This window comes from Chiloscyllium plagiosum, unplaced genomic scaffold, assembly GCF_037043375.1.
Source record: "Chiloscyllium plagiosum isolate Xiang-an unplaced genomic scaffold, Cpla_swu_hap1 HiC_scaffold_31, whole genome shotgun sequence".
Classification (NCBI taxonomy): domain Eukaryota; kingdom Metazoa; phylum Chordata; class Chondrichthyes; order Orectolobiformes; family Hemiscylliidae; genus Chiloscyllium; species Chiloscyllium plagiosum.
This window is the reverse complement of record NW_028270169.1, coordinates 4,834,645-4,906,733: the sequence shown is the minus strand read 5'-3', so window position 1 is coordinate 4,906,733 and position 72,089 is coordinate 4,834,645. Positions and strand designations below refer to the sequence as shown.

Here is a 72,089-nt window from a genome sequence, read left to right as displayed (position 1 = left end):
AGTGTTACACAGTGACAGACCCGTCCCCACCAGTACTGTACCCCAGTGTTACACAGTGACAGACCCGTCCCCACCAGTACTGTACCCCAGTGTTACACAGGGACAAACCCGTCCCCACCGGTACTGTCCCCCAGTGTTATACAGTGACAGACCCGTCCCCACCAGTTCTGTACCCCAGTGTTACACAGGGACAGACCTGTCCCCACCAGTACTGTACCCCAGTGTAACACAGTGACAGACCCTTCCCCACCACTACTGTATCCCAGTGTTATACAGTGACAGACCTGTCCCCACCAGTACTGTACCCCAGTGTTATACAGTGACAGACCTGTCCCCACCAGTACTGTACCCCAGTGTTACACAGTGATAGACCCTTCCCCACCACTACTGTATCCCAGTGTTATACAGTGACAGACCTGTCCCCACCAGTACTGTACCCCAGTGTTATACAGTGACGGACCTGTCCCCACCAGTACTGTCCCCCAGTGTTATACAGCGACAGACCTGTCCCCACCGGTACTGTACCCCAGTGTTATACAGGGACAGACCTGTCCCCACCGGTACTGTACCCCAGTGTTATATAGGGACAGACCTGTCCCCACCGGTACTGTCCCCCAGTGTTATACAGTGACAGAGTGGTCTCCACCAAAATTATTTGTTGATACTTGCACAAGTTTGTAGTGAATGTGAAATCAGTCGTGGATGTTGAATGAATCATTCTCGCACTCCCTGAACTTCTCCCGATACCCAGGCAGGAATTTGATGGGCTATCGTTTCATATTTTTTTTAGGCATTCTTGAGTTGTGCTGACATTGTTGAACTTTTCAAGATATTGTACACTTGGACCTTGATGTTGTCCACTATCCAAAAACGCCTCCTTGGAGTGTGATCAGATGCAATTTGACATTGAATTGGATCACATTCGGAGACATTGGGACTGGTAACCTAAAGCTTAGTGAAAGAGCTCGGTATTGAAGTTTGGCTGAGACCATAAGGCCATTCAGCCCATCGTGTCCACTCTGCCATTCAGTCATGGCTGATGGGCATTTCAACTCCCCTTACCCGCACTCTCCCCGTAGCCCTTAATTCCTTGTGAGATCAAGAATTTATCAATCTCAGCCTTGAAGACATTTAACATCCCGGCCTCCACTACGCTCCATGGCAATGAATTCCCCAGGCCCACCGCTCTCTGGCTAAAGAAATGTCGCCTCGTTTCCATTCAAAATTGACCTCCTCTAATTCTAAGGCTGTGCCCACGGGTCTTAGTCTCCCCACCTAACGGAAACAATTTCCCAGCATCCACCCTTTCTAACCCATGCATTATCTTGTAAGTTTCTGTTAATCTCCCCTCAACCTTCTAAACTCTAATGAATACAATCCCAGGATCCTCAGCTGTTCATCATATGTTAGGCCTACATTCCAGGGATCATCCGTGTGAATCACCGCTGGACATGCTCCGGTGCCAGTAAGTCCTTCCTGAGGTGTGGGGCCTAAGCCTGGACACAGTGTTCAAAATGGGGCCTAACTAGAGCTTTATGAAGACTCAGTAGCACATCGCTGCTTTTACAGTCCAACCCTCTTGAGCTAAATGACATCATTACATTCACTTTCTTAATCACGGACTCAACCTGCAAGACAACCTTTAGAGAATCCTGGACTAGCACTTCCAGATCCTTTTGTACTTTGGCTTTATGAATTTTCTCACCGTTTAGAAAGTAGTCCATGCCTGTATTCTTATTTTCCAAAGTGCAAGACCTCACATTTACTCACATTGAATTTCATCAGCCCTTTCCTGATCCACTCTCCTAAACTGTCTAAATCTGCCTGCAGCCTCCCCACCTCCTCAGTAGTACCTGCCTGTCCACCTAACTTGGTATCATCAGCGAACTTCGCCAGAATTCCCCCAGTCTCCTCATCCAGATCATTAATATATAGAGTGAACAGCTGCAGCCCCAACACTGAACCCTGCGGGACACCGCTTGTCATCGGCTGCCATTCCCAAAAATAACCTTTTATCCCAACTCTCTGCCTTCTGTCAGACAGCCAATCCTCTATCCATACCAGTAGCTCACCTTGAACACCATGGGCCCTCACCTTGCTCAGCAGCCTCCCATGAGGCACCTTATCAAAGGCCTTTTGGAAGTCCAGATAGACCACATCCACTGGGTTTCCCTGGTCTAATCTACTTGTTATCTCTTCAAAGAATTCTAACAGGTTTGTCAGGCATGACCTCCCCTTACTAAATCCATGCTGGCTTGTTCTAATCTGACCCTGCACTTCCAAGAATTTAGAAACCTCATCTTTAACGATTGATTCTAGAATTTTACCTACAACCGAGGTTAGGCTGATTGGCCTATAATTTTCCATCTCTTGTCTTGATCCTTTCTTGAACAAGGGGGTTACAACAACGATCTTCCAATCATCCGGGACTTTCCCTGACTCCAGTGACTTTTGAAAGATTACTACCAATGCCTTGTTATCGTGACATCTAGCTTTTAGGAGGGAATTCCAAAGTTTGGGGTGCAGGCATCTGAAGGCATAAACCACGAGTGATTTGATTAAAGGAAGAGCTGCACAACAGGCTAGGATCAGGAGGTCAGATCTCAGCGTTTGCTGTTGTGGGGTTTTTTTGCCTGTGGGAGAAGTGGAACTGTACTCCACAGCCAGTGTACTAACTGGGTTGTTGAATGTCCGGTTTGCATTTTGGGAAGTGGATCCCAGTGATGTACTGGTTAGTGAGCAGAGGTCAGTCATGAGCCATTGTCCAGAAAGGACTCTCCACATCTTTCTTCGTTAGAGACAGCGAGTGATCCAGAGAGAGGCAATTCAAATGCAGTCATGTCTGAAAATGTTAGAATGAGTAAAGGTGCAATGAATTGGCTGCCCTTTTTGCAGCAGGATATCTGGTTTGCAGTTATTGGTGATTCCAGTCTTAGTTCAACACGGCTGACTCTTAACTGTCCCCTGACATTGTCTCCACTGCAAGATAACTAGCAGATAGGGAGTGAATGGTCTGTCCAATGATGCTCATGTCCTGGAGATTAATGATTTATTTCAAACTTGCTGCAAAATGTTTGTGTAAAGCTAATCTGTAGAGTCAACTTGACCTCAAGGTTTGAGTAGATGGTTACAGTTCCATGTGGAAATAAATTTCTCTCCCGTGTACTTTTGTTTCTATCCTTCCCTTCTCTTTCCCCACCCCAGATCTTTCTGTTAAGACCTTAAATCATGTCTCAGCTTAAGTGGGCACTGAAGATCCCTTGAGCATCGCTTTGCAAGTGAGCAGGGAAGTTCTTCCTTGCTGATATTTCGGATCAGTCAGGCAATTATTGTGTATGTTTTCATTAAATATATGCATAAAGGGAAAGGTACGACTTGGACATGCTGGGTGAGTGGGTAAAGGAGTGGCAGATGAAATACAATGTGGCAAAATGTGAGGTTATACGTTTTGGTATGAAGAATGGAGGTGTAGGCTATTCCCTTAATGGGGAAAGGCTCAGAAATCGGAACCGCTAGGATTTGGGAGTCCCAGTTCAGGGTTCTGTTCAGATTACATGCAGGTTCAGTTGGCAGCTAGGAAGGCAAATGGAATTTTTAGCATTCATTTCAAGAGGGCTAGGATAGAAGGGCAGGGATGTACTGCTGAGGCTGTACAAGGCTCTGGTCAGACCACAGTTGGAATATTGTGAGCAGTTTGGGTCCCAAATGTGAGAAAAGTAGTGCTGGCATTGGAGGGGTTCAGAGGAGATTTACAGGAATGATCTCACCCACGATCATAATGAATGGTGGTGCTGGCTCGAAGGGCAGAATGGCCTACTCCTGCACCTATTGTCTTTTGAAGGGCTTGTCATATCAGGAATGGTTGAGAACGCTGTTTGTACCCAATGGTGTTTAGAAGGATAAGGAAGGAGCCTCGATGAAACTGAGGGGCCTGGGTAGAGTGCAGGTGGAGTTGATATTTACCCCAGCAAGAGAGACGAGGAGCCAAGGGCACAGCCTCAGGGTGAAGGAAAGACCTTTCAGATTGGAGATGAGAGAGCTTTTCAGCCGGAGGGTGGTTAATCTGTGGAACTCATTGCCACAGAGGGGCCAGGTCATTGAGCGTCTAAGACAGTTGTTCTTGATCAGTAAGGGGGAAGTAAAGGTTATGGGGAGAAGGTGAGAGAATGGTATTGAAAAACTAATCAGCCATGATTGAATGGCAGAGCAGACTTAATGGGCTGAATGGCCTAATCTGTTCCTGTTTCTTATGGTCTGTTGGTCTTGTATGTGTCCCCCATGATCCTTTAATAATGGACTGTTGCTTAGCCTGTACTCTGTTGTTAAACTCTGCTAGATCATTTCATGGGTCTATTTATTGGAGCATTTACAGAGGATGTTGAATCTCTGCCAAAAGTTGGAAGTTGACTCATACACAGAATCTGTGGTGTGAAACTCTTGACGTGTTCTGTCCCTGCTTTCTTTTCCTTTATTGGAAGCTAAGTTGTAGTTTTTAAAAGGAGAGTTGAGTGTGTGCTGGCTGAGGTTGTGCATCTTGAGGTACTTGCTGTTACTGTTGGTCACAGCCAGAATCTGATCAACGTCAGATTGTACTGCAGCAGCCGTTCCAGCAAAGATTCAGTCTTGAAATGGAGAAGGGCAGCATCTCTCTGCAGTCGAACATCTCCCCACATCCACCCCACTGACAGACTGACAGCACCTTCCATTATTCCCTGCCCTCTTTGCTGAGTGTATAATTGATTGTCTAATTCCTTTTCATCTCTTGATTTTGTTAGTCCTCTGTCTGCCCTGAAGCAAGGACAAAGCCAAAATGTATGGAGCTGGAAAAGCCCAGCAACCCCTCTTCTCCCCCACACCCCACCCCACAATATCTCTCTCCGCTCCCTTGCAATGATGGAGTGTCCATAACCTTCTCACCCTTTTGAGTGAGGTCATTTCTCATTTCAGTCCTAAATGATCAGCCACTCCTCCTGAAACAGTGCCCTGTTCCAGAACCCCCTCCTGTCCATTCTAACCTCAGTCTTAAGGAGGGTTTTGGGTTGGGGGTTGGGGGGTGGGGGGTGGTCTTTCCAAAGTTGGATCTTCAGGACACTATGAAGATACCTCGGAAGTATGACTCTTAAAAAGACCTTGTTACTGTCCTTGGCAAGCACCGAGAAGGTCAGGGGAGCAGCGGCGTCTTGGGCTAATTGTCCACAGGTTCCTGAAGGCAGTAGTCCAGGGTTAATAGAGTGGTTAAGAAGGTATGTTGGACCCTTACCTTTATTAGTCATGGCAAACATAAGAACAGGGAGGTGATGCTGGAGCTGTACAGGACTTTGATTAAGCCCCAGCTGGAGTACTGTGTGCAGTGCTGGTCCCCTGACTATAGGAAGGATGTGATTACCCTGGAGGGGATTCCGCTGGAGATTTACCAGGAGGTTGCCTGGGTTTCTACAGCAGTTTCTCTATGAAGGGAAACTAGATAAGCTCGGGCTGTATTCCCATCCACTGGGGAGTGTCTGGGGGATTGTATAGAGAGGGCTTTACTCTGTATCTAACCCCATGCTGGGAGTGTTTGTGGTGGTGTAGAGGAATATAACATTTTGCTTGGGGCGGTGCTGAAAGATTGTTTCTCCCCCCCCCCCCTAGCTGACAGTATGGAGCTAGGGGTCAGTTTCATGATAAAGCAGGCTCCAGCATGAGGGGCGAGAATTGTCCTCACTGAGGATTGAGGGTCTTTGGTGTTCTTGACCCAGAATGTGGCTCTTGCTCAGTTGTTGCAGATAGGGGTGGTTGGGAATTTGTTTTGTTACCATGAGAATCGAGGGGTATGGAGGCAATGAAATTGAAGATCCACTGTGATACTTTTGAATGATGGGCTGAGTGGTTTCCTGCTCTTTCTTTTCACTGGCTATTTGTTAAACTGCCTGAACTTGTTACATTACTGCAGCATCATGTTTGAGGTTTCTCTCTAATTAGAAATGCAGGTCTTTCAACAACTGAGCAACATGGTGTTAGCGTGTGAACAATGGTGAATTCCTGTCTGTAAGTAGTTTACTATAGGGAGGCTCTGGGTCGAGCAGTGGCCAGAGCAGATCTGATGACTTGAGTAGTCTGTACAATTTTGATTGTTTGCCACTTGCTAATGTATGGTGGGGGTTGGAATGGAGACTTGTGTCCTCTATCTCAGTGTCTGTCAATCTGTCTGTCTGCCTCCTCCTCACTACCTCGCCTTTTGCAACCCATTGTCTGATCCTCTCCCATTAGCCTCTGTTATTCACACTTGTAACACTGCAGCCTTCCTGAACTCTGCAGACTGCCAGAGACTCACCAGCAGATGGGCGCACTCCCTGTTTGGCCACTCAGTAATCAAAGGAACAGAAACAAACCGAAGGATGACTTGCATTTCTGCAGTGGAGAGAGTGAGGACTGCAGATGCTGGCCATCAGAGTCAAAAAGTGTAGCACTGGAAAAGTCACTGGCTGTGCTTTTCCAGCGCCTGCGTTTCTGCAGCGCCTTTCAAAGCCTTGGGTCATTTCAAAGCACTTCACAGTAATGGAATCATATCGGACTCAACATTATCCCTGTTTCTCTCTCCACAGATGCTGCCAAACCTGCTGAGTCTCTCCCTTTACAGTCTTTCTTTAAGTATTTTTCAGCTATAGCCACTATTATAATGTAGGAAATGTCACAGTCTCTTTACACACAGTGAGCTCTCAGACACAAGAATGTGCAAATGATCAGATGTCAGTTAAGGGGCATCCTGGCCACACGTGACTGAGCCCATTGCATGAGGTTGGTTCCTAACTACCTTCTGCAATGATCTCCCTGAATTAGTTCATGGGCAGCTAGGGGTGATGCAGTAAATGCTGGTCTTGCCAGTGATACCCAAATACCATGAAAACATGTTTGAAAATACCCATGTGGAGAGATGGTTCCCTGAGTGGCATAGTCCAGAGCAAAGGACCTTAAGCCTAACACACACACAAAATCCTGTGGATGCTGGAAATCTGAAATAAAGAGAGTATGGTGGAAGGACTCTGATCAGGGTAGCACCTCTGGCAAGAGGAAGAGTTCATCTATATCAGTCATGTACAAATCCCTTGGGATTCAGGGGAAACTGGTGGGCAGAGTGAATGGTATACGTGTACTTAGGAAGTTGGATAAACACGAGGAAGGAAAAAGGATATGCCAATAGGGTGATATAAAGAGACAGCTCTGACATGCTGGCATTGCATAGGTGGGCTGAATTGCCTGATAGTGAGAGAACACGTTCACCAGGTGGACTAATGTGGAGAGTTTTCCTCCGCTCCATCTTCCCCCTCCCTCCCTCAGTCTCCACCTTTGCTCTGTTAGCAGAAGAGAGGTTTTTTTTTTCGGGGGTGGGGTGTGGTGGAGGAGCAAAAATAGTTCAATGGGGCAAGTCCTGGCAGTGGTTTCAAGGCAGGTTTCACAATGTCAGGCTGAAGGATGTGGTGAGTGGGAGTGTACACATGTGCCTGTTTGATTGTCGTCCTCTTGGTTTAAAAAAAAACCCCGAGATGCAGCCGAGTGTGTGAACATTTGGAAAGTAAATCTCCTGTGTGGGGGCGGGTACCTGTTTGAGTTCAAACATTCATTTATTTATTTTTCCTCTCTTTCAGTCGGATAATCCTGCCAATCTCTGTAGATGAGGTGAGTGATCCCTCCCTATGCAGGTTGTTTTCCACTGCACTTTGTCGTCTTCAAATGGACATCTTGATCAAGGGTCAGTCCTGTGTGTGTCTGCTGTGTGTCACACATGCTGCACTTAGTTACCTCCAGCACTTGGTAATTCATGTTGGCTCCTGGTCCAGCTTAAAACCTCAGCTTTAAAATTCACATGTTCCTGTTCCTTGACGTTGTTTCACTGGGCTAGTAATCGAGAGCTCAGCCTAATGTCCTGGGGGGCATGGGTTAGGATCCAGCAGGGCAGATGGTGACATTTGAATTCAGTAAAAATCTGTTCAAAAAGCTGACTTAATCAAGTCCAATGACTTGTCCTACCTGCCTATCTTCTTTTCCACCTATCCACTCCACCCTCCTCCCTGACCTATCACCTTCATCCCCTCCCCCACTCACCCATTGTACTCTATGTTACTTTCTCCCCACCCCCACCCTCCTCTCACTTATCTCTCCATGCTTCAGGCTCTCTGCCTTTATTCCTGATGAAGGGCTTTTGCCCGAAACGTCGATTTCGAAGCTCCTCAGATGCTGCCTGAATTGCTGTGCTCTTCCAGCACCACTGATCCAGAATCTGGTTTCCAGCATCTGCAGTCGTTGTTTTTACCTACCTTAATGAATCCGCTGTTAATTGTCATAAAAACCCAGCTAGTTCACTAATGTCCTTCAGTGAAAGAAGGGCTTATGCCCGAAACGTCGATTCTCCTGTTCCTTGGATGCTGCCTGACCTGCTGTGCTTTTCCAGCAGCATATTTTCAGCTTCAGTGAAAGAAACCTACTGTCCTTGCCTGATCTGGCCAACGCTGTGACTCCAGACCCACAGCAATGTGCCTGACTCTTCATGGCCCTCAGGCGAGTATGGGTAGAAATGTAAAAAATAGGAGTGGGCCATATGGCCCTTCCAGCCTGCTCTGTCATTCAATCTGATCAGGGCTGACCATCCAACTCATTCTCCTGTCTCTGCCTTCTCCCCATACCCTTTAATCCCTTTAGCCGTAAGTACTATATCTAACTACATTTTGAAAACATTCAATGTTTTGGCCTCAACTGCTTTCTGTGACGGAGAATTCCCCAGGCTCCCCGTTCTCCGGGTGAAGAAATTTCACCACTCAGTCCTAAATGACCCACCCCCTATCGTTAGACTGTGACCGTTGGTTTTGGACTCCCAAGTCATCAGGAATGTCTTTTCTGTGTTTACCCTATTTTGTCCTGTTATAATTTTATCAGTTTCGAAGAGAATACAAAGGGGGATGAATAAGAATTAAAATTATTCTTAAAATAGTATTACTTAAATGGTGAAAGGTTGCAGCATGCTATTGTGCAGAGGCACTTAGGAGGGTTCATACGTGAATTGCTAAAAGTTGATTTGCATTGCAACAGGTAATCAGGAAGGCAAACGGGATATTGGCTTTTATTGCGAGAGGGATTAAATTGAAGAGCAGGGAGGTTCTGCTGTGATTGTACAAAGTGTTGGTGAGGCTGCACCTGGAGAATTGTGTGCAGTTCTGGTCTCCTTACTTGAGGAAGGATATACTGGCACTGGAGAGGGTGCAGAGTGCGGTCACCAGATTGATTCCGGAGATGAGGAGTGGTTGAGCCGCCTGGGACTGTACTCAGTAGTATTTAAAAGAATGAGAGGGGATCTCACAGAAACATATGAAAGGGATTGATAAGATAGAGGCAGCCAAGTTGTTTCCGCTGGTGGGTGAGACTAGGACTAGGGAACATGGCCTCAAGGTTAGGGGGAGTAGATTTAGGACAGAGATGAGGAGGAACTGCTTTTCCCAGAGAGTAGTGTATCTATGGAAATCTCTGTCCAAGGAAGCAGTAGAGGCAGCTTCATTAAATATATTCAAGAGACAGTTGGATGGGTTTTTGCATGGTAGGGGAATTAAAGATTATGGGGATAATGCAGGTAGGAGGAGCTGAGACAATGATAGATCAGCCATGATCTTAATGGCGGAGCAGGCTGGATGGGCTGAATGGCCTACTCCTGCTCCTATGAAATTAAATCTATGAAATAAATGCTGGAGCAGCCAGCAACATCCATATCCTATGAATAAATATGTTTTTAAAAGCCCTACAACTCTAAGATCTCTGCACTCCCCCACTTAAACTGTCCCTCACTAAACCTCCTTGTGCCTCTTTCTCTTTTTAAGATCATTCATAAAACCTACATCCTTTACCCAGCATTTGATCACCTGTCTGAACATCTCCTTGAGTGATTCCATGTCAGTTTCTACCTTATTTACACTCCTGCTGTGTTTTTAGGATGTTGAAATTGTGATATAAATGCATGCTGTATTTGGGATTGTGTTGTGCTGGAGCTCCCTCATTCTGTGCAGCTGATTTGGGAAATGTAGCCTCGTTGTTTGCTGGTAACAGTAAAATGAAATATTGGTGAAACTCTGGTCTGCCTCTGTTAGGTGTTGGCACAGGCAACGAGGGCTATGAATCTGGGGCACTGAAGAGATGTCTGAAAGCAGCTTTACGATGTGGTGTAGCAGATTTCCAGACTCCACTTAGTTCTGTTAGCGGAACTGTTTCAGCAAGATACCTAATCTTATCTTTGTTTTGTAACTGCGCTTAACAATGGGCCATTGTCTCCTTTGTTTACTGAATTTCTGACAGCCTGGATTGCAGTCTTGTTCCATCTTTTGTCCTGGTCAGAGACTTTAATAATGTTTAGCCTTACATTAGACTGCACTTTAAAATTACTTAATTAGTTGCAAGAAGCTTTTGAAAATCTTGAGATCATCAAAAGCTGTATAGAAATGCAAACTTTTTTTACTTTGTTTAAACCTGTGCTTTGAATGCTGTGAAGAGGGGCATCCCTGATGAAGGGCTTATGCCTGAAATGTCGATTCTCCTGCTCCTCGGATGCTGCCCGACCTGCTGTGCTTTTCCAGCACCACACTCTCAACTCTAATTTGTGCAACCTCATCCTGCTTCAACCTGTCCTGAGAGGTAAATATTCTAAATATTGCTTGATTTATTTTTGAATGCCATTTTGATGCTGGCATTTGTTTCAAGTTTAATTCATTTCTCATATCCATTTAAGTTTTTGCTTCTATTTCTGCAGTAATATTTATAGATAATCTTGGACTAAGTTTACTATCTTGAGGCATTTTAAGCAACTTTTTTCCCTAACTTTGCTGGATCTTCCATTTGCTGCCTTAGCTTGTGTATGATAACAGTGTGCCAGGATTTTCCTTTAGGGAATACAATTCATGACATGCCCAGTGACACCCTGGCACAGTGCTTTCCCATGCTGCACTCAGACCTGGTCTCCTCGACCAAGAGCGCTGTGAAATTCTGCCATCCGTCTGATCTTCCTTCAGTACGCTGAAATGACTGTTTGCTAGCTTCTGGGCAATGGGATGCTGTAGCACTCCAACAGGAACTCATCTTGAGGGCTGGCAACTTAGAAATATTAACGTAGAAAGACATTTTTAAATTGTTAAGTAATCCTGAAATAAAAGCTCCATACGCTGGACAGCAAAGCTAAAGTTACCAAAGAATAATTTCATCTGTGAGTGCAGGTATGAGATCAGTAAGTAGATTATTCCACAAACCAAATACCCAAAAGAGAATTAAAGAAAGTAATCTGATACGGAGTTTATCTGATTAGATTACTGCCTCCTAATTCTTTCCCAGGGCTCCTTCATCCTATTGTGTATTGCAATTTGAATCTGTAACACACTTTTTTTTTAAAGTTCAGCTGATTGTGGTGACCACTAATACAAAGCTGGATTCATTGCTAAAACTTACAACTTGACCCTTTGTGTTGTAATTGCAAACTGCTATGCACAGTGTTTTTGTGTGTTGTGGAGTAATGCAGATATGTAATATTTCCCTGCGTACTCTTTTTTTTTCCCATCGCCCTCCCAGTTTGCACTTCTTTCCTGGCAGTCTTGGTCCATGCTGTGGCAAACATTTAGATGATGCTGACAAGCTTTTCAAAAGGAGATGCGCATGGGCCAGATATCAGTCCAGTTGTTATTCCTAGCTAGGAGAGTGAGACAGTTAACACTAGATGTTCGTCAGGCCATCCCTTTGAAACGCTGCTGCTGGATATCTAATTAACAATGCATTATACATAGTACCATGAGAAACAACAAATACTCTCAGCAGGTGCTCGAGGACTAATACTCCCCTCTGGTTTAGGAGCTCATGGGGTTAGGCTCAATTCCATATTAGAGACTGCAATCTAGGATAATGCTGTCAGTGGAGTGTGGGGGGAGTCCTGCGCTGTCGGAGGGTCAGTGCTGAGGGAGTGCCGTGCTGTCAGAGGGTCAGTGCAGAGGGAGCGCCGCGCTGTCAGAGGGTCAGTGCTGATGGAGCATGGTGCTGTCGGAGGATCAGTGCTGAGGGAGCACTGCGCTGTCAGAGGGTCAGTGCTGAGGGAGCGCCGCGCTGTCAGAGGTCAGTGCTGAGGGAGCGCCGCGCTGTCAGAGGGTCAGTGCAGAGGGAGCGCTGCGCTGTCAGAGGGACGCCGCGCTGTCAGAGGGTCAGTGCTGAGGGACTGCCGCGCTGTCAGAGGGTCAGTGCTGAGGGAGCGCTGTGCTGTCAGAGGGACTGCCGCGCTGTCAGAGGGACTGCCGCGCTGTCAGAGGGTCAGTGCTGAGGGAGTGCCGCGCTGTCAGAGGGTCAGTGCTGAGGGACTGCCGCGCTGTCAGAGGGAGTACCGCGCTGTCAGAGGGAGTACCACAATGTCAGAGGGTCAGTGCTGAGGGACCGCCGCGCTGTCAGAGGGAGTACCACACTGTCAGAGGGTCAGTGCAGAGGGAGCGCTGTTCTGTCAGAGGGTCAGTGCAGAGGGAGCGCCGCGCTGTCTGAGGGTCAGTGCTGAGGGAGCGCCGCACTGTCAGAGATGCTACCAGCTGAGATATTAAACCAGTGGCTAGTTACCCTCAGTTGAATGTAAAAGATCATAGTTCCTTTGACTAGATCAGGGGAGGTCTCCTGCTGTTGTGAGCCAGTATTTATTCCTTAATCATAATCATCGAAACTGAGATTGTGGAATCACATTGCAATTTGTGCATCTTGCTGTGTCAGAATCGGCAGCCATGTTTCCTCCATTCGTGCAGGGACTGCATTCAAGAATATTTCTTTCACATATAGTAAGATTCTAAGTCTTTCTTTCTCTCTGAATTAATTTGAATTTGAATTGCAGTTACTTAAATAAAATTTTCTCATTAGACTTTTAATTCTTGATTTTTTATCAAGTTTAAATTCCACCAGCTGCTGTGGTGAGATCTGAATCCAATTCTCCAGGATGATTACCGGCTCTCTCTGATTTACTAAGAAGTTACATGACACCAGCTTGTGGTCTAACTGGTCTGTTTGAAATCACAAGCTTGCCAAGCGCTGCTCCTTTACGTCACCTGATGAAGGAAAGCTTGTGATTTCAAATAAACCTGTTGGACTATAACTTGGTGTCATGCAACCTCTGACCTTGTCCACCCCAGCCCAACACCTGCACCTCCACATCTGATTTCCTAGTGACATTGCCAACAGGCTATTTAACGTTATCACTAATATATCTCCTCTCTCGTTTCTCCACTGGACCAGAATGGTGATTGTGATTACAGTGTGACTGGGGACAGGCCATATGCACATGGGTCGGAGGCTCAATCTCTATTTGAGTGACCTGATGGTAGGCAAGGTGACAAGAAGGATCTGGTATGTGCTGGTACTGAGATGTCTGCTCCTAATCTCTGTCCAGTGACCTCAATTGTACGGACCGTTAGGGTTAGAGAAGGTTGAATTGTACTTGCTTTCCCTGGCCTGTTGACACTGCTTATCAGGGTGACCTGTGAAGAATGGACACACGAGAGACACCAGAGGGGAATGGGTATTATTGATTGAGCTGCTGTACTTGGATCAGCACTTTCAGAAGAGGGGCCAGAGATTAGCTGACAGCAATGAGAGTTTTCATGATCCCGGAGCGTTCTGTCTGACTGTGGCCTCGGTTTGCTGAAATGACTTTGTGTGGTGCTCCTACAAGTGTGTTAGGAAAGGATACATAGACAAACGCAGAACAGGGATGAAGATATTCTGAAGAGTTGTTGGACTCAAACATTAATTTTATTTCTCTCTCCACAAATACTGCCAGACCTGCTGAGGTTCCCCAGCATTTCCTATGAGAATAAAGGAGATAACTATAGCCCAATGTTAAGCAATAAAAGCAGGAGGTTATTGTGAAAGCCTGGCCTGAGTTTCCAATTGATCTTCTAACCTGACTAAGTAATAGTGGAATTCTGAAGGAGCACCAACTGAAATGCACAGTGAATAAACCTCTTGTCCTACTTGTCATTACTGAGTTGCCGGAGGTGTAAAGTGACATTGCATCATTAAATTGTGCTAATCTGTATCTGCCTTTTCTCCTCTGACCCTGATATCTTGATGTCTAAAGTGGAGGTCACCAAATCTGCTGGTCACCCAACTGCACTGTGTCGCGGACACGCTCTCACACTCCCACCCTCTGTCTGCACAGAGAAGTTAAGTATACACCTTACCTGTGTGGATTGACCCCCCCACCTCCCTGAGTCGAGACTGGAGTGGCAGCAGGGTTTAAGCATGGATCAGTCATTGGTCTGTAATACCAGCTGTTGGCACCTCATACCTCACCCAGTAATACATGGACCATGGGTTGGAGGCCAGTCACCCTGCTTCTTTGCCAGCTTACAAACATCACCAGGTAGTCATGGATGAAGGAACTCATTCAGTCCATTTAGACTTCATCCTTGAATAAAAGACACTTCCATGTGACAGGATGTGTGGAGGTCTTTCAGGCTAGGAGCACAGTAAAAAATGAAAGGTCACCCATTTCAGGCAGAGATATAGCGAACTTATTTCTCTCAGGATCATGAGTGGACCTGCTCTCCCCAAATCTTGATCCGTTTTTGAATAAATGATGGAATGAGTTTATTGGAGTAGTTTGGATTGTGGTGTTGAGATCATCATCTGATCAGCCATGGTCTTTGTTAAACAATGGATTATATTTAAGGGGTCAAAAGGCCTCAGCTCTCAATTCTTTTGTTCTATGCCCTCACTGTCTCTCTATTACAACATTCAATAGTTTCTCAAATGCTTTTCCCAGCACTGTCAAAGTGTACATCACCAATCATATCAATATGAGGAAGGGCTACTCGTCAATACAGTACAACACAGGATCAGACCCTTTGATCCGCCATGTCTATGCTGACCATTCTAAGCCAAACCCATCTGCCTTCATGTGGGCCATATCCGTCTATTCCCTGCCTGGCCATGTCTGTCTAAATGCCTCATAAAACATTACTACCATATCAGCTTCTATCACCTCCCCTGGTAGCAAGTTGTAGACACCTACCACCCTCTGTGTAACAAACATTCCTCCCACATCTCCATAATACCTCTCTCTTCCCAACCCCCCCTTACCTTAAACATATGCCCCTAGTATTTAACATTTCTACCCCTTGTAAAAATACTCCAAAATACGTCACCCTATCTATGCCTGTCATAACTTTATACATTTCTACCAGGTCATCCCTCAGCCTCTGACGCTGTAGTGAAAACAGTTCGTTTGTCCAACCTCTCCGTGTAGCCAACAAAGCTCAAACCAGGCAACATCCCACTAAGATGGAAATGTGTTGCTGGAAAAGCGCAGCAGGTCAGGCAGCATCTAGGGAACAGGAGAATCGACGTTTCGGGCATTAGCCCTTCTTCAGAAGCCCTCCTGAAGAAGGGCTAATGCCCGAAATGTCGATTCTTCTGTTCCCTGGATGCTGCCTGACCTGCTGCGCTTTTCCAGCAACACATTTCCATCTCTGATCTCCAGCATCTGCAGACCTCACTTTCTCCTCAAACATCCCACTAATCCTACTTTGTACCATTTCCAAAACATTCTCAACCAGCCGCGAGAGTCACTACCAGGACTGCACACAATACTCCAAATGTGGCCTAACTAAAGTTGTATACAACTGCAACATAACTTGCCAACGTTTATCCTCCATGCCCTGACCAATTAAAGCGAGCCTATCATATGCTTTCCTTACTCCCTTACCCACTTGGGTTCCCACTTTCAGGGAGCAATGGATTTGTGCTTCAGGATCCCCCGGAATATCAATGCAGGGTCCTGCCATTTACTGGATACTTTCCTCTTGCATTTGACCTCCCAAAATACCTCCCCCTCACACTTGTCCAGTTTAGAATCCCTTTCTCAATTTTCCATCCAGCTTTCCAACTGCATTTATATCCTGCTGTATCCTTTGACAATCTTACTCACTATCCACAACTACACCGATTTTTGTGCCATCTGCAGACTTACTAATCAGACCACTTATGTTTTAATCCAAATCATTTATTTATTTGACAAACAACAGAGGTCCCAACATTGATTTTTGTGGAACACCACTGGACCCAGCCCTCCAGACAGGCACACCCCCCTCCACAACTACCCTCTGGCTTCTATGGGCAAACCAACTTGTATTCAACTTCCCAGCTCACAGTGGATCCCATGTGACTTAATCTTTTGGACCAACCTATTATGAGGGACCTTGTCAAATGCTTTAATAATGTCAATGTAGACTGCATCCACTACCCTCACCAATTATCTTCATCACTTCCTCAAAAAACTCTAATCACATTTGTGAGACAAGATGTCCCCTGCACAAAGCCGTGCTGACTGTCCCTAAGGATCTTCTCCAATAATTTCCCTACCACTGACGTATGCCTGTCCATCCTTTCATTTCCTGGATTATTCCTGTAGCTGACCATTCTTCACTCTTCTGGACCTTGCCTGTGGCTAAAGAGGATACAAAGGTCTCTGTCAAGGTCCCAGTGAATCCTTCCTTCACTACCTTCAGTATCCTGGGGTGGATCCATTAGGCTCTGGGGACTTATCCACCTCAATATTTTTCAAGACATCCAGCACCACCACTACCACCTCAAGATTGACATGCCCCAGAAGATCGCTATACCCCTCCCTAATCTTCCCATCATCCATGTCCTTCTCAGTGAATAACGATGCAAAATACCCATTAAGGACCTCCCCGCTTTCTCTAGTTCCATGCGTAGAATTCATCCTTTATCTTTGAGTGGACCTATCCTTTCCCTAGCTACCCTAATACTCCTAATTTCATAGATTCCCTATAGTGTGGAAATAGGCCATTCGGCCCAACTAGTCCACACCAACTCCCTGAAGAGTAACTAACGTAGACCCATTTCTCTGCCCTATTATCCTATATTTACTCCTAACTAATGCACCTAACCTACACATCCCTGAACACTGGGCAATTTAGCACAGCCAGTTCACCTAACCTGCACATCTTTGGACTGGAGGGAACTGGAGCATCCGGAGGAAACTCACACAGACACGGGGAGAATGTGCAAACTCCACACAGACAGTCACCCGAGGCTGGAATTGAACCGGGGTCCCTGGCCTTGTGAGGCAGCTGTGCTAACCACTGAGCCATCGTGCCGCCCTCCTGCCTTGAGATTCTCCTTCATTCTACCTGCTGAGGATATTCCATGGCCCCTTTTAGCCCTCTTAATTCTATTTGTAATTTCTTTCCTGCTTCCTTTATATCCCTCAAGGACCTTGACCGATATCAGTTTCCAAAATCTTATGTATGCTACCATTTTTTTTCTTTTTGACTAAACTTTCAATATCTCATCCTCCAAGCTTCCTGATTCTTGCTATTCTCACAGGAACATGTTGGTCCTGAACTCTGATCAACAGACCTTTTAAAAACTCCCATGTGTCAGATATGGGTTTACCTTCAAACAGCTGCCCCCAGCCTAATTTCTCCAGTGCCTGCCCTTATACTGTTGGAATTGGCCTTCCCTCCATTTAACACTCACCCAAGGATCAGTCTTCTCTTTATCCATGATTAATTTAAAATTTATGGAACTATGATCACTATCTCAAATGCTTCCCCACTGAAACTTCAATCACGTGGCCAGGCTCATTCCCCAATTCAAGGTCTAGTACAAAATTCAGGGGGCAGAAGTGAGTGTAGTGGCCATCACTGAGGAGAAGGTACTGATGAAACTGAGGGGTCTGAAGGTGGGGAAATCTCCCAGACTGGTTGGACTCCAGCCCAGGGTTCTGAAAGAGATAACTGAGGAGCTTGTGGAGGCATTGATAGTGAATCAGTGGGTTAGAGTGGTGCTGGAAAAGCACAGCAGTTCAGGCAGCATCCGAGGAGCAGGAAAATTGATGTTTCGGGCAAAAGCCCTTCATTAGTGGACAGCACGGAGGCACAGTGGTTAGCACTGCTGCCTCACAGCGCCAGAGACCTGGGTTCAATTCCTGCCTCAGGCGACTGACTGTGTGGAGTTTGCACATTCTCCCCGTGTCTGCGTGGGTTTCCTCTGGGTGCTCTGGTTTCCTCCCACAGTCCAAAGATGTGCAGGTCAGGTGAATTGGCCATACTAAATTGTCCGTAGTGTTAGATAAGGGGTAAACGTAGGGGTATGGGTGGGTTGCGCTTCGGCGGGTCGGTGTGGACTTGTTGGGCTGAAGGGCCTGTTTCCACACTGTAATGTAATGTAATCTAATCTAATCAGGAATGGAGGCAGAGTGCCTGAAGGGTGGAGAGATAAATGAGAGGAGGGTGGGGGTGGGGAGAAAGTAGCATAGAGTACAATAGGTGAGTGGGGTTGGGGGTGACAGGTCAGAGAGGAGGGTAGGAAAAGGTAGCAAAGAGTACAATGGGTGGATGGGGGTGGAGTCAGGGAAAATTGCTAATGTAATAGCCCTGGTTAAGAAGGGAGTGATGCAGAAATTATAGGCCAATTAGCCTGATCTGGGCTATTGGTACTCCTACTATCTATCTGTGTAGTCAGATGATATTCTCCCCAGACTTGAACATCTAATCTTGCTGAGGTTTAACAAGTGATTTATGAAGGTTTTATATAACTGCTTTGGGTTTGTATCTTGTACTGTATGCTTTTTAATAACTTACCCAGCTTATCCTTTTAGCTCCCACTTAAAAAGATTAATGTGTGTGAACTCAAGTATTTCTGTCTCCATCACCACTGGAGTCTGCCATTTAGTTTACATTACCTGTCTTTATTCTTCTTTCTTAAATACATCACCTTTGTACTCTCACCTGTGCCCCATTAACAACGTCACTGAATGCTTAACCACCTTAAAAATAGGAACACTTCTGTTTGGTTTCCTTTGCAGTCCTGCATACCAATCCTTCACGCTCCCTGAACTGATCTCTGCCAACGCAACCCAGCCAGCGTGACATTCACTCCCAAGTTGTGCGTCTCTGTGCTTCCACATTATAACTTTATTCCAAAGTTTATGGTGGGCAGAGGGGTGTAAGGCTGGGAGTCAAGTCCTCCCCTTCACTGTTTGAAGATGAACCATTTACTCTCCAAGTCTGTTGTTCAGTCAGAGACTGATATGTATCTCAAATCCTTTTACAGTACTCCCTCCAAAGGGAAAAACTGCTGATCTTGAAGGTGTGAATACTCCAGCAGCTCCAAGCATTTCTGGGAGATTAGATTACATTACAGTGTGGAAACAGGCCCTTCGGCCCAACATGTCCACACCGACCCGCCAAAGCGCAACCCACCCATACCCCTACATTTACCCCTTACCTATCACTACGGGCAATTTAGCATGGCCAATTCACCTGACCTGCACGTCTTTTGGACTGTGGGAGGAAACCAGAGCACCCGGAGGAAACCCACGCAGACACTGGGAGAATGTGCAAACTCCACACAGTCAGTCGCCTGAGGCGGGAGAGTTCCAGATTTCCATTGGTTCCTGGTGAGAATATGCACTTCCTGATTTCACTCCTGAATGGCCTAACACTGGAGTCAGAGTGGGACTTGAGGCAAACCTTTCTCTTTATCTACCTTATCAAATCTTTTTGAACAATTTAAATGTTTTGATGAGATTGCCCCTTCACATTCTGAACTCGGGCTAATGCCAAGCAAACTGTCCTCCGGTTTAACCCTTTGAACTGCAGTGACATTCTGCTCCGTCTGTCTAGTGGGCACTCCAAAATCAGTTTATCTTCTCGGAGAGGGTTGTGCCCAAATCCTGACTCCGTTATTTGAGAAAAGTCAAACATTGTGGCTGCTGGAAATCAGAAAATAGTTTGCAGTTCTGACCGTGTCTGTAGAGAGAAACCAAGTTAATGATTTGGCTGTGTGACCTTTGGTCAACATTTTCACCAGTACAGCTGCTTTAATTTTATCCATTTTCTCTAATTAATGCCATTTCCCAGGGAACACCAAGCTTTGTGCCTTTCTGTAAGAGCTGGAGTGTTCGTTCCAGTCCCAGTCATATCTCTTCCATCTTTTTTTTGGGTACATTGACTGTTTCAGTGAAATTTCCTGCTCTTGCCTGTAAATGGAAACGGTGACTGATTTGCTTCTAGTCTCTACCTTTTCTGTCACCATCACATGATGCATCTTCAATTCTCCTTTCCCTGCCTTGACCTCTCCATCACCATTTCTGGGCTATTGACCAGACTCCTATAGCTACTTGATGACACTTCCTCCGCAACATGGTCAGAAGTCACACGACACCAGGTTATAGTCCAACAGGTTTGTATGAAATCACAGGTTTTCGGAGTGCTGCCCCTTCACTTCACCTGATGCAGGAGAAATGCTCCGAAAGCTTGTGATTTCATATAAACCTGTTGGACTATAACCTGGTGCTATGTGACTTCTGACATTGTCCACCCTAGTCCGACACGGGCACCTCCACATCTTGGCTCCCAGCTTGCTATTAGGACTCCAACTCCCACCCCCACAGTTACTATAGACTGTGTCTAACTAGAGCTCAGCACAACATCTCAGACATCTCACAATATCCCACTGACTTTCTATTCAGAACTTCCCAACCCCATTAGACTACTAAAACAAAGAACTGCAGAGATCTGAAATAAAAACTGAAATTACTGGAGAGACTCTGTAGGAGAAAATAGAATTAAGGTTTCAAGTCTGGTGACCCTTCTTCAGAACAGGATAAATATGTTCATCCAGGAGGAAATCTTAAGGAATAGTTGGTTGCAACAAAAATTATTTGTCTGAAAATAGAATTTAACTATATGTTTAACCCAAGTTCTAGAGACAGGGTTATTTTCCCTGTTAGGAACCTATGTGACTCAAGTAATGCTCCAGTTTCTGAGTTTAATTTTATTAAGTCTATCCTTCTGAGCATTCTTGCGTAGTATTTAGGATCAGGGCTTTGATTATCTCGGTCGTGGGCCCATCAACCAATCACTGTATCATGTCAAGTTACAGTGCAGTAAAACTGTCAGAGTGCGGCACCAGTCTCTGTGACCCAGTTTGAGAGCAGCCAGAGACAGATTAGTACCGCTGATTATTCACCTTGTTCAGCTACAACCTTGGTTGTTCTCAGCACATGCAATTCCCCTTCAAAACCTGCCAACCGTTCAGTCACCTTGCAGTGGGGGAGACATTAATGCTCTTTCCCATCTGTCAGTAACATTCCTGATTTTTCATGCTGTGTTTGAGCCAATCAAGTGAAGACCATGAGAGCTAGGGTTAGGAGGAGGCCATTCAGCCCCTTGAGTCTGCTCTGCCGTTTAACACTATCATGGCTGATCTCATCTGCACCTCCACTCCACTTTCCTGACTGCTCTCCATAACCCTTCAAGTTATGACGAGTTAAAGATCTGTCTATCTCCTCAAATTTACTCAATATCTCCGTGTCCACAGCATTCTAGGGCATGAACTCTACAGATTCACAATCCTTTGAGAGAAGTAATTTTCTCCTCATCTCTGTTTTTAATCTGCTATCTCTTATCTAAAACTATGACCTCGTATTGTAGATTCCCTCACATGAGGCCACTTGCTTTGTCAATCCCCTTTAGCATCTTCTATACCTCAAAAGGGTCTCCTCTCGTCCTCCTTAGCTCCAGAGAGTACAGGTCGAAACTGGTCAATCTCCCTTCAGAAGGCAAACCCTTCATCTCTGGGGTCAATCTGGTCAATCACCTCTGAACTGCCTCCACTGCAAATACATCCCTCCTTGAGTAAGGGGACCAAATTGTATGCAACGCTCCAAATGCGGTCTCACTAATGCCTTGTACAGTTGCTGCAACACTTCTCTACTCCTATATTTTATTTCTTTAGCAGTAAATACCAATGCCTTCCCTATTACCTGCTGTAGCTGCATACAGCTTTCTGCAATTCACACACAAGGACTTGTGTTCATTGCAGACCCAAGGCTTGACAGCCATTGAGCACACAATTGGTTGCAATAGATTTTATGCACATTGTTGAAATGAACCCTGAGGCTGAGTTGATGGGAGATATGGAACTATCGTATAGTAGAGACTAATGCCTTGCTGCCCATCACTTTTATGTTGGGTGTTTGAGAGAGCAATTTATTTGACTAAATTTTCAATCTTTTCTGGCTACAGGAGGAGTTCGGGGGGACTGGAGGACATCTAATGTGGTACCATCATTCAAGAAGGGTAGTAGGGATAAACCAGGAAGCTCCAGACCAGTGAATGATAACAGCTGTAGTGGGGGAAAGGGAATTCTGAGGGTCAGAATTAACCTCCAGTTGGAGAGACTAGGATTAAATAAGGATAGTCAGTGTGGCTTTGAAAGGGAAGATCATGTCGAACAAACGTGGTTGAAGTTCTCGAAGAGGTAATGAGATGTGGAGCTGAGGGTAATGAAATGGACATAGTCTACATGAACTTTAGTCAAACATGGAAGACTGGTTCTGAAGCTAAGAGCCTGTGGGATCCAGGGCAGTTTGGCAAATTGGATCCAAAGTTGGCTTTGTGGCAGGAAGCAGAGGATGCTGGTCTGAGAGAGTTATTGTGACAGGACGCTTGTGTGCAGTGGCACGCTGCAGGGCTTAGTGCTGAGTCCCTTCCTGTTTGTCGTGTACATTAATGATGGAGACTGATTGTAGGGGGGGGGAATGATCAGTACGTTCACAGGTAACAGGAACATTAGCGGCAGTGTGCTAAATAGTGAGGAGGAAAGCCTGAGACTACAGGAGCAGAAAGGCTGGACGGTCAGGTGACAACAGTGACAAATGGGATTGGACCCTGAAAAGTGAGAGGTGATGCATTTTGGGAGATGAACAAGGTCAAGGAATAGACTGAGTGATCGGAGCTGAGGAAGTGGAGGATCAGAAGGTCATTTGCATGTCCTTAGATCCTTGGAGGCAGCAGGACTGGGAAATAAAGTGGTGAAGGAAGAGTATGGGATCACAGCCTTCATTAGCCGAGGGATTGAATACAGGAGCAAGGAGGTTCTGATGGAGCTGTATAAGGCATTAGTTAGGCCCCAGCTGGAGTACTGTGTGTAATTCAGGTCATCACACAAGAGGAAGGATGTGAGTGCATTAGAGAGGGTGCAGAGGAGATTCCCCAGGGTATTATTACCTGGGCTGCAATGATTCAGTGATGAAGGGAGACTGGATAGGCTGCAGTTCTTTTCCTTAGGGTAGAGAAGGCTGAGGGGGGGGGGGGATCTGAGGCAGACAAAGTTTTGAGGGGTGTGGACAGAGTCAATGGGGAGAACCCTTTCCCACAATGTCAATGAGTAGGAGATGTTTGCAGTTTGGACAAGGGTCCTTGGATCTATAATACTCAATCATCCAGTTATTCTAATCCCCGTCTCCAACACTTGGCCTATAACCTTGGATTCTGTGGTATTTGAAGCATTCATCTGTAATGGCTTGATGTATCCTGTCTCTAGCACCCTTTTAGGCAGTGAGTTCTAGATACCCACTGGCCTCTGGGTGGGGAAAGAAACCATCCTCAAACCCCTGCTAACCCTCCGGCTCCTTCCTTCATACTGTGCCCCCTGGTTATTCTCTCCTCAACTAAGGGGAATCGGTTTCCCCATTGACTCTGTCCACACCCCTCTAAACTTTGCACACCTCTAAATCATGTCACATTGAGCCGGTTTTGCGCAGTCATGCACTTTATCCAGTGAAATGGGCAATGTTTAACTTTCTTGAAAGATTAAATTGTTTTTCTTCCTGCCCTGAAAATGCTTTCCACTTGAATCACCGGATGGGTTTGGTCTCTGGCATCAGCCTTGTTTCAACAGTCAGTGGCAAGAGTCTGCTCACAGCGAGGGTAGTGTCAACTGCACTGCACTGCATTCTGCCTCCTCGCTGTATGCACACTAGGCCTTTGTCCATTTGGTTGGGGTTCAGGAGAGGGGATACATAACATTCGCCTTACATTGCACAGCTAATTGTAACACTGCTTTTTTCTCTTGAGGATTTCCCACAGTATTGCAAAGTGGTTGGTGTTTAATAAATACCTCCTGGAAAAATCATCATGCTCCTATTTCCAGTTGTGAAATAGTTGTCAATGAGCCATGAATCTGCAATCAGGTCAGTCCCAGCTTAACACCAGCAGAATGAGCAGTCTGTATCCTGAGTGAGTTACTGGATCAAACTCCTGCCAATGCCTCTATCACCTCCGATGCTGACAGGCTGTGGGAGAGATCCATGTCTTGCTGATCTTACAGATTCTCTGCAATGGAAGTCACTGTGCTGACCAAACAGCAGGTTATTTTTGTTCTAGCTTATCAAGGTGAGCAAATATACCCAGGACCAGAGTCCATGAGCTATAGAACAATGGGTGGCAATAATGAGGGAGTGCCACATTGTTAGAAGGTCAATGAACTGTCAGAGGGAGCGCCGCACTGTCGGAGGATCGGCGCTGAGGGAGTGCCGCACTGTCGGAGGGTCGGCGCTGAGGGAGCGCCGCACTGTCGGAGGGTCGGCGCTGAGGGAGCGCCGCACTGTCGGAGGGTCGGCGCTGAGGGAGCGCCGCACTGTCGGAGGGTCGGCGCTGAGGGAGCGCCGCACTGTCGGAGGGTCGGCGCTGAGGGAGCGCCGCACTGTCGGAGGGTCGGCGCTGAGGGAGCGCCGCACTGTCGGAGGGTCGGCGCTGAGGGAGCGCCGCACTGTCGGAGGGTCGGCGCTGAGGGAGCGCCGCACTGTCGGAGGGTCGGCGCTGAGGGAGCGCCGCACTGTCGGAGGGTCGGCGCTGAGGGAGCGCCGCACTGTCGGAGGGTCGGCGCTGAGGCGGGGGGTGGGCACCGCGCTGTCGGAGGGGAATACGTTAAACTCCATCTGGCATCAGATGGACATTTTTTTAAAAAATCCATCAGCTGCAAAAGCTGGAAACCTTCATTAGGTCATCAACAAGAAACATTAGTTCTGAGGGGTGGAGGTGCGTATGTAGGGCAATCCATGTTTGAGGGGTACTCATTCCACCTTCCCTACTCCTTCCCCGCCCCATGACTGTTCCACATCACAAGGCAGGAAGGAGTTGACCAAGTGAGGCAAAGAAATGACCTTGATTTGCCCTTGATATTTATTCCAAGGAAGCAATAACTCCACGTTCTGGTATTCGCATGTTGTGATCCTTCAGATTGATCCTACACTCTGCAATTAAACAATCCAACCCAGAGCAGTACAGGAGATGAATATGTCTGGAGGGCTCGCTGATTTAGAAATATTGTTTACAGTCTGCATTTACGCTCTCTGATCACGTCAAATCCTAGTTTGTGATCAGCTGCCTGTTGTTTCAACAGCAAAGGTGCAGCCAGCAAGCTGCTGCTGAAAGCTGCTTGACCTTCCTGATTGTTCCAGTCCCTTCAAGGTAATAGACATGAGGATTGCGCAGTAATCCAGTGAAATGTGTACTTCTCCCAGTGACAGTAGCAAATGCTGCAACTTGGATCATGGAGTAATGTTCCCTCTACACCATTCCTATCAACACTCCCAGGACAAGTGCTGCACGTGGTTTAGATTGAGTAACGCTCTCTCTACTCTTTTAAACTGAAATCAAAGCTCTATTATTTTTAACTGAAAGTAGAGCTTTCTTTCCATCAGACACTTTCAGGTCAGGGACAGTATGGGTTAGATACAGAGGAAAGCTCCCTCTTTTCAGCTGAATGGAAAGCTCTCTAGAAACTGTCCCTATCAAACATTCCCAGGACAGATCCATCATTGGATTAGATACAGAGTAAAGATCCTTCTACTCCTTTTAAACTGAAATTAAATCTGCATTGACACTGTCCCCATTGAACACTTCCAGGACAGGGGCAGCATTGAATTAGATTCAGTGTAAAGCTCTCTCTACGCTGTCTCCATCAAACACTCCTACAGCAGGTAATGTACAAGGTTAGATGAAGACATGAGGCCATGAACTTGCTGTGACTTGGCCCTCTCTGTAAACAGTACTGTTACTCCCCCAGGCGGATGTCAGGAAAGGAAAGCTTCCTGAACTTGTTTCTACTGCAGGTACAACATTGGCAGTCCCCACTCCTGACCTTGTGATGGAGGGAAAGTCGTTAATGAAGCAGCTGAAGATGGTTGGGTCTAGGACACTACCCTGAGGAACTCCTGCAGAGATGTCCTGGAGCTGAGATGATTGACTCCAACAACCACAACCATCTTATTTAGTGAGAGCTATGACTTCAACTATCAGGGAATTTCCCCCGATTCCCATTGATTCCGGTTTCACTAGGGCTCCTTGATGCTACATTCGAAATGTGGCTTAGATGTCAAGGGCTGTCACTGCCCTCCCCTCTGGAATGCAGCTCTTTTATCCATGTTTGACCCAAGGCTGTAATGAGATCAGGAGCTGAGTGGCTCTGATGGAACCAAAACTGGGCATCACTGAGCAGGTTATTGACAGCACTGTTACTGACACTGTCCATCACTTTACTGATGATAGCGAGTAGACTGATGGGGCAGTAATAGGCTGGGTTAGATTTATCCTGCTTTTTGTGTACAGGAGATTCTGTAGTCCGCCAATCAGAAATTGGCGTGGAGGCAGAGCCAAGGAGTCAGACATCACACAGAGCTGTGGTAATAGGGGACTCCATAGTGAGAGGGACTGAAAGGGGTTTCTGCGGCAACAGGCGGGATTTGAGGATGGCGTGTTGCCTTCCTGGTGCCAGCATTAAGGACATCACAGACAGAGTGCAGGAAATCCTCAAGGACGAAGGTGAAGAGCCAGACGTGGTGGTGCATGTCGGCACAAATGACGTCGGGAAGAAGAGGAGGGACATTCTACAGCGGGACTTCGGAGAACTAGGAAGAAAGCTGAAAAGCAGGACGTCCAGGGGGGTTATCTCCAGTTTGCTTCCAGTTCCTCGGGCTGGAGAGGACAGGAACAGGGAGATAATGGACTTGAACGTGTGGTTGGGGAACTGGTGCAGGAAGCAAGGATTTAAATTCTTGGATCACTGGAGTATGTTTAGCGGTAAGAATAAATTATACAAGAGGGATGGGTTGCACCTTAATAGGTTAGGGACCAGCATTTTGGCAGGCAGGTTTGTTACTGCAACACAGCTACGTTTAAACTAAGTAGCGGAGGGGAGGGGACAAACTGGAAGCTTAAGAAGGAAATTAAAGGGAAAGTTAGAGCAAGAGAAGTCAAGAAAGACAACGGAATCAATGGAGCAGAAAACTCAAAAAAGGATCATGCCGTAAGGTCAAGTGAAATAGGGATTGATAGGAAGGGTGAGGGGAGTAACAAATTAAAAGTATTATATATGAATGCACGAAGCATTAGAAATAATGTGGATGAGCTTGTGGCTCGTGGAAATTGGCAGTTACGATGTTGTGGGGATAACTGAGACATGGCTTCAAGTGGACAAGGCCTGGGAAATGAATATTCAAGGCTACACGTGCTATCGTAAGGACAGACTGACGGGCAGAGGGGGTGGGGGTGGCCATGTTGGTAAGGGATGATATTCAGTCCCTTGCGCGGGGGGACCTAGAATCAGGGGATGTAGAGTCGGTGTGGATAGAGCTGAGAAATTCTAAGGGTAGAAATTCCCTAATGGGAGTTATCTACAGGCCCCCAAACAGTTGCCTAGATGTAGGATGTATGTTGAATAAGGAGCTGAAATTGGCCTGTCACAAAGATGTTACTACAGTTGTTATGGGGGATTTCAACATGCAGTAGACTGGGAGGATCAGGATGGTACTGGACCCCAAGAAAGGAAGTTTGTGGAGTGCCTCCGAGATGGATTCTTAGAACAGCTTGTGCTGGAGCCTACCAGGGAGAAAGCAATTCTGGATCTGGTGTTGTGCAACGAACCGGATTTGATCAGGGACCTCGAAGTGAAGGAGCCATTAGGAGGTAGTGACCACAATACAATAAGCTTCAATCTGCAGTTTGAAATGGAGAGGGTAGAATCGGAAGTGACCATATTTCAGTTGAATAAAGGGAGCTATGAGGGAGGAGCTGGCCAAAGTTCAATGGTTAAATACCTTAGCAGGGATGGCAGTGGAACAACAATGGCAGGTATTTCTGTGTATAATGCAGAAGGTGCAGGATCAGTTCATTCCTAAAAGGAAGAAAGATCCTAAGGGGAGGCAGGGGTGGCCGTGGCTGACGAGGGAAGTTAAGGACCATATAAAGACAAAAGGGAAAAAGTATAACATAGCAAAGATAAGTGGGAAAACGGCGGTCTGAGAAGCTTTTAAAGAACAACAGGATTACTAAAAAGGAAATACGCATAGAAAAAACAAGGTACGAAGGTAAACTGGCCAATAATATAAAGGAGGATAGTAAAGGCTATTTTAGGTATGTGAAAAGAAAAAAAAATGGTTAAGACTAAAATTGGGCCCTTGAAGACAGAAACGAGTGAACTTATTATGGGGAACAAGGAAATAGCAGAAGAGTTGAATTGGTACTTTGCTCGTGTCTTCCCCAGTGAAGACAGATCTAATCTCCCAGATGTAATAGTGGCTGAAGGACCTGAACTGAAGGGAATTTATATTAGGCAGGAAATGGTGTTGGAGAGACTGTTAGGTCTGAAAGCTGATAAGTCCCCGGGGCCTGATGGTCTGCATCCCAGGGTACTGAAGGAGATGGCTCTAGGAATCTTGGATGCATTGGTGATCATTTTCCAATGTTCTATAGATTCAGGATCAGTTCCTGCAGATTGGAGGGTGGCTAATGTCCTCCCACTTTTTAAGAACGGAGGGAGAGAGAAAACAGAATTATAGACCAGTTAGTCTGACCTCAGTGGTGGGAAAGATGCTGGAGTCAATTATAAAGGACAAAATTATGACACATCTGGATACCAGTAACAGGATAGGTCAGAGTCAGCATGGATTTATGAAGGGGAAATCATGCTTGACTCATCTTCTGGAATTTTTTAAGGATGTCACTCTGAAGATGGGCAAGGGAGATCCAGTGGATGTAGTGTACCTGGACTTTCAGAAAGCCTTTGATAAATTCCCACATAGGAGGTTAGTGAGCAAAATTAGGGCACATGGTATTAGGGGCAAAATACTGACATGGATTGATAATTGGTTGGCTGACAGGAAACAAAGAGTACTGATAAACAGCTCCCTTTCGGAATGGCAGGCGGTGACCAGTGGTGTGCCGCAGGGATCACTGCTGGGACCGCAGCTTTTTACAATGTACATTAATGATATAGATGAAGGTATTAAAAGTAATATTAGCAAATTTGCTGATGATACAAAGCTGGGTGGCAGGGTGAAATGTGAGGATGATGTTAGGAGATTACAGGGTGACCTGGACAGGTTAGGTGAGTGGACAGATGCATGGCAGATGGAGTTTAATGTGGATAAATGTGTGGTTATCCACTTTGGTGGCAAGAACAGGAAGGCAGATTACTACCTAAATGGAGTCAAGTTAGGTAAAGGGGCAGTACAATGAGATCTGGGTGTTCTTGTACACCAGTCAATGAAGGTAAGCATGCAGGTACAGCAGGTAGTGAAGAAGGCTAATCGCATGCTGGCCTTCGTAACAAGAGGAATTGAGAATAGGAGCAAAGAGGTGCTTCTGCAGCTGTACAGGGCTCTGGTGAGACCACACCTGGAGTACTGTGTGCAGTTCTGGTCTCCAAATTTGAGGAAGGACATTCTGGCTATTGAGGGAGTGCAACATAGGTTCACGAGGTCAATTCCTGGAATGGCGGGACTATCTTACACTGAAAGATTGGAGCGACTGGGCTTGTATATCCTTGAGTTTAGAAGACTGAGAGGGGATCTGATTGAGACGTATAAGATTATTAAAGGATTGGACACTTTGGAGGCAGGAAACATGTTTCTGCTGATGGGTGAGTGCCGAACCAGAGGACACAGTTTAAAAATAAGGGGTAGGCCATTTAGGACAGAGATGAGGAGAAACTTCTTCACCCAGAGAGTGGTGGCTGTGTGGAATACTCTGCCCCAGAAGGCAGTGGAGGCCAAGTCTCTGGATACTTTCAAGAAAGAATTGGATAGAGCTCTTAAGGATTGTGGAATCAAGGGTTATGGAGATAAGGCAGGAACAGGATACTGATTGAGGATGATCAGCCATGATCATATTGAATGGTGGTGCAGGCTCGAAGGGCAGAATGGCCTACTCCTGCACCTATTGTCTATTGTGATTGTAATGAAGTCAGAAAGGTGGACCTCATAGAATATGAGGGCTGTTAATCTGATCCAATGAGGGAGCCCTGGCTGACAAAGAAACAGCAGTGTCAGACATCCCTGTTCAGAGAGCTGGCTCTGAGGGAGCTGGATCAGTGTGGAAGACTCTCCACATGTCAATAAAGAGAGACTTGGTGATGGGATACCAGCCTTTGTGGAGTTATTTCATTTACCTGGGCAATGTTTCACATTTTTGGTCAGTTGTCAGTGTTGAAATTGTACTGCAAGAGCTTGGCCAGACAAGTTCTGAAGCTCAGAACTTTGATATTATTGCCGGGATATTGTCAGGTCCCATAGCCTTTGTAGTATGTTTGTTGATATCACGTGGAGTGAATCGATTTGGCTGAAGACTGGCGTCTGTGATGGGGGGTGGTGGGGGGAGAGGAGGTCTCTGGTGAAGGTTGAAGTGGATCATCCATTCAGCAGTGTTGCAAATGCTTCTGCCTTATCTTTTACACTGATGTGTTGGGCTCTTCATCATTGAGGATGATGATATTCATAGAGCCTTGTTGAGTGTGTGGTGCTGGAAAAGCACAGCAGGTCAGGCAGCATCTGAAGAGCAGGAGAATTCAGGCATAAGCTCCTCTTCAAGAAGAAACGTTGATTTTCCTGTTCCTCGGATGGTGCCTGACCAGCTGTGCTTTTCCAGCACCACACTCTCGACTCTGATCTCCAGCACCTGCAGTCCTCACTTTCTCCGAGTTGTTTGACTGTCCTCCACCATTCACGACTGGAGGTTGCAGTCTGCAGAGGTTAAATCAATCAGCTGGTTGTGGGATCGCTCAGGTCTATCTCTCACTTGCTGCTTATTCTGCTTGGCATCCATGTAGCCTCGCCTTGTAGACTGCTCATTTTTAGGTATGGCAGGTGCTGCTCCTGGCATACCCTCCTTTGAACCAGGGTAGATGCCCCAGGCTTGATGGGAATGAAGGTATGAGCCATGCAGTTGAATACGATTCTCCTGCTGCCTTACAACACCTTGTGAGTGCCCAGTTTTGGGTAGGGCCATATCTGTTTGAAGTCTGTGGTGGTAGTTTCATAAGGTGTGGAAGGTATCCTGAATGAGAAGCTGGGACACTGTGTAGGTAAGGGTGAGGTCAGATCTGTTCATCCCTCTTGGATCTATCACCACCTGCTGCAGGCCATGTCCAACAGTAATACCCTTTAGGGGGTTGAGCAGCTCATTTAACAGTGCTTCTGTTGAGCCCCTCTTTGTCATGGAGAGTGAAGCCCTCACCCACCCAGAGTATTCCTTACATCCTGTGCCAAGGAGCCCAGGGCAGATCCTTCCTGCTGCAGATTTCCTTCCCTGAAGGACATTAGTGAACCAGTTGTGTTTTAATGATTAATAATGGTTTGATGATTGCCTTGGAACTACTTTTTATTTACAGCGGTTCTGATTAACCGAATTCCAATGTCACCATCTGTAGTGGGATTCGAACCCATGTCCTCAGACTGTTCAGCTCACCCTCTGCATTACTAGTCCAGTGACAATCCTAGTATTGCTATTGCCCCTCTCATGCTGACTCCGTCTGTGTCCGTGTGCAGCAGACCCTGGGTGCCTTCCAGGTTAGACTGTTTGGTACTAAGTAATATTCACACTCCACAAGTATCAGACAATGACCATCTTTACAAAACGAGATAATCTTACCATTTCACTTGAAATACAGTGGCATTACCCTGCTGTCAGCATTTTGGAGGGTTATCAGGACGTTCATATCAATACAGTAGCTACAAGAGCAGGTCAGAGGCTAGGATTACTGTGGTGAATCACTCACCTCCTGATTCCCCAAAGCCTGTCCACCATCTACAAGGCACAGGTCAGGAGTGTGATGGAATACTCCCCACCTGCCTAGATGGGGTCAGCTCCAACAACACTCAGGAAGCCTGACACCATCCAGGACAAAGCAGCCCCTGCTTGATTAGTATCACATCCACCAACTTGATAATTCACTCTGTCTGCCACCAGCACACAGTGACAGCAGTGTGTATCTTCTACAGGATGTACTGCTGCAACAAACCAAGACTCCTCCGACAGCACCTTCCAAACCAGTAACCTCTACTGCTTAAATAGAGAATGCTAATAGATAATAAATGCAATATACTATGGATGCTGGAAATTTTGAAGCAAACACAAAGGAGAAACTCAGCTTGAGCAGCATCTATTGACAGTGAAACTGCTTTCACATTTCAAGTCCCTTCAGATTGATGGGAGCACCACTGCCTGCAAGTTTCCCTCCAAGCTCCTCCCCATCCTGACTGGGAAGAATCTCACCACTCCTTCACTGCCACACCCTCCCGAGCAGCATTGTGGGTCTACCAACAGCAGGCAGACTGCAGCAGTTCAAGAAAGTGACTCATCCCCCTCAGTGTGGAATTGCTATTAAATGTTGGCCTAGCTAGCATTACCCATGACCATGAATGAATTTTTTGAAAATGTTTGATGTTTAGTGTTCATTTGGGGAGCAGGGAGCTGCAATCCTAGCTCAATGCAGAGCAGAATTGGACAGTCCACAAACTAACTCCGCATTCTTAAATGTGAACGGCAAGTGAATTGTGCAATGAGTTATAAATTATACAATCAATTGTGACCTCTGACAATGGCTGCATTGAGAGTCTGAGCTGCAGTAAGTCGCAGGGTTTAAGGATCTGGTTAATGCTATTAGAAGATAAAACCAGACTTGCAATTAGAAGGACACTAATCAGACAAACCGATTTCTCAAGTGCTACTAGATACGTGAGCACGATTGTACACAGTACTATATGTGAGAACTCTTAACCCTAACCAGTCATTAAGGTTGCTTCCCTAATAGAGGGAGAAAAATCACTTGTGTACATATCACTGTAATGACTTGCCCAATGTTTGAATGTTTTGGTGTTGGTGTGGATGAGAGTCCCTAGCGAAACTGGCTGGATAATGGTGCTATCCTGCTGCGTAACCAGTGCCTGCTGTTACTTTGAAGGGTGTGCATTTTCTCATCCCTCTCTGACAGAAGTCCCACTCCAGAGACGTGTGGCTAGTGCTCCCAGTGCAAGTACTGAGGGAGTGCTGATCATCAGAGATGCTAGCTTTCAGGTGAGCTGTTAAACCAGGTCATGATGAGCTCTTCTGCTGGTTTTCCTGGTCAATATTGATCTCACCCAGGTGCCCAGAGACTCTGTTTGAGATTAAGCTCCCTCAAAAAGCAATACGATATTGTGCACAAATACACTGATGTTTTTCTTTTATCACAAGAAGCACTTAATTGGGTTAAAGTGCTTTGGAGTATCCTGTTTTAGTGGAAGGCACTATAGAAATACATTCTTACTCTGTAGTCATAATGCAAAATGACAGTGTTGCAGTGTATTCTAATCACCTGTAGATGTTTCTGCCCACAACAGTGGGGTATGTCCTGAGAGCTAGGAATTTTAATGAGAAACTGAATAAAGCATTTAAACTCTTAATTCTTTCTCTCCAAATATGTTTGTTTGCCTCTGCAGTACCAGGTGGGACAGTTGTATTCTGTGGCAGAGGCAAGTAAGAATGAGACTGGTGGCGGTGAAGGTGTTGAAGTGTTACAGAATGAGCCATATGAGAAAGATGGTGAGAAAGGACAGTACACGCACAAGATCTACCACCTTCAACGGTAAGGGGTGGGGGTGGAGGGCGAGGGGAGTGGTATCTGGTGAGTATCAACACGGGTCTGTGACGTGTAGAGGGTTTGTTGATAGATTAATAATGCAGAGCTTACTAGCAGATTCCATCCCAGCATCCCAGGTGATTTAAAGTCAAGTATTATCTGAAATAAAGAGCTAGTCTTAGTAATGATCACCACACAAACTGAAGGGTTAGAATTTAGAATCCCTACAGTGTGGAAACAGGCCCTTCGACCCAACAAGTCCACACTAACCCTTTGAAGACTAACCCATTCCCCTACCCTACATTTACCCCTGACTAATGCACCTAACCTACACATCCCTGAACACTACTTCACCTGACCTGCACATCTTTGGATTGTGGGAGGAAACCAGAGCACCCAGAGGAAACCCACGCAGACATGGGGAGAATGTGCCAGCTTCACACACAGTTGCCTGAGGGTGGAATTGAACCTGGGTCCCTGGTGCTGTGAGGCAGCAGTGTTAATCACGGAACCACCGCGCTCCCCACTCCCGGAGGTAACGATTGGAGCAGGCTTACAGCTGATTTGTCAGTCTGTCTGACCAACCTCTGCTGTTAGCTTTAAGAGCACTAGATATACTTGCTGGAAATTTCATTGGAGGGTGAACTCAGCACAACACCAAATGGGGACGACTCGGGGATGATGGGAAGTGATGCTTTAATTGACAGCAGGCTGTGCATTTTAAAAGCTTTATAGAATGTTTTCATCAACAAGAGAGTGTAGGGATGCCACAATCAAATCAGCCATGATGTTATGGAATGATGGAGCAGGTCCAGTGGGCTGAGTGGTCTATACCAACAATTTCTGAAGCTATGATGATTGTAAGGGAGATGAGCCATCACAACATCCCAGGATTGGATGATCTGTGATCAGCTTGTGTCAAAACTCCAGTTTTACCAGCCAGCAGCAGTACTCGGGAAGCCCTAAAAGGACATCTGGGAGAAGGCCATTCAGCCCCCTGAGCCTGTTCTGTCATTTAGTTTGGATCCTGACTCGCCTCTAGATGGAAAGCTAGGTGGGAAAAGTTGGAATGGAAATGAGGAAAGGCAAAGGGCTTGTTCTTATGTAGTTTCTGCTGTGCCTCAAGATGTCCATTACATATGTCTTTAATATTTAAGTGTAGTTAATTACTAAGGAGTCACTGACTGATGAGTAAAATGAAATTCTGGGTCAGTAATTAGACAGCAGAGCTGATGGTACTGAGGAGAATGGTGGGGGGTTACCAGTGGACTTTGTAATCAGGGCTGTAATACAAGACTCAAAGCTGGCACTCCAGTTGAGTGAGCTGTGAACTGTTGGAGGTGCTGTCTTTCAGGTGAGACACTAAACTCAGGTCTTGCCTGCCTGCCTGCCTGGATGGATGTTAGGGATCCCATGGCACTTTTTCAAGGATGTGCAGAGCAGTTCTCTTCAGCATCCTTGGGCCAATCTGGATCTCAATCGACGTCACTATAAGCAGGTTACCTGGTCAGGCCCACATTGCTGTCTGTGGGTTGATGTATGCGTGGCGTCAAGATTAGAGTGGTGCTGGAAAAGCACAGCAGGTCAGGCAGCATCCTGATGAAGGGCTCCTGCCTGAAACGTCAATTTTCCTGCTTCTCGGATGCTGCCTGACCTGCTGTGCTTTTCCAGCACCACTCTGATCTTGACTCTAATCTCCAGCATCTGCAGTCCTCACTTTTGCCTGATGTATGGGGGCAGCTGCCATATTTCCTGTACTGCTACAGCATCAGCTCTTCAAAATTAGCTCGTTGGCTGTAAAACACTGCACATTTCATGGCCATTGGACATCTCAATGTAAATCCCTCTCCCTTTCCTTTCTGTGATCTCTCTTGTGCTTGGTTAGTGAGAAGCATGGGGTGGCAAGGTGACTGGTACTTGCGCGAGGTTTAAGTTCTGAACCTACACGATCCTGATATGGTTTCACCTTTTGTTTAAGAAGCATTCACCTCAATGCACTCAGATGTTGGACAGCTATACAATGTGCTTTTTAAACAAAAAGGTTGAGAGTGACTAGATTCTGCAATTTCTGTCACGTGACAATCCTAAAATAAGAGACTGCAGAAAGCCAGACAATTCACCTTGGCCTTTCCAACTAGCCAGACCCAACCGTTCACTCACGTTCAATCAAGATTTTACGGTCTTCTCTCTGGTGTTTTAACTGGAAGTGTTTTCCAGACGCTCGACTCTGTGTGCATGGAATTGTTGCATGTCCTTAGCCCAAAACCTGGCTTTATGCTGAGACTTGAGAAACCATAACCATTTTGTTCTTGCAGCAAGGTGCCCAAGTTTGTGCAGATGCTGGCTCCTGAGGGAGCTCTGAACGTGCATGAGAAGGCTTGGAACGCGTACCCATACTGCAGAACTGGTGAGTAGATGCTGTGCATGGAGCTGGGGCTGGCTAATGAGGGAAAAATAGAACAGACAATGCTTTGCAAGTCTTATTGCTGCAAGTGGGAGCCAGACCCATTGCTCTTGACTTGTCATGTTTTTGACTCCGCTGAGCTTCAGTCAATAGGGAATCAAGCTGATAGAATTCTTCAGAAGATGTGACTGCTCCAGTTCCATCATCTCTCACAACAGGTTTGGTTTCTTCTTCCAGTTGGTTTCAAAACATTTAACATTTTTATCCTTCTAGTTTTCCCTACTAAGTTATGAAACTTAAAAGCATAAGTAAAATAACCAAAATGAAAAAACTAGAAAATTCTTTGTTACCTTTTCGTGAGAAGCTTGGTTTGATTTATTGAGCAAACTAAGCTCCAGTCTCGTTTGACTTAACATTCTCTCTGTAGTGCACTAGAAAACATTTCAATCTATGAAACCACTTCCTCAGTGACAGGAGGGCAGCTCACTACCACCCCCTTGGGACCAGTGGAGGTAAATGTTGACCTTCATGAAGGCATCCATTATACAAAGCTAAGTTGACTTCACCCCCACCGATGCCTGAATTTGCAGCTGGTAGTGTTGTGTTTCGCTCTCCCAAAAGCAACACTTTAAATCCCAACAAGATGATTCAGGCTCTCGTTCTTGCTGTGTCATGCCTAGACATTTCAGACCTTGGCATGATCAACAACAGCTTGCATTTATATAGCAGCGTGAAAATACCCAAGGCACTTCACAGGAGCATTAGCAATTGAAAGGTGTGGTTATGAGGGACCTGGTCAACAAGGTCAGTTTAAGGAGCATCTTAAAAGAGGACTGAAGCAAAGAGGTCGGGAGGGGGTTCCAGAACTGGGGAAGGGGGGGGGGGGCGGTGCTGGCAGCTAAAGGAAGGGCTGCCAATGAGCTTGGAATTGAAGGGATGTCAGCCTGGAGGAGATTGCATGAGTAGGGCGGGAGAGATTTGCCAACAAGGATGAGAATTTTAAAGTGAAGGCATTGCTGAACAGGAAGCTGGTGTAAGTCTGCAGGCACAGGAGTGATGAGGGAGAGGCACTTGTTGCAAGTTATTAGACAGGCAGCAAGGTTTAACTGAGCAAATGTACAGAGCTGGGAGAACAACCAAGGGTTGAGTTGGAATGAAGGGGCAAAAACAAGGATGAAGATTTCTACAATCCATTCACATACCACACGGCTGAGACATGTTAGTACATTGTAGTTTAAATAATCCCTCTCCTGGGCTATTTTCTTGCCTTAGCTCTGTTTGGTGGGATGAGTGTTAGGATTGTGTAACTATAGTGTCAGGAGAGTCCTGATGGGATATCAGCCATTTGGGATGATCGAGAGAGAGAATGGGGGAGGGGTGCGTGGATAGTGACTGAGAAACCTGATGGTGCTGCATGTGAATACAAGGCTTCTGGACAGTTTAACTTCTTTTGCAATTATCATTTGTCAAAGTTTCTGCCAGCTTTAGGCCAATGCATAGCCACAGTTAGAGGATCTTAATCCTTTTAAATCTCTCCTCAACTCATACTCCCAAAGAACACCGCCCCTTTAAGAAGACAGTGCTGATGCTCCACTTTTATGTGAGAGATATTAGTTTAAGTGATGAGGCGAGCAATTGAGATTAATCTTCCCTTGCTGTCTGTTCTCTGGATAAAACACACCGCAGAGAGAACAACCATCTCAGGCCTGCAGATTTCTACACTCCTCTCTAATTTATAACCTTGGTCCAGTGCTGGTGGAATGTGACATTGCCTTGACAGTGAGGTGATACTGGATCCTTGCTATATGGGATAGTAGTGTTACTTCAGAACCGTGTAAATATTTCATTAAGTCTGCAGGCAGTTGGGCGATAACTAGATTATCATTTGTGACCTTTTTTTAAAAATGTGAAGAGACCTTGTCTCACCTCCTGATTCTGTACGTGCTATTACTTTGCCACATAATGTAGCTGTGTTTTTGGTGTCAGGGCTGATTCCACAAGCAGTGGGAATGTTTTATTATCCTCGTGAGCACGCAGACAGGATGAGGGCCTATTCCTTTCTATTGCTCTGTCCTGATAAACAACAACTCTGGTCTCAGACCTTCTCAGGACTGCATTGGCATGGTGCCCTCGATTATGATCTTCTCTCTCTGTAATGAGAAACATGTCCTACTGAACAGAAACCCTCCCCCAGTGATGGCAGGCAGTGCTTTGTTGGTCATTGAGTGGCAAGTGTGATTTCGCATTTGTCCTCTGCTTCCCACTCCCCTCCAATCCCTTTGCTGTGGGTCTGGAGTCACATGGACCAGAACAGGTAAGGACAGCAGATTTCCTTCCCTGTTCACCCAGATGATTTTTAACCGTCCCTGAGATGAGCTTTTAGAAGGTGGATGTCAGTAGGTCTCCTTGGTGAGATTTGACCCAATATTCTGAGATCAATAGCCTGGAGTTCTGGCTTGCTGTCCGAGTCACATTACTTTTCCACCACCATAGCTCCTCGTTTTTAATTTTTTGAAAAGAATGCACAGTCTCCTGCAAAGGAAGGGAAACTGTCAACCACTCCCTTTGCCCCCTCTGACTCTTACCCTATCCAGGGGGTAAATGTGGAATGGAAAATCAGTGCAGCCTGTGCCAGGTCACTGGTATCCTGAAAATCTCAAATACACAGCTAATATGTCTGTTCTCATTGGTTGGATTTAATTGGTAGTGGTATAAACCTGGTGATATTGTGAAGACGGGCAGCCTTTGCACACAGACGGTGGTTTGTGTGTGGAATGAGCTGCCAGAGGAAGTGGTAGGTGCAGGTACAGTTACAACATTTCAAAGGCATCTGGATGGGTCAATGAATAGGAAACGTTTAGAGGGATATGGGCCAAGTGGGACTAGTTTAGTTTGGGAAACGTGGTCGGCATGAACTTATTGAGCCAAAGAGTGTGTTACCATGTGTAAGTGAATCTGGTCCTTGCTGCTGGTGGTTAGATTGTAAAACCTTGCCTGTTTGAAGCTCTGTGCTCTCTATCTGTTGACTTGGCAATGTTTTAACGGTGTTTTCTCTTCTCTCCTATGTTGCTGTGCGCTGCTGACTTCAGTCATTACGGTGAGTGCTTTTGGCAGTTACTGGAGCCTCTGGCACGGTGCCTGATGGTCTGCGGGAGGGAATTCGGTTTTATCGTGGCAGGAGGTGGGTAGGGCAAGGAATAAAGAACGCAGGAACAGACCAGTCAACCCAACCAGTCCATGCTGGAGCTTATGTTCCACTTGTGGAAACTTGTGCAACCCTACGATCTCTCTTGTCTTACTTTCCCTTAAATGTATTCAGTTGACTTCACCCATTCCCTGTGGCAGTGAAATCAAAGTTACCTCAGCACCACAGGCATGAGCCATTTGCAATTGAAGTTTGTGAGGGAGTGACAGACCAGTTCTAAATGGTGGAATGAGCTGCAGCTGACGAGGGGAATCAGGCGGGCATCAGTTTTCTTCTGCTATCTCCCTGCTTCTTGGCAAGAGTTTCTCAACCTCTGTTCTCCTATAGTCTCAGGGAGTGAAACTGAATATGGTCTTGTAGATCTAAAAGGAAAGCACTAAACTATGCTCAGGATGGATTACCTTAACCAGGAGTGACTGCATTCTGCTGTGACGTTCAGTTCCAGATGCAGAAAAAAGGAGCTAACTCGTGTATAATTCATGTATAATATGCACCCTTACTTAAAGAAACTGTAAAATTCTGAATGTTTACAGAGCGCTGCTCTCTCTACAAAAAGGCTAAGACAGAGAGATTTTTAATAGTAAGGATAACAAGGGGTATGGAGAAAAGCAGCAAAGTGCAGTTGAGGATTTTCAAATCAGCCATGATCTCATTGAAAGGTGAAACCAATTAGATGGGCTGAATGTCCTTCTGCTCCTACATTTGATAGAAACTAAATCAATCTGTGTGAAGATGAATTAAGAGAAATATGTAGTAATAGGATTCTGAGAGACTTTGGAAACCATCAGTGGGCTCTTTGGTGGGAGTACCAGGTTAAAGATGGCGTGGGAAAGGGCTGATGAGCAGCCTCTTATTTCCGAGATCTACATTTAAACACCTCACAACGCGGGAATCTGACTGAGTACCCTGTTCCATTGCTGGTCTGGGAGGATGTGCTTGTTAAGGCTTCACCCTCTCAGCCCTTACCCCCAGCTCGAACAGCAGCACGGTTTGGTGGTTCCCGGGTGTGATACATCACCCAAGAGGAGAACGTCCCAAACCCATGCGCAAACTCAACTTGCACAAAGACTAAGTTAAAAATCTCACAGCACCAGGTTATAGTCCAACAGGCTTATTTGATATGTTCTATTTCCAAATAGAACTAGTTTGACTCAAGATTTTGGAAATAGAAGCAGTCTGACTGAAGATTGGCATACAGACCAACTCTGACCTCACACCTTTAATGCATTATCTGAGCCAAGGTGTCACCTTTTGTTATAAAACCTTATTATTTCGAAAAGGTGACTTATAAAAAGTTCTGGGATTTATGTGTCAGTGAACTAAAACTTGTACTCTAAAAGATGAAAGACTTAACAATCCAGGTTTGTTCAATACATAACTGTATGATGCGGTTATCTTTTGCTATAAATACTGTGTGTTATGATCTTACTCTCCACAAGTACCTGATGAAGGAGCAGCGCTCCGAAAGCTAGTGCTTCCAAATAAACCTGTCAGACAATAACCTGGTGTTGTGATTTTTAAACATTGTCCACCCCAGTCCAACACCGTCTCCTCCACATCCTGTACAAAGACTGGCTGTGAGGACCCAGTGGGCTATTAGTGAGTGAAATTGGACAGAGAGAGAGACAATTAACTGCATTTCAGTGATTAAAAGAGGGAGACACAGTGCTTCAGGGAAGGGGGTTACCAGGCCACTCTGACTACAGAGACTACATCTTGTCTTTTTTAGAACTGGATGATTTTCCTTGTGTGCACTTACTTTGAACTAAAGTTGGTAATACTATATCAGGCCTAAATACTATAATCAACATCATCTTTCAGAATGAATACATGAAGGATGACTTCCTGATCAAAATTGAAACCTGGCACAAGGCTGATATGGGCAATGCAGACAATGTGAGTAAGAGACCTGTCCCCACCAGTACTGTACCCCAGTGTCATACAGTGACAGACCTGTCCCCACCAGTACTGTACCCCAGTGTTATACAGTGACAGACCTGTCCCCATCAGTACTGTACCCCAGTGTTATACAGTGACAGACCTGTCCCCATCAGTACTGTACCCCAGTGTTATACAGTGACAGACCTGTCCCCATCAGTACTGTACCCCAGTGTTATACAGTGTCAGACCTGTCCCCACCAGTACTGTACCCCAGTGTTATACAGTGACAGACCTGTCCCCACCGGTACTGTACCCCAGTGTTATACAGTGTCAGACCTGTCCCCACCAGTACTGTACCCCAGTGTTATACAGTGACAGACCTGTCCCCACCTGTACTGTACCCCAGTGTTAATCAATGACAGACCTGTCCCCACCAGTACTGTACCCCAGTGTTAATCAATGACAGACCTGTCCCCACCAGTACTGTACCCCAGTGTTATACAGTGACAGACCTGTCCCCACCGGTACTGTACCCCAGTGTTATACAGTGTCAGACCTGTCCCCACCAGTACTGTACCCCAGTGTTATACAGTGACAGACCTGTCCCCACCTGTACTGTACCCCAGTGTTAATCAATGACAGACCTGTCCCCACCAGTACTGTACCCCAGTGTTAATCAATGACAGACCTGTCCCCACCAGTACTGTACCCCAGTGTTATACAGTGACAGACCTGTCCCCACCGGTACTGTACCCCAGTGTTAATCAATGACAGACCTGTCCCCACCAGTGCTGTCCCCCAGTGTCATACAGTGACAGACCTGTCCCCACCGGTACTGTCCCCCAATGTTATGCAGTGACAGATCTATCCCTACCAGTACTGTACCCCAGTGTGATAGTGACAGACCTGTCCCCACCTGTACTGTTCCCCAATGTTATACAGTGACAGACCTGTCCCCACCAGTACTGTACTCCAGTGTTATACAGCGAGGCCTGTCCCCTCCAGTAGTGTACCCCAGTGTTATACAGCGCCAGACCCGGCCCCGTCAGTACTGTATGCCAGTGTTATGCACTGACAGACCTGTCCCCACCAGTACTGTCCCCCAGTGTCATACAGTGACAGACCTGTCCCCACTGGTACTGTACCCCAGTGTTATACAGTGACAGACCTGTCCCCACCAGTACTGTACCCCAGTGTCATACAGTGACAGACCTGTCCCCACCGGTACTGTACCCCAGTGTTATACAGTGACAGACCTGTCCTCACCAGTACTGTACCCCAGTGTCATACAGTGACAGACCCGTCCCCACCAGTACTGTACCCCAGTGTTATACAGTGACAGACCCGTCCCCACCAGTACTGTCCCCCAGTGTTATACAGTGACAGACCCGTCCCCACCAGTACTGTCCCCCAGTGTCATACAGTGACAGACCCGTCCCCACCAGTACTGTACCCCAGTGTCATACAGTGACAGACCCGTCCCCACCAGTACTGTACCCCAGTGTTATACAGTGACAGACCCGTCCCCAACAGTACTGTACCCCAGTGTTATACAGTGACAGACCTGTCCCCACCAGTACTGTCCCCCAGTGTTAGACAGTGACAGACCCGTCCCCACCAGTACTGTACCCCAGTGTTAGACAGTGACAGACCTGTCCCCACCAGTACTGTCCCCCAGTGTTATACAGTGACAGACCTGTTCCCACCAGTTCTGTACCCCAGTGTCATACAATGACAGACCTGTCCCCACCAGTACTGTCCCCCAGTGTCATACAGTGACAGACCCGTCCCCACCAGTACTGTCCCCCAGTGTTATACAGTGACAGACCTGTCCCCACCAGTACTGTCCCTCAGTGTTATACAGTGACAGACCCATCCCCACCAGTACTGTACCCCAGTGTCATACACTGACAGACCTGTCCCCTACTAGTACTGTCCCCCAGTGTTATACAGTGACAGACCTATCCCCACCAGTACTGTACCCCAGTGTCATACAGTGACAGACCCGTCCCCACCAGTACTGTCCCCCAGTGTTATACAGTGACAGACCCATCCCCACCAGTACTGTACCCCAGTGTCATACAGTGACAGACCCATCCCCACCAGTACTGTACCCCAGTGTTAGACAGTGACAGACCTGTCCCCACCAGTACTGTCCCCCAGTGTTATACAGTGACAGACCTGACCCCACCAGTACTGTCCCCCAATGTTATACAGTGACAGACCTGTCCCTACCTGTACTTGTACCCCAGTGTCGTACAGCGAGACCTGTACCCTCCAGTACTGTACCCCAGTGTTATACACTGACAGATCTGTTCCCACCTGTACTGTACCCCAGCGTTATACACTGACAGACCTGTCCCCTCCAGTACTCCAGTGATATACAGCGCCAGACCCGACCCCGTCAGTACTGTACGCCAGTGTTATGCACTGACAGACTTGTCCCCACCAGTACTGTCCCCCTGTGTTTTACAGCGACAGACCTGTTCACCGGTACTGTACCCCAATGTTATACACTGACAGACCTGTTCCCACCAGTACTGACCCCCAGTGTTATACAGTGACAGCCGTGTCCCCACCAGTGCTGTCCCCCAGTGTTATGCGGTGACAGACCTGACCCCACCCGTACTGTGCCCCAGTTCTATACACTGACAGACCTGTCCCCCACCAGTACTGTCCCCCAATGTTATGCAGTGACAGATCTATCCCTACCAGTACTGTACCCCAGTGTGATAGTGACAGACCTGTCCCCACCTGTACTGTTCCCCAATGTTATACAGTGACAGACCTGTCCCCACCAGTACTGTACTCCAGTGTTATACAGCGAGGCCTGTCCCCTCCAGTAGTGTACCCCAGTGTTATACAGCGCCAGACCCGGCCCCGTCAGTACTGTATGCCAGTGTTATGCACTGACAGACCTGTCCCCCACCAGTACTGTTCCCCAGTGGTATACTGTGACAGACCTGTCCCCACCCGTACTATACTCCAGTGGTAAACCCTAGGAGACCTGTCCCCACCAGTGCCATCCCCCAGTGTTATGCGGTGACAGACCTGTTCCCACCAGTACTGTACCCCAGTGTTATACAGTGACAGACCTGACCACACCAGTACTGTCCCCCAGCGTTATACACTGACAGACCTGTCCCCACCAGTACTGTTCCCCAGTGTTATTCATTAACAGACCTGTCCCCACCAGTGCGGACCCCCAATGTTATACAGTGACAGACCTGTTCCCACCTGTACTTTCCCAAGGTGTTATACAATGACAGACCTGTCCCCACTGGGACTGTCCCCCAGTGTTATACATTGACAAACCTGTACTGTAACCCAGCGTTATACACTGACAGACATGTCCCCACTTGTGCTGTACCCTAGCGTTATACTGCGGGATCTGTCATCCCCCCCCCCACCCACCCACCCACCCCCAGTGTTATGCAGTGACAGACCTGTTCCCACCTGGACTGTAGCCCAGTGTTATACAGTGACCGATCTGTCCCCACCAATATTGTACCCTAGTGTTATACAGCGCCAGACCCGGGCTCGTCAGTCCTGTACCCCAGTGTTACACACTGTTCCCACCAGTACTGACCCCCACTGTTATACAATAACAGACCTGTTCCCCAGTGTTATATACTGACAGTCCTGTCCCCACCAGCACTGTTCCCCAGTGTTATACAGTGACAGACCTGTCCTCACCAGTACTGTACCCCATTGTTATACAGTGACAGACCAGCCCCGACCAGTACTGTACCCCAGTGTAATACAGTGACAGACCTGCCCCCACCAGTACTGTACTCCAGTGTTATACAATGGCAGACCTGTCCCCACCAGTACTGTCCCCAATATTATACAGTGACAGACCTGTTCCCCCCTGTACTGTACCCCAATGTCATACAGTGATAGTCCTGTCCCCCACCAGTACTGAACCCCAGTGCTATTCAGTGACAGACCTGCCCCCACCAGTACTGTCCCCCAGTGTTCTACAATGACAGACCTGTCCCCACCAATACTGTCCCCCAGTGTTATACAGTGACAGATGTGTCCCCACCTGGACTGTCCCCCAGCGTTATACACTGACAGACATGTCCCCACCTGTGCTGTACCCTAGCGTTATACTGCGGCATCTGTCATCCTCCCACCCCCCCACCCACCCACCCCCAGTGTTATACAGTGACAGACCTGTTCCCACCTGGACTGTAGCCCAGTGTTATACAGTGACCGATCTGTCCCCACCAATATTGTACCCTAGTGTTATACAGCGCCAGACCCGAGCCCATCAGTCCTGTACCCCAGTGTTATACACTGTTCCCACCAGTACTGACCCCCACTGTTATACAATAACAGACCTGTTCCCCAGTGTTATATACTGACAGTCCTGTCCCCACCAGTACTGTCCCCCAGTGTTATACATTGACGAACCTGTCGTCACCTGGACTGAAACCCAGCGTTATACACTGACAGACATGTCCCCACCTGGACTGTACCCTAGCGTTATACTGCGGGACCTGTCCCTCCCCCCTCCCCCCCCAGTACTGTTCCCCAGTGTTATATACTGACAGTCCTGTCCCCCAGTGTTATACAGTGACAGACCTGTCCCCACCAGTACTGTACCCCAGTGTTACACAGTGACAGACCTGTCCCCCCCCCAGTACTGTCCCCCAGTGTTATACCGTAACAGACCTGTCCCCACCCGGTACTGTTCCCCAGTGTTATACAATGACCGACCTGTCCGCACCAGTGCTGTCCCCCAGTGTTATACAGTGACAGACCTGACCCCACCAGTACTGTACGCCAGTGGTATTCGGTGACAGACCTGTCCCCACCAGTACTGTACCCCAGTGTTATTCAGTGACAGACCTGTCTCTACCAGTACTGTACCCCATTGTTATACAGTGACAGACCTGCCCAGATCAGTACTGTCCCTAGTGTAATACAGTGACAGACCTGCCCCCACCAGTACTGTCCCCAATATTATACAGTGACAGACCTGTCCCCACCAGTACTGTACCCCAGTGTTATACAGTGATAGTCCTGTCCCCCACCAGTACTGAACCCCAGTGGTATTCAGTGACAGCCGTGTCCCCACCCGTACTGTCCCTCAGTGTTATACAGTAACAGACCTGTCCCCACCAGTACTGTCCCCCAATGTTATACACTGACAGACCTGTCCCCCACCAGTACCCTACCCCAGTGTTATGCAGTGACAGACCTGTCCCTACCAGTATTGTACCCCGGTGTTATACAGTGAGAGATCTGTCCCCACCAATACTGATCATCAGTGTTATACAGCGCCGACCTGAGCCCGTCAGTACTGTACGCCAGTGTTATACACTGACAGACTTGTCCCCAGCAGTACTGACCCCCACTGTTATACAGTAACAAACCTGTCCCCCACTAGCACTGTTCCCCACTGTTATACAGTGACAAAGCTGTCCCCACCAGTACTGACCCCCAGTGTTATACATTGACGAACCTGTCCCCACCTGTACTCTAACCCAGCGTTATTCACTGACAGACATGTTCCCACCTGTACTGTACCTAGCGTTATACTGCGGGATCTGTCCCCCCCAGTACTGTTCCCCAGTGTCATACAGTGACAGACCTATCTTCCCCCCCCCCCCCCCCCCCCGCCCAGTACTGTTCCCCAGTGTTATACAGTGACAGACCTGTCCCCACCAGTACTGTCCCCCAGTGGTATACAGTGACAGACCTGGCCCCACCAGTACTGTCCCCCAGTGGTATACAATGGCAGACCTGTCCCCACCAGTACTGTACCCCAGTGTTATACAGTGACAGACCTGTTCCCACCTGTACTGTACCCCAGTGGTATACAATAACAGACCTGTCCCCACCAGGACTGTCCCCCAGTGTTATACATTGATGAACCTGTCCCCACCTGTACTCTAACCCAGCGTTATTCACTGACAGACATGTTCCCACCTGTACTGTACCCCAGCGTTATACTGCGGGATCTGTCCCCCCCCAGTACTGTTCCCCAGTGTTATACAGTGACAGACCTATCCCCTCCCCCCAGTACTGTTCCCCAGTGTTATACAGTGACAGACCTGTCCCCACCAGTACTGTCCCCCAGTGTTATACAATGGCAGACCTGTCCCTACCAGTACTGTCCCCCAGTGTTATACAGTGACAGACCTGTTCCCACCTGTACTGTACCCCAGTGGTATACAATAACAGACCTGTCCCCACCAATACTGTCCCCCAGTGTTATATAGTGACAGACCTGTCCCCACCAGGACTGTCCCCCAGTGTTATACAGTGACAGACCTGTCCCCACCAGTACTGTACCCCAGTGTTACACAGTGACAGACCTGTCCCCCCCCCAGTACTGTCCCCCAGTGTTATACCGTAACAGACCTGTCCCCACCCGGTACTGTTCCCCAGTGTTATACAGTGACAGACCTGTACACCGCCCAGTACTGTTCCCCAGTGTTATACAATGACAGACCTGTCCGCACCAGTACTGTACGCCAGTGGTATTCGGTGACAGACCTGTCCCCACCAGTACTGTACCCCAGTGTTATTCAGTGACAGACCTGTCCCCACCAGTACTGTACCCCAGTGTTATTCAGTGACAGACCTGTCTCTACCAGTACTGTACCCCATTGTTATACAGTGACAGACCTGCCCAGATCAGTACTGTCCCTAGTGTAATACAGTGACAGACCTGCCCCCACCAGTACTGTCCCCAATATTATACAGTGACAGACCTGTCCCCACCAGTACTGTACCCCAGTGTTATACAGTGATAGTCCTGTCCCCCACCAGTACTGAACCCCAGTGGTATTCAGTGACAGCCGTGTCCCCACCCGTACTGTCCCTCAGTGTTATATAGTAACAGACCTGTCCCCACCAGTACTGTCCCCCAATGTTATACACTGACAGACCTGTCCCCCACCAGTACCCTACCCCAGTGTTATGCAGTGACAGACCTGTCCCTACCAGTATTGTACCCCGGTGTTATACAGTGAGAGATCTGTCCCCACCAATACTGATCCCCAGTGTTATACAGCGCCGACCTGAGCCCGTCAGTACTGTACGCCAGTGTTATACACTGACAGACCTGTCCCCACCAGTACTGTACCCCAGTGTTATACAGTGACAGACCTGTCCCCACCAGTACTGTCCCCCACTGTTATACAGTGACAAAGCTGTCCCCACCAGGACTGTCCCCCAGTGTTATACATTGACGAACCTGTCCCCACCTGTACTCTAACCCAGCGTTATTCACTGACAGACATGTTCCCACCTGTACTGTACCTAGCGTTATACTGCGGGATCTGTCCCCCCCAGTACTGTTCCCCAGTGTTATACAGTGACAGACCTATCTTCCCCCCCCCCCCCCCCCCCCCAGTACTGTTCCCCAGTGTTATACAGTGACAGACCTGTCCCCACCAGTACTGTCCCCCAGTGGTATACAGTGACAGACCTGGCCCCACCAGTACTGTCCCCCAGTGGTATACAATGACAGACCTGTTCGCTACCAGTACTGTACCCCAGTGTTATACAATGGCAGACCTGTCCCCACCAGTACTGTCCCCCAGTGTTATACAGTGACAGACCTGTTCCCACCTGTACTGTACCCCAGTGGTATACAATAACAGACCTGTCCCCACCAGGACTGTCCCCCAGTGTTATACATTGACGAACCTGTCCCCACCTGTACTCTAACCCAGCGTTATTCACTGACAGACATGTTCCCACCTGTACTGTACCCTAGCGTTATACTGCGGGATCTGTCCCCCCCAGTACTGTCCCCCAGTGTTATACAGTGACAGACCTATCCCCTCCCCCCAGTACTGTCCCCCAGTGTTATACAATGGCAGACCTGTCCCTACCAGTACTGTCCCCCAGTGTTATACAGTGACAGACCTGTTCCCACCTGTACTGTACCCCAGTGGTATACAATAACAGACCTGTCCCCATCAATACTGTCCCCCAGTGTTATATAGTGACAGACCTGTCCCCACCAGGACTGTCCCCCAGTGTTATACATTGACAAACCTGTCCCCACCTGTACTGTAACCCAGCGTTATACACTGACAGACATGTCCCTACCTGTGCTGTACCCTAGCGTTATACTGCGGGATCTGTCATCCCCCCCACCCCCAGTGTTATACAGTGACCGATCTGTCCCCACCAATATTGTACCCTAGTGTTATACAGCGCCAGACCCGAGCCCATCAGTCCTGTACCCCAGTGTTACACACTGTTCCCACCAGTACTGACCCCCACTGTTATACAATAACAGACCTGTTCCCCAGTGTTATATACTGACAGTCCTGTCCCCACCAGTACTGTCCCCCAGTGTTATACAGTGACAGACCTGTCCCCACCAGGACTGTCCCCCAGTGTTATACATTGACGAACCTGTCCCCACCTGTACTGTAACCCAGCGTTATACACTGACAGACATGTCCCTACCTGTGCTGTACCCTAGCGTTATACTGCGGGATCTGTCATCCCCCCCCCCCCCCCCCACAACCCACCCACCCCCAGTGTTATACAGTGACCGATCTGTCCCCACCAATATTGTACCCTAGTGTTATACAGCGCCAGACCCGAGCCCATCAGTCCTGTACCCCAGTGTTACACACTGTTCCCACCAGTACTGACCCCCACTGTTATACAATAACAGACCTGTTCCCCAGTGTTATATATTGACAGTCCTGTCCCCACCAGTACTGTCCCCCAGTGTTATACAGTGACAGACCTGTCCCCACCAGGACTGTCCCCCAGTGTTATACATTGACGAACCTGTCCCCACCTGTACTGTAACCCAGCGTTATACACTGACAGACATGTCCCTACCTGTGCTGTACCCTAGCGTTATACTGCGGGACCTGTCTTCCCCCCCCCCCCCACCCCATACTGTTCCCCAGTGTTATACAATAACAGACCTGTCCTCACCAGTACTGTCCCCCAGTGTTAGACAGTGACAGACCTGTCCCCGCCAGTACTGATCCCCACTGTTATACAGTAACAGACCTGTCCCCAACCAGTACTGTTCCCCAGTGTTATATACTGACAGTCTTGTTCCCCAGTGTTATACAGTGACAAACCTGTCCCCACCAGTACTGTCCCCCAGTTTTATACTGTGACAGACCTGTCCCCACCAGTGCTGTCCCCCAGTTTTATACACTGACAGACCTGCCCCCACCAGTACTGATCCCCACTGTTATACAGTAACAGACCTGTCCCCCACCAGTACTGTACCCCAGTGTTATACAGGGACAGACCTGTCCCCCACCAGTACTGTACCCCAGTGTTATACAGCAACAGACCTGTCCCCACCAGTACTGTACCCCAGTGTTATACAGTGACAGACCTGTCCCCACCAGTACTGTCCCCCAGTGTTATGCGGTGACAGACCTGTCCCCACCAGTACTGTCCCCAATGTTATGCGGTGACAGACCTGTCCCCACCAGTACTGACCCCCTGTGTTATATAGTGACAGATTTGTACCCACCAGTACTGACCCCGAGTGTTATACAGTGACAGACCTGTCCCCACCAGTACTGTACCCCAGTATTATACAGTGACAGACCTGTCCCCACCAGTACTGTACCCCAGTGTTATACAGTGACAGACCTGTCCCCACCAGTACTGACCCCCAATGTCATACAGTGACTGACCTGTCCACACCAGTACTGACACCCAGTTTTATATAGTGACAGATTTGTATCCACCAGTACTGTCCCCCAGTGTTATATAGTGACAGATCTGTCCCCACCAGTACTGCCCCCCAGTGTTTTACAGTGACCGACCTGTCCCCCAGTGTCATACAGTGACAGACCTGTCCCCACCTGTACTCTACCCCAGTGTTATACAGTGACAGACCTCTCCCCACCAGTACTGTCCCCCAGTGTAATACAGTGACCGACCTGTCCCCACCAGTACTGTTCCCCAGTGTTATACAGTGACAGACCTGTCCCCACCAGTACTGTCCCCCAGTGTAATACAGTGACCGACCTGTCCCCACCAGTACTGTTCCCCAGTGTTATACAGTGACAGACCTGTCCCCACCAGTACTGTTCCCCAGTGTTATACAGTGACAGAATGGTCCCCCACCAGTGCTGTCCCCCAATGGTATACAGTTGCAGACCTGTCCCCACTGGTACTGTTCCCCAGTGTTAGACACTGACAGACCTGTTCCCCAGTGTTATACAGTTACAGACCTGTCCCAACTAGTGCTATTGCCCAGTGTTATACAGTGACGGATCTGTCCCCACCTGTACTGTACCCCAGTGTTATACAGTGACAGACCTGTCCCCACCAGTGCTGTCCCCCAGTGTTATACACTGACAGACCTGTCCCCACCAGTGCTGTACCCCAATGTTATACAGTGACAGACCTGTCCCCACCAGTGCTATACTTCAGTGGTAAGCAGTGACAGACCTGTCCCCACCAGTACTGAACCCCAGTGTTATATAGTGACAGATTTGTACCCACCAGTACTGTACCCCAGTGTTATACAGTGCCAGACCTGCCCCTGTCAGTACTATCCCCCAGTGTTGTACGTTGACAGACCTGTCCCCACCAGTACTGTCCCCCAGTGTTATACAGTGACAGACCTGTCCCCACCAGTACTGTACCCCAGTGTTATACACTGACAGACCGGTCCCCACCAGTACTGAACCCCAGTGTTATATAGTGACAGATTTGTACCCACCAGTACTGTACCCCAGTGTTATACAGTGCCAGACCTGCCCCTGTCAGTACTATCCCCCAGTGTTGTACGTTGACAGACCTGTCCCCACCAGTACTGTCCCCCAGTGTTATACAGTGACAGACCTGCCCCTGTCAGTACTATCCCCCAGTGTTGTACGTTGACAGACCTGTCCCCACCAGTACTGTCCCCCAGTGTTATATAGTGACAGATTTGTACCCACCAGTACTGTACCCCAGTGTTATACAGTGCCAGACCTGCCCCTGTCAGTACTATCCCCCAGTGTTGTACGTTGACAGACCTGTCCCCACCAGTACTGTACCCCAGTGTTATACAGTGACAGACCTGTCCCCACCAGTACTGTACCCCAGTGTTATACAGCGCCAGACCTGCTCCCGTCAGTACTATCCCCCAGTGTTATACACTGACAGACCTGTCCCCCACCAGTACTATCCCCCAATGTTATACAGTGACAGACCTGCCCCTGTCAGTACTATCCCCCAGTGTTGTACGTTGACAGACCTGTCCCCACCCGTACTGTACCCCAGTGTTATACAGTGACAGACCTGTTCCCACCAGTATTGTACCCCAATGTTATACAGTGACAGACCTGTCCCCACCAGTACTGTACCCCAGTGTTATACAGTGACAGACCTGTCCCCACCAGTACTGTACCCCAGTGTTATACAGTGACAGACCTGTCCCCACCAGTACTGTACCCCAGTGTTATACAGGGACAGACCTGTCCCCACCAGTACTGTACCCCAGTGTTATACAGTGACAGACCTGTCCCCACCAGTACTGTACCCCAGTGTTATACAGGGACAGACCTGTCCCCACCAGTACTGTACCCCAGTGTTATACAGTGACAGACCTGTCCCCACCAGTACTGTACCCCAGTGTTATACAGTGACAGACCTGTCCCCACCAGTACTGTACCCCAGTGTTATACAGTGACAGACCTGTCCCCACCAGTACTGTCCCCCAGTGTTATACAGTGACAGACCTGTCCCCACCAGTACTGTACCCCAATGTTATACAGTGACAGACCTGTCCCCACCAGTACTGTACCCCAATGTTATACAGTGACAGACCTGTCCCCACCAGTACTGTACCCCAATGTTATACAATGGCAGACCTGTCCCCCACCAATACTGTACCCCAGTGTTATACAGTGACAGACCTGTCCCCTCCAGTACTATCCCCCAACATTATGCACTGACAGATCTGTCCCCCACCAGGAATGTACCCCAGTGTTATACAGCGCCAGACCCGAACCCATCTGTTCTGTACGCCAGAGTTATGCGGTGACAGACCTGACCCCACCGATACTGTACCCCAGTGTTATACACTGACAGAACTGTCCCCACCAGTGCTGTCCCCCAGTGTTATACACTGACAGACCTGTCCCCACCAGTGCTGTCCCCCAGTGTTATACATTGATAGACCTGTCCCATCCAGTACTATACACCAGTGCTATGTGTTGACAGACCTGTCCCCACCTATACTGTTCCCCAGCATTATGCACTGACAGACCTGTCCCCCACCAGTACTGTTCCCCAATGTTATACAGTGACAGACCTGCCCCCGTCAGTACTGTCCCCCAGTGTTATACAGCCCCAGACCTGCCCCCGTCAGACTGTGCCCCAGTGTTATACAGTGACAGACCTGTTCCCCAGTGTTATACAGTGACAGATCTGTCCCCACCTGTACTGTACCCCAGTGTTATATAGTGCCAGACCTGCCCCCGTCAGTACTGTCCCCCAGTGTTATACATTGCCAGACCTGCTGCTGTCAGTACTATCCCCCAGTGTTATACGTTGACAGACCTATCCCCACCAGTACTGTACCCCAGTGTTATACAGTGCCAGACCTGCCCCCGTCAGACTGTGCCCCAGTGTTATACAGTGACAGACCTGTCCCCACTAGTACTGTAGCCCAGTGTTATACAGGGACAGACCTGTCCCCACCTGTACTGTACCCCAGTGTTATACAGTGACAGACCTGTCCCCACTAGTACTGTAGCCCAGTGTTATACAGTGGCAAACCTGTGCCCACCAGAACTGTCCCCCAGTGTTATACAGTGACAGACCTGTCCCCACCAGTGTTGTCCCCCGGTGTTATACACTGACAGACCTGTCCCCACCAGTACTGTACCCCAGTGTTATACAGTGACCGACCTGTCCCCACCAGTACTGTCCCCCAGTGTTATACGTTGACAGACCTCACCCCACCAGTACTGTACCCCAGTGTTATACAGGGGCAAACCTGTGCCCACCAGTACTGTCCCCCAGTGTTATACGTTGACAGACCTCACCCCACCAGTACTGTACCCCAGTGTTATACAGGGGCAAACCTGTGCCCACCAAAACTGTCCCCCAGTGTAATACAGTGATAGATCTGTCCCCACCGGTACTGTACCCCAGTGTTATACAGTGACAGACCTCTCCCCACCAGTACTGTCCCCCAGTGTAATACAGTGACCGACCTGTCCCCACCAGTACTGTTCCCCAGTGTTATACAGTGACAGACGTGTCCCCACCAGTGCTGTCCCCCAGTGTTATACACTGACAGACCTGTCCCCACCAGTGCTGTCCCCCAGTGTTATACATTGATAGACCTGTCCCATCCAGTACTATACACCAGTGCTATGTGTTGACAGACCTGTCCCCACCTATACTGTTCCCCAGCATTATGCACTGACAGACCTGTCCCCCACCAGTACTGTTCCCCAATGTTATACAGTGACAGACCTGCCCCCGTCAGTACTGTCCCCCAGTGTTATACAGCCCCAGACCTGCCCCCGTCAGACTGTGCCCCAGTGTTATACAGTGACAGACCTGTTCCCCAGTGTTATACAGTGACAGATCTGTCCCCACCTGTACTGTACCCCAGTGTTATATAGTGCCAGACCTGCCCCCGTCAGTACTGTCCCCCAGTGTTATACATTGCCAGACCTGCTGCTGTCAGTACTATCCCCCAGTGTTATACGTTGACAGACCTATCCCCACCAGTACTGTACCCCAGTGTTATACAGTGCCAGACCTGCCCCCGTCAGACTGTGCCCCAGTGTTATACAGTGACAGACCTGTCCCCACTAGTACTGTAGCCCAGTGTTATACAGGGACAGACCTGTCCCCACCTGTACTGTACCCCAGTGTTATACAGTGACAGACCTGTCCCCACTAGTACTGTAGCCCAGTGTTATACAGTGACAGACCTGTGCCCACCAGAACTGTCCCCCAGTGTTATACAGTGACAGACCTGTGCCCACCAGAACTGTCCCCCAGTGTTATACAGTGACAGACCTGTGCCCACCAGAACTGTCCCCCAGTGTTATACACTGACAGACCTGTCCCCACCAGTACTGTACCCCAGTGTTATACAGTGACCGACCTGTCCCCACCAGTACTGTCCCCCAGTGTTATACGTTGACAGACCTCACCCCACCAGTACTGTACCCCAGTGTTATACAGGGGCAAACCTGTGCCCACCAGTACTGTCCCCCAGTGTTATACGTTGACAGACCTCACCCCACCAGTACTGTACCCCAGTGTTATACAGGGGCAAACCTGTGCCCACCAAAACTGTCCCCCAGTGTAATACAGTGATAGATCTGTCCCCACCGGTACTGTACCCCAGTGTTATACAGTGACAGACCTCTCCCCACCAGTACTGTCCCCCAGTGTAATACAGTGACCGACCTGTCCCCACCAGTACTGTTCCCCAGTGTTATACAGTGACAGACGTGTCCCAACTACTGCTGTCCCCCAGTGTTATGCGGTGACAGACCTGTCCCCACCAGTACTGTTCCCCAGTGTTAGACACTGACAGACCTGTCCCAACTAGTGCTGACCCCCAGTGTTATACAGTGACAGACCTGTCCCCACCAGTACTGTACCCCAATGTTATACAGGGACAGACCTGTCCCCACCAGTACTGTACCCCAATGTTATACAGGGACAGACCTGTCCCCACCAGTACTGTACCCCAATGTTATACAGGGACAGACCTGTCCCCACCAGTACTGTACCCCAGTATTATACATTGACAGATCTGTCCCCAACTGCACTGTAACTCGGAGTTATACAGTGACAGCCCTGTTCCCACCTGGACTGTCCCCCAGTGTTATACAGTGACAGATCTGTCCCCACCAGTACTGTCCCCCAGTGTTATACAGTGACAGATCTGTCCCCACCAGTACTGTCCCCCAGTGTTATGCAGTGACAGACCCTTCCCCACCAGTACTGTACCCCAGTGTTATACAGTGACAGACCTGTCCCCACCAGTTCCGTACCCCGATGTTATACATTGACAAACCTGTCCCCACCTGTACCGTACCCTAGCGTTATACTGCGAGACCTGTCCCCCAATGTTATATAGTGACAGACCTGTCCCCCAGTGTTATGCGGTGACAGACCTGTCCCCACCAGTACTGTACCCCAGTGTTATACAGTGACAGACCTGTCCCCACCAGTACTGTACCCCAGTATTATACATTGACAGATCTATCCCCAACTGCACTGTAACTCGGTGTTATACAATGACAGCCCTGTTACCACCTGGACTGTCCCCCAGTGTTATACAGTGACAGGTCTGTCCCCACCAGTACTGTACCCCAGTGTTATACACTGACTGACCTGTCCCCACCAGTACTGTCCCCCAGTGTTATGCGGTGACAGACCTGTCCCCACCAGTACTGTCCCCCAGTGTTATACAGCGCCAGACCTGTCCCCACCAGTACTGTCCCCCAGTGTTATATAGTGACAGACCTGTTCCCACTAGTACTGTACCCATGTTATGGAGCGACAGACCAGTTCCCACCTGTACTGTACCCCGGTGTTATACAGTGACAGACCTGTCCCCACCAATACTGTCCCCCAGTGTTATACAGTGACAGACCTGTCCCCACCAATACTGTCCCCCAGTGTCATACAGTGACCGACCTGTCCCCACCAGTACTGTTCCCCAGTGTTATACAGTGACAGACGTGTCCCAACTAGTGCTGTCCCCCAGTGTTATGCGGTGACAGACCTGTCCCCACCAGTACTGTTCCCCAGTGTTAGACACTGACAGACCTGTCCCCACCAGTACTGTACCCCAATATTATACAGGGACAGACCTGTCCCCACCAGTACTGTACCCCAGTGTTATACAGGGACAGACCTGTCCCCACCAGTACTGTACCCCAGTGTTATACAGTGACAGACCTGTCCCCACCAGTACTGTACCCCAATATTATACAGGGACAGACCTGTCCCCACCAGTACTGTACCCCAGTGTTATACAGGGACAGACCTGTCCCCACCAGTACTGTACCCCAGTGTTATACAGTGACAGACCTGTCCCCACCAGTACTGTACCCCAGTGTTATACAGGGACAGACCTGTCCCCACCAGTACTGTACCCCAGTATTATACACTGACAGATCTGTCCCCAACTGCACTGTAACTCGGAGTTATACAGTGACAGCCCTGTTCCCACCTGGACTGTCCCCCAGTGTTATACAGTGACAGATCTGTCCCCACCAGTACTGTCCCCCAGTGTTATGCAGTGACAGACCTGTCCCCACCAGTACTGTCCCCCAGTGTTATGCGGTGACAAACCTGTCCCCACCAGTACTGTCCCCCAGTGTTATGCGGTGACAAACCTGTCCCCACCAGTACTGTCCCCCAGTGTTATGCGGTGACAAACCTGTCCCCACCAGTACTGTACCCCAGTGTTATACAGGGACAGACCTGTCCCCACCAGTACTGTACCCCAGTATTATACATTGACAGATCTGTCCCCAACTGCACTGTAACTCGGAGTTATACAGTGACAGCCCTGTTCCCACCTGGACTGTCCCCCAGTGTTATACAGTGACAGCCCTGTTCCCACCTGGACTGTCCCCCAGTGTTATACAGTGACAGACCTGTCCCCACCAGTACTGTCCCCCAGTGTTATACAGTGACAGATCTGTCCCCACCTGTACTGTCCCCCAGTGTTATGCAGTGACAGACCTGTCCCCACCAGTACTGTCCCCCAGTGTTATGCGGTGACAAACCTGTCCCCACCAGTACTGTCCCCCAGTGTTATACAGTGACAGACCTGTCCCCACCTGTTCTGTAACCCAGTGTTATACAGTGGCAGATCTGTCCCCACCAGGACTCTCCACCAGTGTTGTACATTGACAAACCTGTCCCCACCTGTACTGTACCCTAGCGTTATACACTGACAGACCTGTCCCCACCGGTACTGTACCCCAGTGTTATACAGTGAGACCTGTCCCCACCAGTACTGTCCCCCAGTGTTATGCGGTGACAGACCTGTCCCCACCAGTACTGTCCCCCAGTGTTATACAGTAACAGACCTGTCCCCACCAGTACTGTACCCCAGTGTTATGCGGTGACAGACCTGTCCCCTCAAGTACTGTCCCCCAGTGTTATACAGTGACAGACCTGTCCCCACCAGTACTGTACCCCAGTGTTATGCGGTGACAGAACTGAACCCCACCAGTACTGTTCCCCAGTGTTACACACTGACAGACATGTCCCCCACCAGTACTGTACCCCAGTGTTATACAGTGACAGACCTATCCCCACCAGTACTGTCCCCCAAGTTATACAGTGACAGCCCTGTTCCCACCTGGACTGTCCCCCAGTGTTATACACTGACAGACTTGTCCCCCACCAGTACTGTCCCCCAATGTTATGCGGTGACAGACCTGTCCCCCACCAGTACTGTACCCCAATGTTATACAGTGACAGACCTGTCCCCACCAGTACTGTACCCCAGTGTTATACAGTGACAGACCCGTCCCCACCAGTGCTGACCTCCAGTGTTATATAGTGACAGATTTGTACCCACCAGTACTGTACCCCAGTGTTATTCAGTGACGGACCTGTCCCCACCAGTACTGTACCCCAGTGTTATACAGTGACAGACCTGTCCCCACCAGTACTGACCCCCAGTGTTATACAGTGACAGACCTGTCCCCACCAGTACTGACCCCCTGTGTTATACAGAGACAGACCTGTCCCCACCAGTACTGACCCCCAGTGTTCTACAGTGACAGACCTGTCCCCACCAGTACTGACCCCCAGTGTTATATAGTGACAGATTTGTACCCACCAGTACTGTACCCCAGTGTTATACAGTGACAGACCTGTCCCCACCAGTACTGACCCCCAGTGTTATACAGTGACAGACCTGTCCCCACCAGTACTGACCCCCAGTGTTATACAGTGACAGACCTGTCCCCACCGGTACTGCACCTGTTTGATGTTACCTGTTTGTGTTTCCTCACTTGCAGGTACATGGCCTTGATCCCAACACGTGGAAAAATGTTGAAATTGTTCACTTAGACATCGCTGACCGGAGCCAGATTCACTCAAGGGTGAGTCAGTTTTTCTGACCAATCTGGCCTTAGCTTTCTGAGGGAAAGGAGCAAGTGTAAAATTGGGAATTGATAAAATACCATTTGAGCCGTTTAAGATGCGCCTACAATAATCTAGATTAGCAAGCCACCTCGCATTTGCAATAAAAATATGGAATGGAAGCCTCTGAAGCCACACTTCCAAATTTGGTTCCTGGGTAGAATCCCAGGCGAGCTCCCTCAGAGTGAATGCTGTGCTTCAGTTTGTCAATTTATCTTCTCATCTCAACGCCAAGCAATTCCTGGTGAGGTAACATCAGGGCAAGGTCCACTGCACTGACCTAGCCATTCTCTGAGCTCTGGTTTTCCCTTTCCCTTCCTGGTCACAGCCTCTCTGGATTTTAGTCTTTCCAATGATGACGCACTGATGTGAAAGAGATGCTTTTGTTCTGTAACTCAGTGATGCTTTTACATTAGATCTGCCTGAAATCAGCAAGAGGTTTGCTAGTTAACAGATTGCCTCGATCGGGGTAAACAGGTATTTCTGTTTTACAGGTTTTAGATTAATTAGACAGTGTCAGTCTGGCCCATATCTACAGGACCTTCACTGAGTTTTCGAGATCAAACTTTCCATTCCAATGTTAAGTATGCGACAGCCGTATTGTACGTAGTAAGCTCCCACTGGCGATCAATGAGCCAATAAAAAAAACATGTAATTAGGGTTGTTCATTCAGGGATAAAATCTGACCTGTGCACCCAGCAGGATTTTTGTGCTCTGCTGAGCGATCAGGTGGAGTCCTCCCTCGGCGCTGGCCCTCCCTCGGCGCTGGCCCTCCCCCTCCCTCGGCGCTGGCCCTCCCTCGGCGCTGGCCCTCCCTCGGCGCTGGCCCTCCCTCGGCGCTGGCCCTCCCTCGGCGCTGGCCCTCCCTCGGCGCTGGCCCTCCCTCGGCGCTGGCCCTCCCTCGGCGCTGGCCCTCCCTCGGCGCTGGCCCTCCCTCGGCGCTGAGTTTTGATGTATAGTCCTGATTGCAAGTCAGAGTGTCTAGTGTGGGGCTTGAGCCCAAAGTGTTTGAATCCAGATGTAAGAGGGAGTGCCCCCTCATTGCATCACACCTAGCTCCGTGTCGGGGGCTACATCTTAAGGATGAGGATTGACTGCGATTAATTTGTTGAATTTTGGTATTAATTTGAGGCCTGCTCCATTACCACTGTGTCTCAGTCGTAAGCTGCTGGGTATTTCCAGCGTTTTTGTATAGATTTCAGATTCCCTGAATGTTTTTGGTTTTGAAGACCCAGTTTTCTGTACGTTATGGTACTTGCCAGCAGATGGCACTGATTGTGCCTTTTGTCAGATTATCAGAGGTTGTGCATTGGTGCTCTCTACGGGTTGGAGTGAGATATTACTCAAGTAAGTGTCAAGATTAGAGCGGTGCTGGAAAAGCACAGCAGGTCAGGCAGCATCCGAGGAGCAGGAGAATCGACGTTTCGGGCGGGAGCCCTTCATCAGGAATTCCTGCTCCTCGGATGCTGCCTGACCTGCTGTGCTTTTCCAGCACCGCTCTAATCTTGACTCTGATCTCCAGCATCTGCAGTACCCACTTTCGCCTATTATTCAAATAAACCTACAGCACAGAGCTAGCTTCATGTATTTTCTATGGTGGTTACACCATGGTAATCAGCTGTGATTCGAGCTGAACTCGAACTGAGTAATGGTTCCAGTCAGCCTGTGCAATTTAGGAAACTCTCCCAAGTATTTGCCAGTAGAAGGGTTTTGCTGAGGCTCTCAGACTGGCAATGGGGGGGTGACTCTCAGAGATTTGGAAGTGGGCATTATTCCTCCTGCCCAAGCTTAGTTGCCAAGATGGGTCACAGGTTCCAGCAGCCAAACGCAAGACAAAATCCAACCGGGGCCACCACCAGAACAACATAACAAACAGGAGCAGGTGAAGACCTTGGAGCTTCTCAAGCCTGCTTCGTGAGGCCACTTGACCCATCATTGCCATGCTACCTCCTTGAAAGAGCTGCCCAGTCATTCTAGCTTCGGTTCTGTGCAGAAGGTGGGATTGTTCTTCAGGCAGAGGAAAGAAAGCAGGGAGATGTAAAAGTGCCTTTGATGGAAATGTAACTTTGGAACATAAGAACAGGCGTAGGCCATTCAGCCCCTCAAATGCGCTCTGTCACTGTGGATGATGGCTGACCATCTACCTCAGCACCAAATCCTTTTGATGTCATGGCTGAGGATTATACGTATCGCTGCCTTGAATGTACTCAGACTGAGCTTCTTCTGCAGTGGAGAGTTCCAGAGATGCACTACCTTCTGATTGAAGCAATCCCTGTTCATCTCAGTCCTAAATGGCCTGCTCTGTCATTCGGAGATTGTATTCCCTGGTTCTAGATTCTCCACCTACAGGTTGCTATCCTGTATCTAAACCTGTCGAGTTCTGTAAGAATCTTTTTGCTTCAACGAGATCATCTCCCATTCTTCTACACTGTCAAGCGGTCTCCTCAATTTCTTTATAGACTGTCCCATCATTGCAGGAAGTATTCCTGACAATCTCCCTTGTGCTTTCCATTTGATGAGTATATCTTTGGGGAAGGGGAATGAAACTGTGCACTGCTGTCTAGCTTCAGCCTTGCCAACATCCAATAGGAATTGAAGCAACAATCTTTGTTTTTCTATACTCCTCCTCGGGTGATTAAGACCAAATGCCATTGGCCTTCCTAATTTAAAAATCAGGACTGGCTTGGATAGAGTAATTTGTTTCTCAGTATTTCCTTTGGGAGCGAGCAGCTGGGTCATCACAGGGCATAGTTTTTAAGGTAATTGGCAAAAGAAGCAGAAAGGAAAGGAGCGATTTTAATTTTCTTTAACCCAGTGAATTGTTGTGACCTGGAACTTGCTGGCTGGAAGGATAGTGTAAGTTGATTCAATGGGAACTTCCAATTCAGAACTGGGGAAACTTATTAAAAGTCTTTGGAGAAGGAGCAGGACGGCAGATAGATCAAACAGAGATAGGATATACATGAGGGGCTGATTGGCCTCGATCTATGCCAAATCACTCATTGATTCTGCTGGGGCTATATGTTCACCTAGAAACCTCTGCCAGCTTCCAGCCTAACCAGCTCTCTGTCATTACACCAGGATTACAAACTGGAGGAGGATCCCGCAATATTCAAGTCTGTCAAGACAGGTCGTGGGAAACTGGGCCCTAATTGGAAGGTATGTAGCATGTGATCACTTTTCAGTAAATTGATGTGATTGGTTGTGACATTTCCTAGTGTTTTTATGGGTTTTTAAAATGTATATTCAAACAAGATGAGAAAACAGAAGACATAGAATTCTGTCCACACCGTCCCCATCAAACCCTGTCGGGACAGCTCCCTCTATACCGTCCCCATCAAACCCTGTCGGGACAGCTCCCTCTACACCGTCCCCATCAAACCCTGTCAGGGCAGCTCCCTCTACACCGTCCCCATCAAACCCTGTCAGGACAGCTCCCTCTGCACCGTCCCCATCAAACCCTATTCAGGACAGGGACAGCACGGGGTTAGATACAGAGTAAAGCCTCCTCTATACTGTCCCTTGCCTGGGAGTGTTTGATGGGGACAGCACAGGGTCAGACACAGAGTAAACTACTCTCTGCACTCTGCCCATCAAACACTTCCAGGGCAGGGTTGGATATAAAGGTCTATAAGGTACAAGTGGCTGTAAGATGTTCAGTTCCATCGAAGCCCATGGATGAAGAGGTCTTACTAATCTGTTCTTGGGTCTGTCATTGATGGGCATCAAATATTGGCCTTGTAAATGCATCAAGCCTGAGAGTAAATTCATTTAACGCTCTACTGCAACGGATCTCATTGGGAAGCTTATTCTCCATTCTGTTACAGAAAGAACTGGCAAAGAGAAGAGATTGGCCACACATGTGTGCTTACAAACTGGTGACCGTGAAGTTTAAATGGTGGGGCCTTCAGAGTAAAGTGGAGAGCTTTATCCAGAAGGTGAGTGGGTGAACAGGAAGACCAACACTGAGCTCCACTCTGGGCTGTGACCAATCAATAAGTATTCTCCCCACGTGGAGTCTTCCCTTCACACTGCTGTCTCTGGCAAACTCTGCTGGTACGTGCAAAATGAAAAACTTCAACAAACTACCTTTTTTCTCAGCAGTGCACAAGTTCCGTGGTAATTCACAAGCGTTTATAACTCATAATGCTATCTAGATAGGCTTCACAACAAACCACACTGATACAGTGAGTTCAGTGGTCTCCTCTTCCTGTGCTGTCATTCCCAGGGAGCTAATACCCTCCCTATTGCAGCCCATCAATACAAACTGAGAACTTGTCAGCACCAACTGCATCATTGTGCTTCTGCTAGGGCTAGTGCCTGACCCTGGGGTGATGCAGCAACCTCCACGTAAAAGGTAGTTGTCTGGCTGGAGTTTCTGATTGTTGGGTCTTTTTGTTTTTTTTTTGTGAGAGCAGCAAGAAAGGCGTTTATTCACAGTCTTCCACCGGCAGCTGTTCTGTTGGATGGACAGGTGGATTGAACTTACCATGGATGATATCCGACGTATGGAGGAGGAAACCAAGAAAGAGCTGGACGAGGTACGATTGAGCCAGAGCTTTCAATCAGTGTCACCCTCTCACCCCCCCCCCCCCGCCCCCCGCGGAGCCACAGATAACCACCCCCTCCCTCCGATTATTGGGGGTGGGGGAGGGGGGTGAGATGGGGGGGGGAATGCAGGGGGTGTTGGTGACTGGAGGTTGGGGGTAGGGGAAGGGTGAGGGGTGTTAGGGGGAGGTGTGGGGTGGGTGCAGGGGTGGGGGGTTTTTGGGAACCGGGGGAGGGGGTGGGGTGGGCGTGGGGATTGGGGGTGGAGTGGGCGCGGGAGTTGGGGGGGTGGAGTGGGGATTGGGGCATGTTGACAGAGCTGCCAATGACGAGTATATTCCATCACCTCCCTCCAGATGATATTAAATGGTCCAGTGAGGGGACTGACAGCTACTGATGACTAGCACCAGTTTCCTGTTTTTAGCTGTAAGTACAACAGACTGTCTCCAATCTGATCCAAGTATTATAGAGCACCTTTTATACAATATAATGTTCAGCAATGTTTATCAGTAAATCTGGGTTATATTCTGTTTAAATATCCAGCAATGTGTAACTTTAACGAATGTTTCTGACCTATGGAACAGTTTGCGTCCACACCAGATCCTGGTTGGTTGGGGTGTTTAGTCAGTGGGATCCTTTACAGTATATATTCTCTGCCACAGAGTTGGACAGGAGCCTCTGGGTTTCCATGCTACAGTGTAGAAGTCGAAGCAAGTTTTTTTTAAAAAATTGTTCCTGGATGTGGGTGTTCTGGCTGGTGCAGAGTTTACTCCCCATCCCTAATTGGTGAGCTGCTGCCTTTAACCACTGCCCTGACCTCAGGATGTCAGTAAACCCAGAGTGCTGTTAGGGAGAGGGAATTTTCCAGGATTTTGACCCAGTGACAGTGAAGGAATGGTGATACGTTTCCAAGTCAGGATGGTGAGGGGCTTAGGGAGGACCTTGAAGATGTTGGCGTATCCATGTACCCAAGGGTGGGTTAGTAAATTTGCAGATGACACTAAGGTCGGTGAAGTTGTGGATAATGACGAAGGATGTTGCAGGTAACAGAGGGACATGGATAAGCTGCAGAGCTGGGCTGAGAGGTGGCAAATGGAGGTTAATGTGGAAAAGTGTGAGGTGATTCACTTTGGAAGGAGCAACAGGAATAAAGAGTACTGGATGAGATTCTTGATAGTGTGGATGAGCAGAGAGATCTCTGTGTCCATGTACATAGATCCTTGAAAGTTACCATCCAAGTTGGTAGGGTTATTAAGAAGGCATCTGGTGTGCTCGCTTTTATTGGGAGAGGGATTGAGTTTTGGAGCCATGAGGTCATGCTGTAGATGTACAAAACTCTGGTGCGGCCGCACTTGGAGTATTGTGTACAGTTCTGGTCACTGCATTATAGGAAGGATGTGGAAGCTTTGGAAAGGGTTCAGAGGAGATTTACTCTGATGTTGCCTGGTGTGGAGGGAAGGTCTAACGAAGAAAGGCTGATGGACTTGAGGCTGTTTTCGTTAGAGAGAAGAAGATTGAGAGGTGATTTAATTGAAGCATGTAAGATAATCAGAGGGTTAGATAGGGTGGACAGGGAGAGCCTTTTTCCCTGGATGGTGAGGTGAGCACGAGGGGACATAGGTTTAAACTGAGGGGGTGATAGGCGATAGGGCAGATTTCAGAGGTAGGTTCTTTATGCAGAGAGTAGTAGGGGTGTGGAACGCCCTGCCTGCAACAGTACTAGACTTGCCACATTAAGGACGTTTAAATGGTCATTGGACAGGCATATGGATGGTAATGGAATAGTGTAGGATAGATGGACTTCAGATTGGTTTCACAGGTCGATGCAACATTGAGGGCCTGTACTGCGCTGTAATGTTCCATGTTCTAGCACTGCTGATGACATCTTCCATCACTTTACTGATCGAGAGTAGACTGATGGGACAGTAATTGCCTGGGTTGGATTTGTCCTGCTTTTTATGTACATGATGTGGCTGAAGAATTTTCCATGTTATTAGGTAAATACCAGTGTTGTAACTGGACTGGAACAGCTTGGCTAGGTGAGCATCAGGTTCTGGAGCACAAGTCTACAGTGCTGTTGCTGGAATGTTGTCAGGGCCCATAGCCTTCACAGTATCCAGTGTCTGTTTCTTGACATCACTTGGAGTGAATGGAATTAGCTGAAGACTGGTATCTGTGATGCTGGAGACCTCAGCCTTATTTGTTACACAGCGGAGATAGAGGGTGGTGGTAGAGGGTTGTTCACACTGGGAGACCTGTGACCATCTGTGTGTCACAGGGATTAGTGCTGGCTCCACTATTGTCTGTCATTGGATGACAATACAGGAGGCATGGTTAGTGAGATTGCAGATGACACTAGAAATGGACAGTGAAGAAGTACAATGGGATCTTGACCAACTGGGCCATTGGGCTAAGGAATGGCAGAGGTGTCACATTCTGCTAAGTCAAACCAGGGCAGGGACTTGCACTGTTCATGGTAGGGCCCTAGGCAGAGTTATCTAACAGAGAGACTGAGGGGTGCAGGGATGAAAGTGGAGTCACAGGTCGGCAGGGGGTGAAGAAGGCACTTGGCACGCTTGCCTTCATCGGTCAGAGCACGGAGTACAGGAGTTGGGATTTCATGTTGCAGCGGTACATGACTTTGGTAAGGCATCTTTTGGAGTACGGTGTACAATTCTGGTTGTCCTGCTGTAGGATGTTATTAAACTGCAAAGGATGTTACTGAGACCGGGAGGTTTGAATTATGAAAAGCAGGATAGGCTGGGTCTTTTTCTCTGGGGCATCGGAGACTGATGGGTGACCTTATAAACTTGTGGAGAGGGTGAAGAGGCAAGGTCCTTTCCCTGGGTTTGGGTGGGGGGGGGGGGGAGGGGGGGGAGGGAGAGTCCAGAATTCGAGGACATAGGTTTAAATTGAGAGGGGAAAGATATAAAAGAGACCTAAGGGGCAACATGTTCATGCAGAGAGTGGTACGTGTATGGAATGAGCTGCCAGAGGATGTGGTGGAGGCTGGTACAGTTGCAACATTTAAAAGGCATCTGGATGCATGGATGGGAAGGGTTGTGAGCGATATGTGCCAAATGTAGGCAAATGGGACTAGTTTGCTTTTGGAAACCTGGTCAGTATGGGGGAGTTGGGCAGAAGGATCTGGTTCTGTGGTGGATAAGTCTGCACTGAATGTGGGCTCCCTCATTCTTGACGTTTACAGCTAAATCCAAGCTATTCCATTGGCTTTGAGGCAAGTAAGAAACGATTCAGAGAACCACAAAGGTAGGTTTTAGGAAGGATCTTTGAAAGTGGTGAGAAATGAAGTGAGACTAAAGAAGAGATTGCCGAAATGGGGAGGGGGCTGCGAGGTAACCGAAATAGGTAAGAATTTTTAAATTGGCTCCTGGTTCCAGCAGCACCACAATGTCCAGAGGAACAAAACTAGGGAGTGGAGTTTCAGAAGAAAAGATATTCTTTTAAAATGTGGATGAGGCGAATGTTTTTTCTCTGTAGGTTGTTCAAGTGTAGAATCCTCTTCTGCTGTTGGTGGTGAAAATGGGCCTTCAAAGTTTATTCAAAGTGCGGGTTAGCTAGGTCTTTACTGGGACGTGAGTCGACAATTCTGGGCTTGGGTGGATGGTGACAGACAGGAAAGTGTCGTTATAAAGTCAGGTTGTAAGTGCGCTGAATGGCCTGCTGCTGCTGCTGCTGTTTCTGTGTCAGTCAGTCAGTCAGTCAGCAGAGTGGGAGATTGGTGAGGGTTAGAGCAGCACAGTCTCACTGTGAGCTGGAATACTTCAGTGTTCAGGGATCTAAAGCATGGCTGAGGATTTCAGGAGCAGGGTCAGGTGATGTTCGAGATGGAAAATGGGTGATGTTAATAATGGATCAGCAGCTCTCCGAGAGTGAGCTCGAGGACAGTATGGGTCTGAAATCAGCGACACACAGAGTGCTGAGGCCCATGGCTGGCTCTCCGTGTTCTGTATGTGCAATAGCGTGTGACAATGGGCTGCCAACCTCCTATAGCGACCCAAATCATCATTCCCTCAAGGTATGGAATCAATTGGAGCATCAATGAGTTACAGTACCTGGCCCTCCCCAGCACCACCACCCACTGTATGAAATGGCACACCACAGTTCACAACCACATTCACTGGTGTGGGGATTGAGTGTGTTGATTAAACCCTGAGGGAAGGGGAAAAGCCCAGAGTTTAGGACACAGCTGTGCTAGAAAGGATTAGAAGCTGAGTAAATTCTGGGTGAGGTGAAGTAGGTTCAGTGTGACTACAGCACAGCATAAAGCATAGTTTCCTGGAGCGAGTACAGACAGCCAGGATACAGTTGGTTTGAAACTCAGGAAATAGTCAGTGCCTCAAGTAAGAATTGGAGGAAATGATATTCAGCCCCTTCTGGAACTGTATCCCAGTGAGAGGGGGATATCTCTCACTGGGATACAGTTCCTGAAGGGACTGTCTCTCACTGGGATACAGTTCCTGAAGGGACTGTCTCTCACTGGGATACAGTTCCTGAAGGGGCTGTCTCTCACTGGGATACAGTTCCCGAAGGGGCTGTCTCTCACTGGGATACAGTTCCCGAAGGGGCTGTCTCTCACTGGGATACAGTTCCCGAAGGGGCTGTCTCTCACTGGGATACAGTTCCCGAAGGGGCTGTCTCTCACTGGGATACAGTTCCCGAAGGGGCTGTCTCTCACTGGGATACAGTTCCTGAAGGGGCTGACTCTCACTGGGATACAGTTCCCGAAGGGGCTGTCTCTCACTGGGATACAGTTCCTGAAGGGGCTGTCTCTCACTGGGATACAGTTCCTGAAGGGGCTGTCTCTCACTGGGATACAGTTCCTGAAGGGGCTGTCTCTCACTGGGATACAGTTCCTGAAGGGGCTGTCTCTCTCTGTGTAACTGAAAGGTTTAAGCTGAAATTGACTGGAATTTTGTTCTTTTTGTGAAGCTTCTCGAAGACTGCGTCCAAGGCTTCAACACCCCACAGCCAATGAGAGAAGTCACCGTTCGCCGAGTAAACCATCCCTGTCACCTCATTTATAGGATGATTTCTAACCAAACGTCTGGTGTTTCTAGAAGAAATTGTGAGCAGACAGAGAAATTTAAAACAGAGCACTAAATTTAATCCCATGCAGAATATATTGAGTGTTAGGGTTTGCTGTGTGCTGTACCTGTTAATGATATACTGTGTGTCTGGACCAAAACCTGATTGTGGTTAATAGATGGTGACCAATCTGATCTATCCCAGCAAGTAGCCATTATGTGCTGTCCTGTTATTTATCATTTCCAGTCATGTCACTATAACCCACTAATTGTTAATTTATAGAGAATCATTAAGTTATTTGGTTGTCTTAAAGTGCAATAAGATGCCCCCATCTCTCCGGGAGCATGACTGCATTCCGTGGTCTCCAAAAGCACAGGAAGATCAATGAAGCAATGAAATGTGGGGCTGGGAGTCTGGAGGAGTGGGGAAAAGAGTCAATATCCTGCTCCCATTCCCCTCCTTCAGCAGCGAGAGGTCAGAAAAGCTTTGCTCAGCGTGGGTCTACTGATGTCAATGATGGGAATCCCAACTTGTTTTTACGGGGCATCTGTCATTGTGAGAGAGGCTTTAACTCCATTGAAAGCTGCTCCCTGTTGTAACAGACATGAGGATGTGTTAGCCTGTTTGATCTTAATCGTGCTGCTGATAGCTGGATACAAGTTGCCCAGAGCACAGGAGCTCATCTCAGGACTGAGATTCAGTAACATATCTCCCTTTTACCGACTCATTGTTCCCCCACCCCACCTTGTCCCGGTTTAGTTCCCCCTGTGCTGTTTATTTCATGAGGGATTGGCACATTCTGCATCCCTCTCTTAATCAGTATTCTTCCCCTCTCTCATAGTCATCGCATTTCTTGAAGAAAATGTCACTTATTTTTTTTAATTGTTTCACTCACGCAATAATAAAAAAATTCCAATAGCACCTGAACCGTCTCTTGGTCTGTCTGTCTCTGTGTGTGTGTGTGTGTGTGTGTGTGTGTGCGTGTGTGTGTGCGCGCATGTGTGTGTGTGCGCGCGCGCACGTTGTGTTGGCAGAGCAATGAGATGAACAATGGTTCGTAAAAGTGTGGGGGAAAAGGTCGAGGCAAACCCTTAAAGGGCACAGCTTCAAATCTCATGTCAATAGTTGGTGTGATTTCAATTAAATCTGGGCTGAAAGCCACGCCAAACTATCACCAATTCTTCTTCTTTTAAAAAAAACCCCTGGTTCATTGATATGTTTTTAATGAAGGAATTCTGCTGTTCTCAACTGGTCTGACCTACGTGTGACTCCAGATTGTACAACATAGCTGACTCTTACAACAAAAACTGAAATTGCTGCAGAAACTCAGCAAGTAAATATTGGGTAGGGGGAATGGGTCTGGGTGGGTTACTCTTCAGAGGTTCTGTGTGGACTTGATGGGCCGAAGGGCCTATTTCCACACTGTAGGGAATCTATTCTCATCTAAGTGTAACAGCATTGGTGGGACGAAAGCAGAGTTAACGGGAGTTCAGTGACTTCATCACAACTGGATGTTGTTGGATTTGAAATGTTAACTTTGTTTATTGGAGTCTGAGTCATACAATACAGAGACAGACCCTTCGGTCCAACTCATCCATGCTGACCCAGTTCCCCAAACTAAACTAGTCCCACTTGCCTGTGTATGACTCTCTAAACCTTTCCTCTTGAAGTACCTGTCCAAATGTCTTTTAAATGTTGTAACTGCACCTGCATCTACTCCCTGTCAGCCGTGAAAGGGGTGATATCTGGTTTCTCTGTACCTACCCTGTCAAATTTTCGCCAAGTCTGGCTGGGATATAGGTGTCACTTGCTGCCACCTCTAACCTGTCCTTGGAGTGTAACTCTCTCAGAAATCAGGCTAGGCTTCACAAATCATTGGCTCTGTTTGCTCACTAGAATTGCCCAAGGACCAATAGGAAGTTGCATCAACCTTCAATTCATAGAATCCATACAGTACAAAAAGAGGCCATTCAGCCCATCAAGTCTGCACTGACCCTCCAAAGAGCATCTCTTTCCCCCCCCCCCCCAAACCCAATGCCCCCACCCTGTCTCTGTGACCTGTTTTCCATGGCCAATCCGCCCAGCCTGCCCATCTTTGGACAGTCAGAGCAATATTCCAATTCAATTTTACATTTCCCCCACCCCCAGAATGCTACCAACTAATGTAGCCCACTCTTGGCGTCACCACCTCCTCCACACCCTTCCACCCAAAACAGTAGGCTGGGTTGAAAAATGCTGAGCCTTGTTGAATTCTATTGAAGCCCAAGGAGCTGTTTGGTGGAAAATTCTAGAAGCAGCTTGTAGAGCCTCCACGTCGTGGATGGGTATCTGAATAGGAAGGGTTTGGAGGGATATGGGCCGGGTGCTGGCAGGTGGGACTAGATTGGGTTGGGATATCTGGTCGACATGGACGGGTTGGACCGAAGGGTCTGTTTCCAGGCTGTACATCTCTATGATTCTATCTGAAACCATTTCTGTTTTTTGATCAAGTACTTATTGTCTTTGTGCTCAGAGCTGTATCAGCAGCCAAATGACACTCAGCAAGCTCTCAAAGCCCAGTCAGACACTGACCAGAAGGTGTTCCTGCTTCTGATAATTCAGGGAAAAATATTGGCCAGGTTACTGGGGCAAACTCACCTGCTCTTCAAAATAGTGACTTTAAATCCATTAGAGTGGAGAGGGTTTGTGCGTCATTGAGGGACAGTGCCTTTGACAGTGCAACCTCCCTCAATATTGGCCGCCTGCTGGTTCAGTGCATCCTGGAATCACACCAGGACACGGGCCTGGGTTGTGTACTCAAACACCAGACTTGTTGGAGAAACCCAGCAAGTCTGGCAGCATCTGTGGAGAGAAAGCAGAGTTACTGTTTTGGGCCCAGTGACGGCCCCCCCCCACCGAAGTCTGGAGTGATGAAACCCCAGGATGCACAAGAACCCAGTATCAGAGGAATGCAGTGATGTCAGTGAGTTGATTGCTCACACTAACTCTACTTTCTCTACTGATACTGCCAGACCTGCTGAGTTTCTCCAGCAACTCCTGTTTTTGTTTCAGATTTTCAGCGTCCGTCATTCTTTGCTTTATTGGATACTCCAGTCTGCAGTGAGGGCTGAATCCACAGTCTGGTGGGTTAAAAAGGTACGTGTTGTGCCATTGAGCTGC

The 72,089-nt window shown here is 48.0% G+C and overlaps 1 protein-coding gene across 1 annotated transcript; it reads left to right on the top strand.

The window, feature by feature from the left end:
• The first annotated feature begins 33,174 nt into the window (after positions 1 to 33,174).
• Positions 33,175 to 69,851, top strand: LOC122547808 (phosphatidylinositol transfer protein alpha isoform-like). The gene is made up of 11 exons (XM_087977145.1): positions 33,175 to 33,194; positions 33,599 to 33,744; positions 36,054 to 36,145; positions 39,232 to 39,239; positions 41,169 to 41,243; positions 59,210 to 59,293; positions 62,415 to 62,492; positions 63,161 to 63,271; positions 63,752 to 63,874; positions 64,238 to 64,307; positions 68,835 to 69,851. Exons 3-10 carry the CDS (start codon positions 36,076 to 36,078, stop codon positions 64,283 to 64,285), a joined length of 597 nt encoding a protein of 198 aa, XP_087833271.1. The 5' UTR covers positions 33,175 to 33,194; positions 33,599 to 33,744; positions 36,054 to 36,075; the 3' UTR covers positions 64,286 to 64,307; positions 68,835 to 69,851.
• Positions 69,852 to 72,089: the final 2,238 nt, after the last annotated feature.

Bases quoted from the DNA above. Each gene is read 5' to 3' on its own strand.
- LOC122547808 (XM_087977145.1), top strand. From the start codon at position 36,076: ATGCTGGCTCCTGAGGGAGCTCTGAACGTGCATGAGAAGGCTTGGAAC. The intron at 59,294-62,414 runs GTGAGTCAGTTT...TCATTACACCAG, and splicing joins GGAGCCAGATTCACTCAAGG to GATTACAAACTGGAGGAGGA. The intron at 62,493-63,160 runs GTATGTAGCATG...ATTCTGTTACAG, and splicing joins AACTGGGCCCTAATTGGAAG to AAAGAACTGGCAAAGAGAAG.